Here is a 71604-nt window from a genome sequence, read left to right on the forward strand (position 1 = left end):
ACCTGGGTAAACCCTGATACAGGACAATGGGAACGAGAGGTACAGACCATGAACCAAGGCTCTGTGCAGGTTCTGGAACTGGCTACCATTCATATTGCCTAGGGGAAATTTTCTGAGCAACCTGTTAATATTGTTACTGATTCTTGTTATGCTGCAGGGTTAGTCTCACATCTGGAATGTTCGTTTCTTCGAGATGTCTCTAATCCTCATCTTTTATTTGAAATGCGTTCTATTTGGGTTCTTATCAATCACAGAAAGTTTGATTTCTACATAATGCACACCAGATCTCACACTGACATGCCAGGGTCAATAGCTGAAGGGAACCGGGAGGTTGACAAAGCAGCAATGTTTAACATCATACCCAGGGTCCTAGAACAAGCAAAATTGTCCCATTCATTTTTTCATCAGAATGCACGCTCTCTAAAGAGACAATTCAAAATAATGATTAATCAGGCTCGAAACATTATCATGACATGTCCAGACTGTCAGAAAATCACACCCATGCCATCTCAGGAAGGTGTTAACCCCAGAGGGTTAATGGTAAATGAGATCTGGCAAACAGATATCACACATATCTCCGAATTTGGCACATTACAATATGTACATGTCACCTTAGACACACATTCACAATATATAACTGCTGCAGCACACACAGGTGAGAAAGCCAAGGATGTAATGAGACACTGGTTCAGTTGTTTTGCTACGCTTGGTACCCCAAAACAAATAAAAACCGATAACGGACCGGCATACGTCTCAGAAAAGGTAAGAAATTTTCTGTCAGAGTGGGGAATTTCACATATCACAGGAATCCCACACTCACCAACTGGACAGGCAATTGTAGAAAGGGCACACCGCACACTAAAAGAAATGTTAGCTAAACAAAAAAAAGGGGGAGAATCCGTATAGCCTGCAAGAACGTCTGTGGAAAGCTACATATGTTATCAATTTTTTAAATTGTGACAGTGCTGAAAGAAGCAGGTACGAAAAGCAGCACAAATCTCAGGCGTTTGCCTCTCCCAAACCACTGGTCATGGTAAAGGATTTGATTTCGGGACAATGGACAGGACCCCTAGATCTTATGACTTGGGGGAGAGGTTATGCCTGTGTGGCTACAGGAAAAGAACTTAAGTGGATTCCTTCCAGGTGTGTAAAACCCTATTTAGGTACACAATCACAGCAGCAGGAACCAGAGTAACACAGAGTTATATTTATGTTTCAGGTTTACATTAAGGAATGACCAATGTGGTGAAAAGCAGTCTGCAAAATATCTGCAGTGTGAGTGTAAGACAGCCATCGGTGAATGAGAAGAGTGAATGAATAAAAGAGTTGATTGAATGGACAAATATTAAAACACAAGACACCTCACAAATAATATTACCTCCACCACAAGGTCACTTTAAGAGAAATTAGTTTTGCTAAGCTTAGCCTGTTTTTTAAATAAAGATGAACATCCCCAGTTATTTAAAAACCCTCAGATTAATAAGGGTTATAAGTTTATACACGGTTGGGCTAAGGCCTTTAGGTTAATAAAGTTATTTCTCCAAGTTGCACTACCCTATAGGAATATAAGAAAGTTTTAAAAGGTTTACAATAGAAGTACAAGAGACCAAAGCAAGCGATGTGCTGGGTCATTGCGAGCTTTGGTAGTTTACAATGTACTGTTCCGATTGTTTGCACTGTTGTTTTTGCACTGTTTTCGTGACTTCTTTAGATAATTAAGAGGGGGGTGATGTAGGAGGCGTGTTTACGGTACAGGGGATGTACCAGGGCAAGAGTGCCCGAGGGAGTATGCGCCGACATAGACAACCTTATTGGTCAAAGAAGTCACATGGGTTTAAGGGATAAAACCAGCGTCGATTTTGAAATAAACTCTTTTTGTTCACCACCTCACAGGGAGTGTGTTTATTCCTTATTACATAAGGACATGGGCACCCCACACCCTCTGTTTGATGTCATCTACCCACTTCCTGAGGATGCATTTCACACATCATCTGAGCTGCTAGTGGTGATGATAGATATCAAGCTCCAGCACTGAAATCTTTCTAGTACTGATGTACTCTATAATGTAATTCAAATTTTGGAAGGTAACAAAGGAAAGATTTGTATTTCTTTTTACCTTTCCAGACATATACATAACTTTGGGAAATGGCTAAGTCACTTACACCCTGTCAAGGTGAGCAGGGCAACTTCTAAATTCTAGGACCCCCAATTCCTCCTCAAAAATACCTCTTTTCAGTTAGATTGATGGGCCCCAGAAGATTGGAGATTTCACCAGGAAAATTTTAAATGAAAGCATTTGTGGAGGAATGCTGCTGGGATTAAATGCAATAGCAATAGAGCAATTGCAATTTTTAAAGCTCAAAGCTTTAAATAATGCTGTGAATGTTTTGTGTCCTTCTGCAAGTAAATATTAAGTGCTGGGTTCCAAATCAGTGAGGCCCCATGCACAGGAAGAGAACATTCACACCACTAAACCATAAAGATATTAAAAGCTTTGCTTGCATATATACAAAAGAGATAGATGAGTCCAGAAGGTGTTCTGAGGACTATCCAGTGCATAATGGCTTTTGCTGATACTCTGAATCATTTGCTAGAGTTGTTTGCTTCTTGTACAAAAACATTTAAACTGCTCGTCATTGTAACATCAGTCTTTGAAATAAGCTTTGCACCTTTTTTCTCTGTGTCAGTCAACAGGGAGTTTTAGGGACAGAAACAGTAAGTGTGGAAGCTAAACAACTACATCCTTCTAGAAACTGCCATCCTGCTTGTCCTCTAGCCATACTGATGGATGTTGCCTTCTTGGTTTCACACTGGCAGACTTTCCTACTGTTGAAGCTATCTGTTCTGTTGGCTGTTCTAGTCTGTGCTAGCTGGACCCCATTTGCTATCAATTTATGTCCTTTAGATGTGTATTCTTAGAGATACACATAAATTTGTTTTTGGGTTTAAATGGAGAGATACACCCAGGTCCAAATTAGAAATAATCCTGTCTGTGGACAACAGAACTGTTTCAAAGATCTATGAAAGTCATACTGGAAATTTTAGAGTTTTGTTCTGTGTGAACAAAAAAAGACTTCCACCCATCCCCTTCATGTTCCATTGTCCAAAATGTTATTGTTTAAATTATAGTTTACTTCCTATTTGATTTCATGTTTAAATTTTACTGTGGCACTCACCTTAACTCAATTCACTGATATTTCCTTGGCAAAGGTACAAATCTGTTGCAAGTGACTTAACCCCGGGAAGCAGTGTGTGAGCAAGTATAAGGACAGATAATACATTAGATTAAAATACTGCATGAGCAGTTATTTCTTTGTATATTAATTGTTTGTGAAAATAACTACAGGCAAATCTAGAAATCTTAGTTTAATAATTTATAAGTCAAAGCTGGATATCTAAATGCAATACTGAATTTCTAAAGGAATACCACATGTCCAGAAATAGAAAGTATCTGAAATCCTAGGAAGTTAGACAAACAGAGAGGTTTATTAGGTGTCATGTCATAACTTTTAGTTACCTAAATAACCAAAATGTTAACAAACATTTGCAGAAGTCCTAGTAAGGTGCAGAACCTCTGCTTTTCTCTATTTTGTTTCATAGGAATAGGAGAAGTACATCCCCCTCCTTTTTCATGTGTTTGACTAGTTGGTTAGTTACTTTTGCATTTTTTACCAATTTTCCTACTAGGAGGCCCACATGCAGATTATAACCCTGCAGTATCATCTGAGAAGTATTTTCATTTATATTTTTTGGCCAGTTTCATATACAGTAATACATATAATTTATTAAAAGTCTGTAAGATTTTGATGTAGTCTGTTCTGTTGGCTGGCTCTATCTGTCTGGACTTCATGCCAGAACAGATCATTTACCTCACTGTTCCATAATTAAACATGAGGAATCCCCAAGAAGCATTTCCTGGCATGTCGTCAGGAGCTAGTGGCTTCAAGCACAGCCACTATGGAAACCTTGTTTGCCATGAGCAGCCTCCCCAGCTATCAGCATGTTTCCTTTGCCATAAAGGAGCAGTGGCCAGGAACATATGGACATACAGCAATTGCCTACAAAATTTTATAGAAATTTGTTACCATGAAGAAATCTGTTTACAGAAATCTTCCACCTTTTCCTCTGTTCCTTAAGTCTGAGTAAATTAGATTCTTACCTCTTGTGCTAGGAGAAGAGCCTTGCAGACTGGAAGATGATCAGTGCTGTAAAGCAAAAATGGCAGATTCCTCATTACTGCTGCACAGAATTCCACAGACAGGTCTCAAAGTGGAAATACCAACATGCTTTATCTTATAGATATCAAATCCTTGCAGGTACAGATACAGGACAGAAGGGCTGAAGCGGGACATCGACTGCAGGGAAACTGTCCCTTTCTGCCAGCCACAGACATGCACTTACCATAAAGTTTTCTCTGGAGACAGGAGAGCACAATTTCAAGAACACTTTTATAGAGTCTGGGCAGTGCATGCTGCAGATGCCTCCTCTGTCTTTGGGCAAAGCATTTTTGGCAAACCTTGTCTTTGGCAAAGCATTGTCTGGCAAACTGAATGAACTGAAAACTGGAAAGTGATGTTACTGGATATAATTAGAAAATTTTGGTCTCTGACTAGCTATGTGAAAAAATCTCCTATAAATAATATGAGAAGGTTCCTAAGACAGGACATGCAGCTAATGATGACCAGAGGAATGAGGGTAACCCCTAGTAACTGTAAGCCATAGATGCTCCATGAATCTGAGCTAAGGGAGCAGGGACAACCATTCACTGGGCAAGCACAGTGACATTTGGGTGCATACCTTAACTTTTTCTGAGGCCAATCTAAGTCTGATGACAGTTATCCTTTCACAGAGCTCTCTACTTACAGATCTTGGATATGATATGTGGATTTAACTGTTATCTGCACTGCTGAACTCAATTAGATTATTAAATACTACTCTGTTTCACTTCGTTCAGTTGTAACATAATATAGCACAGTATGTCAGAGAGAAGAACTACCTTGAACTATTATAAGTGCTCTTTACATTGTATTCCATCTTTGGATATAAATATAAAATAACATTCATCTGTGTATCTTCCAATATTCTGGAAATCCAGAGTTCAGAGATTCATAGCAGGACCCATGACTGTGTTCAAGAGTCTTTGCTAGATTGTTGTTCCTTTGATTTAATCAATTTAAGACCAGTTTTGCTTTTTGGCATTCAAAGATCTCTCTGACAATGCTATTTATAGATTAAATAAATTGATTGAAAAATCTTTACTGTAGTGGTGCTTATTTCCCCGTCAATACTTAATTCGTCCCACACTAGAAAAAGAATCAACAATACCTCTTCACATAACAAGGCAAATAGTACTAATCTATCTTAACTCTCCTTGTACAGAAATCACTATTTAGTTCTCATTATCTCTGACATTATCCTCTATAATTTCTAGTTTTACATTCTTTCTCCCATGATCTGACAACATGCAATGTTAATACTGCACTACCATGAATCTGAACACTGTCCATACTCTATTTGATAGTTAGGGTTGCTTTTCCTATATAGATAACTTTGCACTCATGGGTATTTTTTTCTCCAGTGTAAGTATCACAGACTTGTCTCACAGCTATTCTAAATTTACTTTTTCCCACCAAGAATAATTTTTTGTCATCAAGGATATTCTTGAGATATGTAGACGTGCTGTCTCAGTTTAATGAGACTGAAGTGTTTTGCTAAGGAGGATGAGTTATGAGGAAGACCAAACTTGACTGCGGAGCAGTTTAGCCAGTCACGTCTTACGCCATTGGAATGGTGTTTGTCCAGTCCACCAGATGTGGCATAAGCAGTTGGAGCTGTTTCTTATTTTATGTACTTGGACATTTTCTATTACTTGTTCACTGACATTGTTCCAGGCATCACTCAATTATTAGCTACAAAGAATAAGTGCTGTTTTGCAGATCCCTTTGGCTCAAAATCTGATCTAAATGAACAAGAACTTCAGTGTTTTTCACATCTTGCAGCACCTGGCTGTTTTACCCATGAGCATCTTGCGTAACTGAAGGGAGTCAACGCCATTTTTGTTCCTCAGCATGAACTACATGGTTGTAAAGTAACATAAATATGCATCTCCTACCATCTAGGCACAACAAATATCTATCCTTTCAGGGTCAGAAAATAGGGAACAAGAAGCTAGCTCTTGTTAATGAGGGATATATGGATCAATAGCTTCCTTTGCCTCATGTTTTGCACAAAAAGCCTGGAGGCTTTGGAAAGACTGAGAGGCAGAGAGACCAGGTGCTTCAACAGTTTTGGCAGATGGTGTCTTGCAAGCTGAAATAAGCTGAATGGAAGTGGTGACCCTCTCACTGGCTGAGGGAAAGACTGTGGATGTCATCACCTAGACTTCAGTAAGCTCTGGGGCTGGAAAGTTGCTGGTGGGAAAGGACCTGGAGGTGCTGGTTGACATGAGCCAGTGGGTGCCCAGGTGGGCATGAAAGCCAACAGCATCCTGGCTTGTACTAGCCATAGTGTGGCCAACTGGATCAGAGCAGTGACCATCCCTTTGCTGGGCATTGTTGAGGCACCTGCAATCCTGGGGTCAGTTTTGGGCCTCTCGTGACAAGCGAGGCATTGAAGGGCTGGAGCATGTCCAAAGAGAACAGAGCTGAGGAAGAGTCTGGAACACCAGGAGCAGCTGAGTGAGCTGGGGGGCTCAGCCTGGAGAAAAGGAGGCTCTCCCTCTCTACAACTAGGAGAGGGATTTGGTCTCCTCTCCCAGGTAACAAGTGACAGGTCAGGAGGAAACAGCCTCAAGTTGAACCAGGGGAAGTTTAAATTGGATATTAGGAGAAATTTTGTTGTGGAAGGGGTTGTCAAGCCCTGGAAGAGGCTGCCCAGGGAAGTGGTGAAGTCACTTGGAGGTGTTCAGAAAACATCAATATGGCACTTTGAGGTCACAGTTTAGTAAAAACATGGTGATGGTGCTGGGTTGACGGTTGCACTTGGTCATCTTGAAGATCTTTTCCAAACTTCAGGATTCTATGAAACAGTATGGATAAGATGGGTTACTATCACTAGTAAGTTTGAACTATCTGGAATTGCTGCTTTCCAAGCAAAGGGAAATCCTTTAGGTGTCGCCTTGAAAGCTACGGAGAAAGTACAAATATTTCCAGGGGAGTAATCATCTCACCGAAGGCCTTCTGCTGCATGTTGACTGCACCCTTTCGCCTACCAATGGTATATGCTGCCATCAGCATTTACTCCCTGTATCACACCCTGATCATTTATTCACTCTACATAGGAATAGTTTTGCCTTAAGCTTTCCTGCTTTACAACCTCTTTTTCCCCCTCAGAATATTATTGTTGACACCATTTTGCTTAGATGAACCTCATAACCCATTTTTCTGCTTTGTCTTGCAGTGTCAAGCCCAAGGAATTCTCTGTACCTGAAACATGTCATTTCTTCATAAAACATAACTCTACTATTTTGTTTCATTCTTCCCTGGTACTACATGCTATGCCAGGTCAGGTTCCTGTCTTTTCTCTGACATTTTGCAGAAGTTCAGGAATCCCAAAGGCCTCATATGTGAAGGACTTCTGTTAGTTGTGCTTGAAAAAGTGATTGTGGCTTTCTCATCTTTTCCTGGGAAGATTCAGTCAGATTGATGAGCATAGAGCTGCCATAGCTGCTGTCTGTCCCTGCCAGTCACTGTTTATGTCCCTGTCATGGTTTAACCCCAGCCATCAGCCAAACCCTGCGCAACTGCTCACACACTCACCCCCAGTGGGATCGGGGAAGGGAAAAAGGTAGAAAAATTGTGCATATAAAGACGGTTTAATAGGGAAAGAAAAAGCTGTGCATGCAAACAAAGCAAACCAAAGAATTAATTCACTGCTTCCCATGGGCAGCAGACATTCAGTCATTTCCAGGAGTGCAGGGCCCTATCACATGTAACAATTACTCTGGAGGACAAATGCCATCACTCCAAATGTTCCCCTCTTTTTTCCCAGCTTTATATCCTGAGTATGATGTCATATGGTCTGGAATATCCCTTTGGTCAGTTGGAGTCACGTGTCCTGGCTGTGTCCCGTCTCAGTCTCCCACGCACCCTCAGCCCCTCTCCAGCGTGGCAGTACAAAAAGCAGAAAAGGCCTTGGATCTGTGTGAGTTCCGCTCAGTGATAACAAAAATATCCTTATATTATTGACCCCGTGTTCAGCATAAACCCAAAACACAGCCTCATTCCATCCACTGCGAGGAAAATTAATCCCCACGAAAACCAGCACACTCCCCATTGGATAAACTTAGGTATTAGTAAGATAACTGTGACAATCTACTGAGAAAGTGCAACAGCTTATGTCTGATGAAAAAAGGAGATTTTGTTCTCCCTATTTTTCCCCCTGTTCTTCATTTTCATTCAGTCCTGAAAAGGGAGGAGTTGGAGAGAAGTGAGGTGTCCCACGGTATGCAGATACAATTTGCCATTTTGGCACGCCTCATCTTGAGGAAGTGTTTCTTTGGGTTCAGCTGGAGTCAGAGAGGTTGAAAGGTCAAGTCAGGGTAATTTGTGACACTGACACAGCAAGCATTTAGGGTTTTTTCCTAAACCTGCTGAAAAAGAAGAAAGGCGTAACATTTATCACTTGAAACTGATTCGTTAATTTGAGCAATGTTACCTTTCATCTTGCAGTTCTGTTAAGTGGAGTTAAATTCTGTTAAATGTTTAGGAGGATCTGCACTGTTATACACAGAAATGTAGCTACCACTGTTTTTTCATGTTTCCACACTTGCATAATTGAGTTGTGTACAGCGGAATAGTATTGGGGCAGCACTGAGTTACCATGTTTATAAAATGCACCTGGGAAAAAGGTGTTTAAAGAGTGCGTCAGTCCTTTCTTATGAAAAATATCTAATAACACAAACTTCAAAGCGAAAAGAAAAGTAAGTGGTTCCTGTCAAATGGCAGACTTTACCATTCCCAGGCCTTCCTCCTCTTTATTTTTCTGCCATTCCTGTTTCCATATATCTCTATAGGGCTGGAAGAAAAACACAGCCCAGCTGAAAGAGAAGAGGTAAAATGAAAGACATGCATGGAAACAGACTGTTATGCTCAGAAATGCAGCTTGGGCAAAGCACTGGCGTGCTGATATTCCCCGTGGGGGAAAGGGAATTCAGGCATCCTGACAACAGATCCTTCATGAGAAGATCGCAGAATGACAGAACCTGATCCAAGCCCTCTCCATGAGCAGGGCCACCTAGAGCTAGTTGACACCCGGAGCCAGATCATGCAGCTGCTTCACCTTCTCCCACAGCTTGTAATCCAACTGCTTCTCACCCATGTTCTGTGATTATTGAAAAGAGTGTAAGAGTAAGAGGCCATATTTTAGTGCAGATTGAATTGTGCAAGGAAGTGGAAATGTCTCAAGAGTGCTTGTCTCTGATCCCTTGACATTCCCCTTGGCACACTGGAGTCCTAGTGGTTGTTCACACTATAGGAGTGTGATGAGGAATACATTTGGTGCAGGTTTCTCAGCATGCAGCTGCAGTGGAACTGCAGGTTTGGCTCTGGGGAGAAGGAACCTGAGTCAAGAGGATGTGAACTGCCGACAAACTGCTGACCAAAGGGCCAGGGAGCTGTGGCCCAGCCAGGTGAGGGACCCTCAGAGGCACAGCAGGAGCCAACAACCCCCAGACTTTCCCATGCTTAGACTGTGAGGGCATAAAAGCCCAGGGGTTTCTTTGTTTGGGGTCCCTCCTCAGAGGCAGCAGCTCAAGCTGTTATTTTGTTATTGCACCATGATTAAATTGAGGATCAGGATGTGTGAGATTCTGCTCTGGGAAATCTGGGGTGGAGCCGGTGAGGTCTGACTCTGTGCATGGGCAGGGAGCAGCTACACAGGGGCCTTGGACCCAGCTCAGGTGGTAGAGTGTGACTGACAGAGGAGCTCCTGGAGGGTTGGACAGGGAAGTTTCCCCAGTGAAGAAACGTAAGAATAGCTGTATCAAGATCTTCCTAGCCTAGAATCTTGTCCCTAACACTTGCCAAGAAGAGATTCTCAGTTAGAATACGTGAAAATAAGTATGTAGAGGTCTTGCTGAGAACATTCCCACAGCCTCTCTGATGTGTTGCTAAGAGATTTTCTGAGTCCGTGACAGTATCTTTATTTTTACGTCTAAACCCAATTTTTACACTATGAATTTGTCGATTTCCTAGCACTGCATAGTTGTATACCAGAGGAACATGTACATCACTTTGGTGCAAAACCTACTATATTCCATAGCAAAAGTTCTGTTTTGTGACCTGGTTAAAAATAGAAAAAAAAAGAAAATCATAGTTCTACAGTTTCAGCACAGTAAAGGATATGGAGATTTGACTGAGATGTAGACATAGGGCTATACGTAGTGTCTTTATTTTTCTAAATCTCCCAGAAGAACCAGTGGTTCTTGACACTTTAAAAAGGCTCTGCCTCTACAGGGACAATGATGGGGCAATGCACACAAGGTCTTCAGCCACCCCTGGAACTGGAGGTCTGATCAATAGTACCTCAGAAGTCATGTAATGGAATTGTCTCTACACTTGCTTAAATCCAGTTCACAAAGTTATTTCTACAAGTCTGAAGTCTACAGACATGTCTTAAATAAAAAAAAAAGAAAAATAAAGAAGAAAAAATAGGGCAGGTGTTGCTGTCGGAGAGCCACAACTAAGCTTCCTGCTCTTAATGACAGAAAGAAAACATAAAGAATAAGGTTACAGATGAGATGAAAAGTAGTAATTATGTTAGGGCAAAAATGCATGGGATTGGTCATAAATATAATCATGATAAATCTGAGAATAAATACTGAGAATGTATTTGCAAAAAAAACTGTAACAAGTTAATGTTAAGAAATGGAACCTCCCAGGCGGGGGCATATTTTCTCCAGCTTGAAATGAGGACATGTAAAAACTGTGTGTTAATTTGGTGTTAATTTGACTGCAATCTCTGGGTAAGAAAGTAGGCATTTTTTTTCTATTTTGAGGAACTGAGAAGTTGCAATCACCAAGCCTGAAGAGCATTCTGGCATAAATAAGGCACAAATCACTTCCTAGAAGCAAAATTCTGATTTTCCTGAAATATGTGTCTACTGAAGGCTAAAATGAGAGTGGAGATGATAACTTGATCCATATGAGCTGTGTGATAATGGAGTAAATACTACTCTCCTATATAAATTCTGAAGTAAGATAAGAACTTGTTAGTAGCAAGGCCTGAGAGAGAGAGTTCAGGGCATCAGAGGAAGTCACAGGAGTGCTGTAGCCTTCACCAAGAGGCAAGATGATGCTGAGTGCATGAGCTGACATGGTACTGGCACAGTATAAGACCCTGATGACACCTCCTCAGAAATACTCTGTACAATCTCGGCCAAATCTACTGGAGGGACAGCCAAGACATTCTTCAGCCTCAAGTGACCTGATATAGGAGCTGCTTGCCAAACCTCTGCTCTGCTTCAGACCTGAGGCAATGTGCTGCAGAGTCACTATGTCTGCCACACATTTGTGCCACCCTGCTTGCTCCTGCCTCTGATAGGATGCTTTGCTGGCCCCTCAGAACCCCCAAAGGCAGTGGAACGTGTTTCAGGTCTGCCATCAGTCCCAGCCATTCATCTCCCCTCTCCATGATGTGCCAGCCTCATGTGCTTCCTCCAGATCTGCTCCTCGCTTCTGGCCTTGGCCAGCACCCAAGGGACACTGGTGAGCCACACACTTGCTTTTAGGTGGAACAGATCCCTGCAAATCCATCCAATGGAGTGTTGCCTTCCCAGGCTCTGTCTCAGGCACTTCACATGAATCACTTGCCAAATTCAAAACCAATGTCAGTCTGAAGCAACTCTCAGCTGGAGCCAGCATTACCTGGTGCCAGCATTACCTGGAACCAGTATCACCGAGCCCAGCCTGTGCTGCTTTGCCCAGACAAGGAGAGGCCCCAGCCAGCCCTGGCTCCAGCGGCTTTCCAACCACTCCATGAATGCACAGAATACTTTGCCTGCCAGGTGTGCACTCTGCCCAGAGCCACAAGCAGTGGCTGGGACTGGCACTGCCTGTGCTTGGCTGCTGCCAGTGCAAACAAAGGGGTGTCCTGGCTCTAGAGCAGGAGCCCCTGGGCTCCAGGCCCTGTGTCAATGTATAGCAGTGCCTGCACACACCTTCTACACCAGCTACTGCCTTGAACCAAATGCCCTCCCATCTCTTCTGCTACCTGCGCTGACACCTGACAGTGTGTGCAAACACATCTTAATTTCACTCAGAAAAGTACACTTTACAGTGGTTTTCACTTTGACTGCCTGTTCTCTTCATCTGGACCCAAGAAATGTTGCAAATGAACAAATAGTCTTCTGATGACATATTGGGCTGGACACTTTGATTACAAACCCACTGTTCTGGTTTGTTTCTCTCTCTTTTGTTTTGACCTATTTGCTTTTCATCAAACTTCCACCCTGTCAGCACTGAGTAAGTAGCACATATGGCTCATATGGGAAAGAAATAGGGATGTGGTGCCTTCCCAGCCAGGTCAGTCAGAGGAACTTGCCAAATGTGCTTGTCACTCACTTGTTGTCCAGACACTGCCAGAATATTTTGAGCTGGCAGGTTGGCTGTTGGGTGGGAAGCACTTCTTTCCCCACCTCCCAGTGCTCAATGCCTGACTGTTTTCCACCTTAACAGCAGTTTCTCTGCTGGATTTGTTCCAGATCCTGGCTGTTCTGATTCAGCTAGATCAGGAATGCCACAACTCCTTTGCCTGGACAGTCTTATCTGAAAAAGATATTTTGGCCTGCCTTTGACAGACTGCCTTTCATTCACTTTTCCTTATAATGTGGATTCTGTTGCAGTGTTAGCTCTTGCTGAATGTCATGGTGTGTTTCCCAACCCTCTGGACAGTCATTCCTCCCCCAGACTTTGACATTCCCAGGTCTTCCTCCAGCCCATACGTGATATGCGCTTGTGGTGTATGAAGGCAACTCTTTAAATCGTTCCTGGAGGGGGACTGAGCAGGTATCACCTCAAAGTATGGTCCTACTAGAACAGAAGTTCTCCCCAGCTTGTCATTTGGCCCCACCGAATGTTGAACTCTGGCCTGGTCACTGTAATGGCCACAACAGGAGCACTGCATCAGAGACACTCCAGAAAAGGGAGTTTTCAGTAGGCAGTGCACTGAAATCTTGGGATTCACAGAGGCATTGAAGGCTGGAATGACTTCAGTGATGGTGTGAGAATCTTCTCCAGCCTCACTGAGAATTTCTTGCCATTCTGGATCATTTAGTCAGTCCACATTTGAACAAGAATGTGGTTCAGACAGAATAGGGGATGTAGGGAAACTTTGACTCTTTTGCCTACAGAAAGAAATTGCCTTTGTTGTCATGAAAGTTTACTTATATTTTTGATAGAGGGTTTTCACTACATGTGCCTGAGCCTTGGACTTCCTAAATGTAACTCCCAGCCCAGAGAAAACTCCACAGAGTAGAATGTGATTAATCTTAAAGGTTGTCAGGATTTGGTGGGCAGTAATGTTCTGTTTTGATGGGAAGCAGATGCTTTGTCTTAGTAGAGAAGGAACCATGCATGCATGTATGAGTTAGGAGCTGATATCTTGCGTGGTAGAAGCGTTAAGGTGTTTAATGTGGATGTGTCCCGAAGGAAGAAGAATGTTTAAGGATACCCTGGGCAGGGTAAGCACTTCTCAGTAGCACACCTCCAGTGCACTGTTCTTTGTAGTCTAAGGTTTGTTCTTGCCTGAGTCGTGTATTTGCATACTCTGCATTATCAATTGTCTCCCATCCTTGGAGCCAAGACCATTAGTAGAAGGGGTAGGAAGTGTCAAACAGTACAAGTGTCAAACCATACCTGGAGTATCATATCCCACTGTTTAATATCTTTCTTCAGTACCTCACCTGGTGACCTAAGTGCCACAAGCCAGCAGGGTTGGTAAGAACTCACTAGGACCTCACAAAAGGAATGTGCAACCTTGACCTGTCCTGTCTTGCTGAAAGGGTGATGCCAGTTTTCATAACTCCATGTGACTCTGGGAAGGAGGGGATGTGTGTTGTCACCACAATTGCAGAGGCTGCAGAGGTTCTTGGCAGGAGAGTCTCCTGGGTGCAGAGTTGGGCCACAGGTTGGCACAGACATCCCGTTTTGTCTCCCAGAGGCACTGCAGTTAAACACTCTCAACTGTCACACAGGGAGCAGTTTTATATGTAACACATGGCATGGGAAAATTTATGTGCTGTTCCCTGGTGTAGCAGCTGTCAAAGAAATGCAGAAAAGCATGATGGAGTAACTAACATTGTAAGAAGTTTATTGGCTGCTGGTTGCTTTCTATCTATGTGACACAACCTATTTATCTTTTCCTTCTCTGCACAGCTGTTGATTTTATAGATGTCTATCACACCCTCCCTCAGTCATCTCTTCTTCCATCTGAAGAGGTACTTGTGTGAGGGCAGTTCTCTTTTTCTGATATTACTTGAGACCTTTCTCTGCACCGTTTAGTAGTCTGATTACCAAAACTAAATTCATTGTTCAAGCTTTGGGCACATGAAGGAATTATACCATCACATATTCTGATATTTCATCAGTGATTTCCATAAAAATCCTGTATTTCCATCTGTATTGTCAATCTGCTTTTTGAACTGTCAATTCAGAAAACCTTTATAAATATACAGAGATCTTCTCCATGGAAAAACAACAGTTTTGGGATGTAGAGAAATTATTAACTTATAAATCTTAAATACCACTAGCCTAAATTTCAGCTGACCTGTTAGACAATCATCCAATTATTCTGTATCATGACATTCCTTGCAATTTTTGTGTCACATGCAAGACTTGCCATGATTTTGTCATTTTCTTAAGTCCTTTTTTCCCAGACCATTATGTATGTTGAACAACACAGGTCCTAACCCAAATCTCTGTGGGATTCTGCTAGTGGCTTCTCACTTCATCTAGGCATTTATTTCCATAATTCATGTCATGTCTTTTCATTTAAAAGGTAAATATTTCTGTCCAGTCAACTGGCAACTTTTATCCATGTTATGAAGAAGCATCTGTGTGCTTTCCAAAATCTCATCATACTGTATTGACTGGGCCATTCTTTTCCATGTCCCTGTGCGTTCTTTTGTAGTCAAATGCATTGTGAGACATGGCTTTCACTTTCAAATTCTGGTCTTATTCTGGTTTCTACCAGTTTGTCTTACACAGACATCAGACAGATGGATCTACTTCCCCACAATCAGAAGAGTTTCAGAAGTTCAGTAACACAGGTACAACATTTTATTTTGTTGCTACTAAACATGATTTAAATAACAGGTCACTTCTATAAAAATTAAAAAAAAAAATCATGTTTCTCTGTATATAAAATTTGATGCGACAGATGTGTTACTGTTCAATATTTTCTCCTACAATCTGAAGTATCCAGTGAAGAACTTAAGTTAAGAGAGTTCCATGCATTTTTCTCTATTAATAGATGTTCTTTCTGGAAACTTCCTCCCTTCTGAAGTAGAAACCAGCACAAATTATTTAGAATTTCTGCTTATTTTCCTCTAGTGCTATTTTCATACTTCAGTTGTTAGTGTTTCTCTCACACAGGCCTTCTGCTCACAGAATGCTTATAATGGACATATAAATCACAGAATTACATAATCATAGAATGTTAAGGGTCTTAAGGATCTTAAAGGGTTTTAAAGATCATCTAGTCCCAAATCCATGCTGCCATGGGTAGGGACACTTTGCACTAGATCAGGTTGCTCAAGGCCTTACCCAAGCTGGCCTTGAACACTGACAAGGTGGGGGCATCCACAGCCACCTTGGGCAACTGGTTCCAGTAGTACATAGACATATATACAGACATATATCGGTGCTTGAGATAAGACAGCTTTTAGAACCCTTTCTCACACTGCAACAGATTAGTCCCAATGAGGCAGTTAATAGGATCACTCTTCAGTGATATTTTTTGTCATTTTCAAGGTTATTTTTGAAGCTGTCAGAAATATTTGTGCTGAACACTCAAACGACCAGATAATGTATCTGCTGTGCAATAAGCTGCATCAAAGAGTTCACAGACAGCGAAGACAAACATAGCAATATTTCCATTTGAGTTCTGTAGTACTTTGAATTGTCTGATACATCAGATATTTTGTTAAAAAACATTCCCCCTGGGATTTGCAGCTTGGCAGTGTTGTTGTTCCTCTCAGTATCTTCCTCTCAGTTCCTCTCAGCCACACTCTCAGCATGAGCAGGGCATGCTGGAGGCATCAGTGCACCCTGTGGACTCCAATTAACTGCCTGACGTGGAATATTCAGGCTCTGTGGCAGCAGCATTTCTGCTGCCCTCTGTGTAAAACGAGAGCTCCCAGGAGTGTTAGCACATGCTGAAAAGAAATGCTGATGTTCTAATCTGCTACAGCAAAACTTCTCGTCCTTACCCTTCTGTTAAGACATAACTGGGTACTCGACCATGGCAATGGTAAGGACATACTTTGCTTATAAAAATCAATAAGAATCAGATCAGACTGAAGTAAAGTGTATTTCTTGCAGGCTGTTTGTGTGTCATACTGTGGCTGACATGATGTGTTGCCTGGCAAAGGAATGTGTTTTGGAGATCTATTAGACATATCTAATGGAGAAATCTATGCTGGCCCAGGAAAAAGAAGTAGTGGGAAACACGAACTGCAATCTGGAAGAAAGTTACTAATACTCATTAATGAGGGCCTTGAATGCATCCTCTGGGATGAAAAGCAGCTCAGGATGTTCATTGCATGGGCTATGAGAGATGTGAGATAAAACCCCAAATCCACGGACCTAGAACACAAGCCCCAGGATAGTGCTGTTGGTGAAATTTGAGGGGCAGGGGTTTTTTGTTTGTTTTGGGTTTTATTTGTTTATGTGTTTTCTTTTTGTTTTGTTTTGGGTTTGGGGTTTTTTTTGTGTGAATGTGTGGCTTTTCTCTCTTTAAGTCCTCTCCCTCTGTTCTTTGTGGTTGCTATGGTTGTGACCTTGCTTCAATTCACGGAAATCAAAGCAGTTACCTCTCCTGGTATGGAGTGTTGGAAGTTACGGTTTTGTAAAGGTGATGCTGTTCTTTTCCAACAGGGATTCCAAATGGCTTCCTGAAAAGCTACAGTGACAGGTAATCTGCAGTTAAGGGGAAGGTGTCATTTCACTGAGCAGAGGAAGGTAGAAACTGTGAGCAGGGATGTTGGGATAAACAGTTCTGGAAAGTGCATCACAGTTGTCAAATCATCCTCCTCCTACCAGAACAGCAAACATGAGAGGATAACACCTGAGCATTGTTTTAAAAAAAGATGAGGGTGATATAGAGGATACTTTTTTCACCACACACTGGAGCTCCTGTGACATAGAAGATTAGTAGGGTGGAAAGACTGAGAAGCCAGTGGGAAGAAGAATAATGCCTGGAAATGTCTATGATGTCGGAAAGCAAAGCAGAAATGACAGAAATCAGTGTTCGAAGTTTAGTATTAGAAAGAGAAGACAACCAGATTATGAGGTATGATTCATGTATAATAGAAATTCAAATATCTTTGGATGGAAGTATATTAGCTTAATTTTCAAGCCTGACTCTTTTGAGGCTATAAAAGGAAGTTAGACAGACATTGCATCACTTTTGCAACAACCTTATGTATGAAAAATCTCAAAAAATCATAGAATTGTAGAACAACTCAGGTTGGAAGGGACCTCAACAGATCATCTGGCCCAGACTTTCATGGGAAAGGGAATTTAAGTGAGATTATCTAGCACCTGTTCAGTCACCTTGTGGAAACCTCCAGTGATGGAGACTGGCCTTAGGCCATCTGTTTCTCTAAGAAGATTGTTCCAATGAATGTTTTTTCTGACTGTAATAATTTCTTTCATAAATCAAGAATAAACCTCTCCCAGTGTAACTTGCACCCACTACCCTTTGTCCTTGCCATGTGGCTCAGAGCTTCTGCCCTCATTGACACACCCTTTAAGTACTGGAAAACTGTGATGAGGGCATGCCCTGAGCCATTTCTTCTCCAGGGAGAAAAGAACTAACTCTTTCAATCTTTCCTCATAAGGCAGGTTCTCCAGTACTTAATCTCTGTGGTCTCCTTTAGACCCACTCCTCTGTCCATGTCTTTCTTGAACTACGGAGATCATAACAGAACACAGTAATGCACAAGAGGCCTGACAACTGTTGAGAGAGTGGGATAATCACTTCTTTAACTGTGCTAGTAATACCTTATGGATGCAGTCCAGGATCATATCTTCCTTCATTAAAATAAGAATTTTGATTCTTTATTAGGTCCCAGAGAGATTTTCGTTTGTATGTTGGAATATAATGTCATTGCTCTGCAGGACACTTATGCAAGTGCTGTGCACAGGTTGGAGCTGTGAGGAGAAGAAGGACTGTGACCTCACTGCTCTGTACTTCAGAATGTATGTCAAAGAGTTAACTGCTTTGGTCTCCAAGGAGTGTCCCACACTCCACCTGCCCTTCCAGTCCCCACCAGCACTTCTGCTACCCCAAGGTGCCCCTAGTTCAGTGTTTTAAGCTGTTTCTTTCAACACCACTGCTCACAAGGACTTGGGATGTGAGGATGCACCAGACACAACCTGCCTGCCCCTCCTTCGGTACCAGGACAAAGCAGAGATTCAGAGAACAGATCTGTTTCTTGAGGCACTCTGTGACCCATCAAGACAGCCATTGTAGGGCAATGGGCATGAAATGGGTGAGTGGACAATGGGTTCACAAGAGCAGGGAGGATTCCCCTTCTGCAGACTGTAGGTACCGCTGCTACAGTCTCTCCCTGCATCCCTTTGTTCTTCTTATCACACCTCTGTCCAATGCAGCCACTTTTCAGCCCCTGGGAACAGCAGCTACTCACGCTGTGACCCAGATACTTGAAGAGGGCTGATGTAACTTGCAAACACTTTCTCAGATGATCAAAAGCAGCAGAGTTGAAGTCCAGGGTCAGGTACCAACTTTTTTCCTTCCTTCCATCTCCACTCTTTCTCCCCTCTCCTTCATCCAGTTCCTTGTTCCCCACCTCAATTTTTCTTTCCCAGTCTTGCTTTCTTTTTAATCTTTCTCAATCTCTTCCTCCCTTCCCCTCTTTTCTGTCTTTTTTTTGCATTTCATTCTCTTTCTCAATTTCTTTCTCTCAGTTGCTCCTGACCCCCCTCATCCTCTTCTCTCCTCCCTCTCCCTCCTTTGTGTCTCTGTTCCTTTCCCTCTTTTGCTCTCTGGTCCCCTCCTTTTCTGTCACTGGGGAGGAAAGCCCTTTCTGGTCAAGGCACTGTTCCTGTGGCCTGAGGGCACGGACAGTGAGTACCTGGAGAACTGGAAAGCTGGATCTGGCATTATCAGCTCAGTTGGTGAGAGCATGGTGATGGTTAATGCCCAGTTGTGGGTTTGATCCCTGTCCGGGCCATTCATTTAGGAGTTGGACTCAATGATCCTTGCAGGTCCCTTCCAACTCAGAATATTCTGTGATTATTGTAAGGAACTTCTTTCTTAAGGTCAGAGGCACATTTTAGTGCCTCTTCTAAGATTGATGCCTCCTATCTTTCATGGCCAAGCTGTTTAAGGTCAGAGAACTCCATAGTCCACATGAGGCAGCAGCTTTAGCGGAGCTCATCAGCTGCATCTGTTTTAAACCTTCTCTTAGAGATGTTCCTTTATGCCTGCAATGGGCCCATGTTTTTCCCAAGATCAGTTACCTGTGCATCAGCACATTTCAGGGCACAAGCAGTCTGACTCCAGAAATAGTGTGTTGATGCAAAATGACTCCTGTTCTCCAGCTAAGGCAGCAAATCACAAAGTGAGGAGAAACTGGTTTTCCTTAACCCTCCCTTTAATATTCCACTCTGATTCCAGAAGTCCTTAGCCAAGCTTTCCAGGATGGCTGGTGGCAAGGCCAGGTCAGCCCAGTGCAACGTGTGGGACTCCTCAGCCTTTCCCACACATGCCGTTTGAAGCAGATAATTGGCCTGAGGTGTTGTCATTTAAGGAACCTGCAATGTTACCTTTCATCAGCTGAGCATTTAGGAATAAATCCTTGGGCCATCAGCTGAGAGATGAGTCCCAACAGTTTCAAGCGCTCCAAGTGCATCATGATTTTTCCACAGTCAGACCAGGCTGTTCATTTTGGAGGGTCATTATAACATTGTCCAAAGGGAGCAGGGATTTTCAGCATCAACTTATGGTTCCCAAAGTTGTTGTGATATTTGCTAATCAGTCAGCAGGTTTAAAAAGGTAATGATGGAGCTGGAAATGCTTCTCCATGTCTTCACTGAGCCACAGTTGCTATATGCTGATTTTTGAATTAAGCTTTTATGGTTGTTTGTTGATTTGTTTTTTTAAACAAATACATGCTTTAGGGCAAACAAAATCTTCTTAGGAAGGATTTGTCTGGAAAGAAAGAATCCCACTTATTTCTTGGGACCATATGTGGGAAGGGAAAAGGAGAGCAGTGATTTCCCTTTTTTGGTGCCCAGATCTCACTGTCACGGATACAGTTTTCACAGCTTCACACATAGAGATACTGTCTCTGAGGAGCATCACTTACAGTGACACTGGAGTCAACACAGTGCGTCACCTTTTCCTAAATATATTTATTTGCTGCCCAGCAAACTGCTTCCATATTTAGTTATAACATTGGTGGATTCCTTGTGTGAATACCTCAGCGCATCTGGGAGGAGGAGGACCTCCCAGTCCTGAATGCTGTTGCTGCAAAAACACTGTGGTCAGTGCAAAAGGCTTCCTTTCTTCTGTCTCCTTCCCACCTCCCCTCCAACAGCTCCAGCTCCCTTCCCCAGCAGTTTCACATCTCCTTGAAGTATTCCCTGGAAATGTAGCAATGTAGAGCTGTCCAGGAACCCTGAGGGACTCACAAGTGTCCCTGTAGTGTGAGAGAGCCAAGTCTCTGTACAATGGTAAAATGGGAAATGATATCTGCATGTAGAACCTGCCCTTGGCAGCTCTGTGATATGCCTGGGTCCAGTGCTGCCACAACAGTGGTTCCCTGTTTTAAGTCCTGCTTCTTACCTTGCAGGAAATAGCCTCTTGTTTAAGACTTCAGAGCAGCACACATTGTGTAGATTACTTGTTTCTTCTCTGTCCAGCCCTAATGTAGTCAGTGTCTACATTCCACTTACCATTGCTGCAGCAGTCAGACAGGTAGGACACAGTTTGGCATTATTATCTATGTGGTTTTTCCTCTGTAAAGTGTTAGGTTTTGTGGTATCTTTAAAGTGATAATGTTTTCAGTATTATTCCCACTTGCATGATCAAAACCAGTTCCTTTGGCTTTTTGTATCTATACATAACTCTTAATTGTTCCTTAGCACAAAAGCTTATATATTTCAATACTGGAAAACACTCTACTGTACTGAAGCAGTTCCCAGCTCATTCTGGTGGCTCTATATGTTACATTGGTTGGGGTTTATCCTTTTGTTCACACTTCTACCAAGCTGTTCAATAATCTTAATTTCATTTACAACAGGAACATTCTGCATTAATATCGCCTATTCTAACAGAGAAAGTAAGAAACTGCAATGTCCTCTTACAGAAATAATACATTATTAGTTTTGTTTTGGAATTGACTGTTCACAACTTCTGCATGAAGCTACTAACAAGGCTGCCTGACCTTTAAATCTCAGTAACAAGCCACTCTCTAGAGTTCCTGGCCTTCACCTGCCTTGTTCAAAGGGGACAGCACCTCAGTCTTTGCATTAAGTTCCTCCACAAGGACTCAGAGACATCCAGGTACTTCTGGGGCTACAAATGTTTTTCTTATGGGGCAACTTACCTCTGAATACCACTTGCCCAAGTGGTAATAGGACCGGCAATGAGAACCTCTGAGTACTGCAGCCAGAAAGAGGCAAAAACATTTTTGCTGTGCCAAGACAGGAAAAGTACTTGTCCTGCCTTTGTCCTGGTTCTCTCCCAGTATGAAAATTAAATGAGTCTTATTCCCTCCTTGGTAATGTATAAAGACACAGTGGAGAAATACTGGAGATGGGATAAGTAAAGCTCTGCTGCTACCCAAAGGTTAAAGTGAAACAAAATATTTAATTTGAAAATCCCCCGAACTTGTGTAACTGGAGGATTGAATTAAAACAATCAAAACCATTGATTCTGCTGTGTATGCAAAGGAATCTATATTTTTTATTCTCTACATATTGACATGGTGATAAACACTTCTTGCAGAAGGAAATGACAGAGGGTTCACATTTTGTGCAGCCCTCAGGTCACTTTGCTGCCTCGTGACATCCTCACTCTTCCTCTCCTATCTTCTTCCCATGAAACTCCCGACTCTTGGCTCGGAGCTTGTTGACCTGTGACTCTGCAATGTCAGCCCGTTCCTCGGCTTCCTCCAGCTCATGCTGGATCTTGCGGAACTTGGAGAGGTTGACATTGGAGAGCTCCTCCTGTGTGGGGAGAGGGAGTTGGTGGTGAGGAGCCCAGGGCAGGGATTTCACTCCTCCTGCACCTCAGCCTTGTGGGGCTGCAGCTCTTCCCTGGGGGGAGGAACAAACCTCCGTCCCCCTCCCACCACTGCTCACATGTCAGCTCACCCCAACCTCCTCATCCTCCCCTTCCCAGGACCCCTCTGGGAAAAGCATCACCAGGACTGTGTCATAAGTGAGGAACAGCTTTGTCACTTGGATTTGTCACTTGTGCTCTTGTTCTCCCACTACTTGCTGCCTGATTATCAGTGTCACTTATCAGGCTGAGAAAGATCCTGAAGCATTCTGCTGCTGACTATTAGCAGAGATTCAGGAACTTCTCAGTGAGTGAATGTGGCCCCTGGGTTTGTTTGCTCTGACCTCCCATATGAAACAGGCTGTAGAACTTGCCTCAGTTCATCCCCGACTGCAAAGTGCCCAGAGCTCACCAAGGCCTCATGACACGACAGCAAAACAGTGAGGCCAAGGCTGTTGTGTCTCGGGAGTTTCTTTCAAGCCCCTTTCCTGGTGTTCAGCCTCATTCAATGCCTGTGCTGCCCCAATGGAAGGTGGCCCTTGCCCATTCTTCCAGCAATACTTACAGCTTCCTCAGCCTGTCTCTTGTAGGATTTCACCTTCATTTGCAGCTTGTCCACCAGATCCTGCAGCCTGAGAACATTCTTCCTGTCTTCCTCAGACTAGAGGAGATGGTAAGGAGGAAGGAGAATGAATTCCTGGTTCTGCATCACACAGGGTTAGGAAATCCCCTTGGGGATGGTGTGTGCAAAATGAGACTTGCTGTGAGAAAACTCTGTCCAAGCCCAAGGAGGCCTCCAGCCTTACCTGGTAGGTGAGTTCCTTCACCCTCCTCTCGTACTTGCGCACACCCTTCACGGCTTCAGCGCTGCGCTTCTGCTCAGCATCAACCTCCCCTTCCAGCTCCCGCACCTGCAATGAGAAGCCCGTCCCTGCAGCTTCCCTGGGGGTGTCTCTCCAAGAGATGGGGTCACTCATGCACCAACACAGCCCTACTCACCCTGGCCTCCAGCTTCTGGATTTGCTTCTTGCCTCCCTTCAGGGCCAACTGCTCGGCCTCTTCCAGACGAAGCTGCAGGTCCTTCACCGTCTGGTCCAGGTTCTTCTTCATCCTCTCCAGGTGGGCACTGGTGTCCTGCTCCTTCTTCAGCTCTTCTGCCATCATGGCCGCCTGAGCAGAGCAAAAGGTCAAAGCCCTTGTGGGGCTGGAGACATTTTGGGGAGAATACATCCCCATCAGCAATGAAAGGAGCCCCGACTCACATCTGTGATGGCCTTCTTGGCCTTCTCTTCAGCATTGCGGGCCTCCTGGATCGTATCCTCCATTTCGCTCTGAATCTGAGAAATGTCTGTCTCCAGCTTCTTCTTGGTGTTGATCAAGCTGGTGTTCTGTTGAACAATAAATATTTTGTCCAGTTAGTTCCAAAAGAAAACACTTATTTTAGGAATGTATTGTTTCAATGTAAAGTTATCTTCTACATATCTAATATTAAGATTCTCCTGATGCATCTTGTGAGGTCATACACAGCTAGATAGCAGAGAGTTCTTAAAATTTGAAGAAGCCCTTCTGACTTCTGATGCAATCCTACTCATTTACCTATAATCCATTTCTTCATAAAAGTTTACTAATTCTGGTTAAGGTGAAGTTTTTTTATCACAACTGTTGATTTAAGAATTTCCACAGCTGAATATCTGTAAAGGAAAAAAAAGGCTCATGGGTTTTTGAATCTCATGAGTCTAACCTGAGTGTGGAGGAGCTGAACTCTCTCACTGGCATCCATCAGTTCCTGCTCGGCCACTTTCCTCGACCGCTCCGTCTGCTCCAGGGCTGCCCGTAGCTCCTCAATTTCAGCCTGCAGCAGGTTTGCTCTGCGCTCCACCATGGCCACCTGCTCCTTCAGGTCATCCTGGGTCCTGAGAGCATCGTCCAAATGGATCTGGGTGTCCTGTAAGAGAGGAAAGAGAATTTAAAAGGCATCACAGCACTGTCGCAATTGCCACCAGTCCAGTAATTACTATGGTAGTACAATATATATAATTAAATATTTATATGAGGTATTATTGTCAGTAAATGCACAGTATCGAAGAATGTGAGCAGGAAGTTGATTCATGGTATTGTGCTCTGTCCCGGGCTGAGTGACAGCCCTGCCTAAATTTTAGGCTGTGCAAAGGGAAGGCAAGCCTGAATTCAAACTCTGACTGACAATACTTCCAAGGTAAAGGAAGCTGGACCTTTGTTCCTGCTTGGGGCAGCAGAAAGAACTTACCTTCATCCTCTGAAGTGCTGCTATGTAACAGATACTATGCTCTGGGGTTGAAAAATGAAGAGCACGTGAGTGACAGGATCCTACTATTCCGTGTAGGCTTTAATGATACTGCAATAAGGCAACTTATAACCATCAAAAGATGGCCCTCAGAGCAAAGGATACAAAGTACAGGTGGCAGAGTACTTTCCTCCAGTCAGAGGAAAGGATTTAAGAAGGAGAAGAATGACTGAAAAGGTGAATGGGTGTTTATCTGGCTGTGTAGCTGATGCCATAATCAAGGTTTTGGCTTCTATGATCATGGGTATACCTTTGAGAAACTCTCTCTGTTGGGAGTTGATGAGATTCACCTGAGCAAGTAGGGCAGGAGGGTGTTCACCAGTAATCTAGCTAGAGCTTTAAACTAGACTTAGTAGGAGAAGAGAATGGAGTTTTGAGTTAGGGAGAAGAGCCAGGGCCTGCTGATGCATTAGGAAGCAACAGGGAAATGTTCCAAAGGACTTAGGGTTCATTCCTCTAAAAAAGTGATAACTGAGGTGCCCCTATACCAATGCATGTAGCATGGGTAACAAATAGGATGAGTTAGAAGCCCCTGTACATCTAGAAAACTCTGATCTAATTGCTGTCACTGGAGCCTGGTGGGACGAATCACATGGCTGGAGTGCTGCATCAATGGCTATAAAATGTTCAGAAGGGACAATGAAGGTACAAGGAAGGGGCAAGGAAGAAGGGGTGGGAAGGTGGTGTCTATGGATTGTTTGCACAGAGCTGTCTTTCAAAAACAGTGATTTGTCAGGTTGATAGCTTATGAGTAAAAATTAGAGGCCAAGCCAACAAAGGAAACCTTATGGCTGGTGATTACTATGAGGATCCTGACCTATGGGAGACTTGTAACCAACTATCATAACTTCGACTATTGGAAGCATCGTGTTTCCATGACCCAGTCCTGCTAGGAGACTTGAATCACTTTGACATCTGCTGGAAAAGCAGCACAGCAAGCTGTAAGCAGTCCAGGAGATTCCTGGAGTGTATGAAGGATAATATCTTCATCCAGGGGACAGGCTGCCCCACTGAAGAACTGTTACTGGGCCTGCTACTTACCGACACAAATGAACCAATTAGAGATGTCACAACTGGTGACAAACTTGGCTGTAGTGATCAACCCCTGGTGGTATTCATGATTTTGAGGGGTCTGGGCCAGTTGAAGAGTAAGGTCAAGACCCTGAATTTTAGGAGAGTGGACTTCCTGTTGTTTAAGGAATTACTGGGTGGAACCCTGTTGAGAAACTACCCTCAAGAATAAAGAAGCAGAAAAGAGTTAAGAACATTTTTCTTAGAGTGCAAGAGCTCTAAATTGCCACTTGGAAGCAGTCAGGCAAGGAAGGCAGTAGAACAGAGTGGCTGAGCAAGGAGCTCCAGAACAAACTCCAGTGTAAGAAGGAAAAGCATAGGCAGTAGAACCAGGCACATATATCCTGAGAAGACTATGGAGATGCTGCCTGGATGTGTGAGGACAGGCTTACAAGAGTCAAGGCACAGTTTGATCTGAATTCCTGTTTTTTAAAGTTGAGTTACTCCCATTGAGTACTGTGGGCAATTCTGGGCCCTGCAATTAAGGAAATATATTATGAGACATAAATGCATTTAGAAGAAGGCAGCAAAGCAAGAGAAAGCGCTGGAAGGCATGTTATCTGAGGAGTGGCTGAGGACATGAGGGTTGTCTGCTGACAGGTGACCTCATTGCTCTACAGCTTTCTGAAGTGGGGCAGAACAGAGAGAGGTGCTGATCTCTTCTCCCTGATATCCAGTGACTGCATGTTGTGGATCCGCCACCACTGGAAGTGTTCAAGGTCAGATTGGATGGGACTTTGAGCTGTCTGATCTACTACAAGGTGTTCTTGCCCACGGCAGAGGGGCTGGACTAGATGAACATTGTGAGTCTCCTTCAACCCAAACCATTCAATAAATCAGTGATTCTATGAGATTCCTATATGCACATCCTTAGCTTAACATACCTTGAGCACAGCCTGTGTGTTTCTCAGGTTCTTTTGTGCCTCGGCAGCCACACGGTTGGCGTGGCTGAGCTGGATCTCCATTTCATTCAGGTCTCCCTCCATCTTCTTCTTCAGCCTCAGGGCTTCATTCCTGCTCCTGATCTCAGCATCCAGGGTGCTTTGCATGGACTCCACGACTCGGAGGTGGTTCCTCTTCAGCTGGTCAATCTCCTCATCTTTCTCTGCTATCTTCCTGTCAATCTCAGACTTCACCTGGTTGAGCTCCAGCTGCAGGCGCAGGATCTTCCCCTCTTCATGTTCCAGAGAGGCCTGGACAAGTGGACACAAACATGGGGAACACTGATAAACCTACTGCTTGCTTTCTAGGGAATTAGAGAATATTCCAGGAAATCTCAGCTGGCTGCCCTCCGCAGCCAGAACAGAGCAGAAGCAAGGCCTTTTTAGCATTGTTTCTGCCTTGCTCACACATTTAGTGCAGACAGCAATGATTCTGGCCAGGTACCTCAGCTTCCTCCAGAGCAGCCTGGATTTCAGATTTCTCCTGCTCAACTTGCTTCTTGACTTTCTCCAGCTCATGAATTGCCTTTCCTCCCTCCGCAATCTGCTCCGTGAGGTCGGAAATCTCCTCTGTGGGAACAAAGACCAATGGCTTGCTCAGGCCCAGAGCAGAATGGGAAGGGCCCTGTCCCACCAGGGTGACAGGCATCTTTGCAGAGCTGCAGGCACAGACCCCGCAGCAATGCTCAGCTGGTGAGAAAGCCCATCCCGGAGCAGAGGGCCAGGGACATACGCTGCAAGTTCTTGTTCTCCCGCTTCATTGTTTCCAGGTGGTCCAAGGACTCCTCATAGGCATTCTTCATCTTAAACAGCTCCGTGCTGAGGGAGCGAGACTCCTTCTGGGAGGCCTCCAGCTCAGCCTGCGTTTCCTCATACTTCTGCTTCCATTCTGCCAGGATCTGAAGAGAAACGGGGCGTGAGTAGGGATGTGGCCATCCCAGGGGGAGGCTCTGCCCAGGAGTCCCAGGGCTGGAGCCCAAAAGACCTTGTCAAAGTTCTTCTGCTTCTTGTCCAGAGCAGCGCAGGCAGCATTGGATCGCTCCACATCAATCATCAGGTCCTCCACTTCATTCTGCAGCCTCTGCTTTGTCTTTTCCAGGGAGGCACACTTGGCATTGACAGCTTCGACGTGTTCCTCTGCATCCTGCAGGCGCTGTGCCAGCTTCTTCCTGGGAGGAGATGAGCACAGTGGCAGCTTAGAGCTTAGAAGGGAGTCAGTTCTGCACTGCCATGAGAGGGCAGTTGACCACTTTGGGGGTTTTGAGCTGAGCACTTTTCACAGATCCTAAAGGATCTGTCCTTTCTGTGTGCATTAGGCCTATCTTTGCACTTCTAGCCCTAAAGCCTATGCCTTCCCTTCCAATATACACTTTTTTTCTCCTCCCTTCTCTCCCCTTCACCACAAAGACAGTATACCCCTGCCTTCATCCTAACCCTGTCTCAGCCCACTCAGAGACTCCCATTTCCCTTGACCGCTCTCAGTCTTCTGCAGTCATTTCTCATCCCACTCCCCACGTACTTGGCCTCCTCGAGCTCCTCCGTGCGCTGAATCGCGTCCGTCTCGTATTTGGTTCTCCACTGGGCCACTTCGCTGTTGGCCTTGGACAGGGCGCGCTGCAGCTCCCCCTTGGCTTCCTGCTCCTCCTCATATTGTTCCCGGAGCAAGTCACAGTCGTGGCGAGCAGACTGCAGGGCGTGGGCCAGGGCGTTCTTGGCCTGCAGCAACAAGAGTATTGAGTCACAGACCAGAAATATCCTGGGAAATCGGACTGAGTATTAATTGGACACTGTATTATTCTTCTGTGCAAAATGACAATGGGGAAAGAAGCTGGGACTGACAAAGAGAATAATGGATAAATTCTAGGGAGAAGCTAACATGAGAAGAGAAGCACTAAATTACCCAAATATTTTTTTCCCCTCTCTCATCATGATAGCTCAGTAGTCATTTAAGTATCTGAACTGCCTTTTAGAGAGGAGGGATCTAATGACAATATCCTGGGAAATCTCTTCCGATGAATTAATTTCACACTTCAAACAAGAATGCTCAAAGACTGTTTGCAATGAAGGGCAGATGGAAGCCTGGAGGACTAAATCCACTAATCACACTCGCTGCAGAAATGAAAACATTCCCCCAGTATGGCTTGTGCTAAGCATATCCTGCCCCCACTAGGTAGTGTGACGTTATGAGTGTTTTCAGTGGCCAGCTGTAGGAAATCAGAAATTACCTTAATTTCTTCCTCTAAGTGTCTCTTGAGTTCCTCAATCTGTTGGGTGAAAGCCTGTTTGCCTCTTGACAGTTGAGAAATCAGAGCATCTTTCTCCTCCACCTGGCGTGAATATTCACCTGGGAAAGCACATGAAAAGGAGGCACTCTGATCGTTATTTGTGACTCAAACAAGCTGTTTTAGGAGTCCCATCACACACAGGGGAGTCTCTCTCTCACCTGACTCCGTCTGCAGACGAGCTCTTTGAGCATTGAGGTCATTGATCATGCGCTGATGCTCTTCTTCCTTTGTCTTAATCTCACTCAGCTGGTCTTCCAGGGTGCGGCACATCTTCTCCAGATTTGCCTGTGGAGGTCACAGAGAATGAAAGAAGATTAGGATCTAGACGCCTTCTTATTCGGAAAAGCAGGACTCTGAGCAGAAAAACATGAACAGACTTGCCAGGTCTGGACTGTTCCTTGGTGTTAGAAAGTAAGAAACACAGCTCCATAGAGAGACAGGGAGTTAGATGGTAACCAGGCCATAATTTGAAAAGACGTATTTCAATGGAATTAATTTCCAAGTGGTTTTCAGTCTATTTTTCCATACCTTGGCTTTGGAGACAGACTCCATGTTACTGGCCAAGTCATCAATCTCCATCTTGAGCTCACTCTTCTCCTTCTCCAGCTTCTGCTTGACGCGCTGCAGGTTGTCGATCTGCTCCCCCAGCTCAGCTGTGCTGTCCGCGTGCTTCTTGCGCAGGGCGGCAGCCGTGGCTTCGTGCTGCAGCGTGGCCTCTTCGAGGTCCCGGCGCATCTTCTGGAATTCTGCCTCCCGCTTCTTGTTCATCTCCACCTGAGCTGCCGTCGCCCCTCCTGCTTCTTCCAGGCGCTCGCTGATCTCCTCCAGCTCCCTGGACAGGTCAGCCCGATGCTTCTCTGCTTTAGCGCGAGAGGTTCGCTCGGCCTCGATTTCCTCCTCCAGTTCCTCAATACGGGCCTGGAGAACACGAGGGACCCTTCACGCCCGTGCCCTCCTCCTCCCTGAGCCGAGCCTGGGGCAGGCAGGGGAAGGGCAGACACTTGCCTGCAGCTCCTTGATCTTCTTCTGTAGTTGCATGCCCAGGGCTTGTTCATCCTCGATTTTGCTCTGGATCTGGCTGATTTCAAAGTCTTTCCTTTGGGCAAAGCAAAGTGGGTTACAGCTCAAAGGAAAAAGACAAGAGCTGCAGCCCAGCACTGAGGTGCCCCAGGGCCACACTCACTTCTTCAGTTTCTCATCCAGCTGCTGCTTATCATTCTCCAGATCCATGATGCTGTCCTGGGCCAGCTTCAGGTCTCCTTCCAGTTTCCTCTTGGCTCTCTCCAGGTCCATGCGCAGTTTCTTCTCTTGCTCCAGGGACCCTTCCAGCTACACAGAACAAGGCCATCAGTGTTCCATCAGCCAGTTCAAACTCCATACCTGTCTGTTCCTGCTGTGTGTCCGTGGGCTTACATCGTCCACTTGCTGCTCCAGCTTGGTCTTGGCTTTGGTCAGTGTATTGACTTTGTCCTCCTCTGCCTGCAGGTCATCCAGGGTCTGCTGATGGGCCTCTTGGAGGGCTTTCTTCTCTTTTGTCAGCTTGGCGATGGTCTCGTCCAGGGCTGCCATCTCCTCTGTGAGGTTTTTCACCTTTAGGAAGAAGGGAGCAAGTGTAAATCAAGGAAGTAGATATAGAGTGGGGCTCTTTTCTGGAGTGTGGGTGAGATTTTCTGCCTCGTACCTTGTTTTCAGTGGCGTGCTTTTCCTTCTCCACCTTGGCCAGTGTTAGCTCAAGGTCATCAATATCTTTCTTCAGCTCTGAACATTCATCCTCCAGTTTTCTCTTCTTGGCTGTCAGCTCAGCATTGATTTCCTCCTCATCCTCAGCCCTTTCAGTCACTTCCTTAACTTTGGCTTCCAGTTGGATTTTGGTTTTGATGAGTTGGTCACACCTTTCCTCAGCATCAGCCAAAGCATCAGCTTCCTTGTGAAAAAATACAGGAAGGATTATTTAATGCTGAAGGAACAGATGTGCATTTCTAAGACCTTTGAGATTATTTTCTGGAAAAAGTTACTGTGCAGTTATATTACAAATTACAAATCTAGAATAAGATTTTCATAAATTTTATTTTTTTTCAGATTTTTAGATTCATCAGTGCAGCCCTGTGTAGGTACCTTGCATTTCACCTTATTTATTTCGTGTGTATTATAAAGTCACTTAGGTTCAGTTTTCCTTTCTCTTTAGAAAGTGATTGTTTATTATGATGTACTATATTCAAATTTATGTGGAAGTACTGAGAAATGTAAATAACTCTACCGTTGAGGAAATACTTGAAACTTGAATTAGTAACTTTATACCCAGCTATTGCAGTTAGTTGACAGTAGAATAAAATTCATCTTTCCTCAAAATAGACATTTCAACTCATGGGTGTTGCCAAAATGTTGTCCATCATTCTGAGAGGCCAAACTCATTCTTTAGATTAAACTCCACTTCGCAGTAGTGAGACTGAATGGGGAAAGAATGTAGTCTGAATTTAGTTACCTGGTATTAGGCTTAAAATATTTTATAAGAAAGCTTAGTATGCAGTTTGAGAGTCCTATAGTAGGAAAGAAGAGTTAGATCTTATTTATCTATTTCCGCTATAAAGAAAGGTATAGAAAAATGTTACTCACAGCCTGCACTTGGAGCTGCAGATCATTTTTCTCCTGCACCAGTTTCACCATTTTCTCCTCCAACTCCTTCCGCTTTGCCTCAGACTTTGCAAGCTCTTCCTTGGTTTTCTCAAACTCCTCCTTCATGTTGGCCATCTCCTTCTCAGACTCTGCACTCTTCAGCAAGGGCTTGATCTTGAAGAACAGCTTCATCCAGGGCCAGTGCTTGACATTCATGAATGCACGAATGTTGTACTGGATGCAGAAGATGGACTCTCTGAAGCATAATTCAGATGTGCAATGAGTATTTTCAGTTTGAAAAGTGTCAACACTTTCCCTCAAGCACAGTGAGTTTAACTGAAGACAAGGAATGTGTACCTTCTCTCCACCATTCTCTGGTACTCCACCCTCATCAGGAAGCCTCTGCACCTGGCCTGTGTGCGGGTGATGAGCTGTGCCAGCTTCTCATCCCTCATCTCCTCCAGGAGCCCCAGCAGCCCAGCTTTGAAGAACACCTTAGAGAGGGAATGTTGCAGCACATCACTGTCAGGCCGGGCAAAGCACAGGCACTGAGTGAGTGAGGGAATGGGGGGTTTGTACCTTAGTGTGTCCAAATTTGTACTGGGTGTGGTCCACATCGATTGAGCCAAGGAGCTTCTCGGAAGCCTTCTTGCTGTCGATGAATTGTCCCTCTGGGATGGCACTGGCATTAAGCACCTTGTATCTGTGAAAAGAGGAAGAGAAGGCTACTTTTTCCCAACCAACGCACAGGAGCCACTAAACCCCGCCAGCTCATATATAGCTATTTTTGACAACAGACTGAATGGACCTATGAATGGACCAACAACACTTTTAATGATGCTGAGAAGTGCAGTGCTCTTACCTCTGTTTGAAGTCAGCATAGAGGACTCTGCTGGGGAACCCTTTCCTGCAAATCCTGATCCCTTCCAACACGCCGTTACAGCGCAGCTGGTGCAGCACCAGCTCGTGCTCCATGGCACCTGAGCAAGGCAGAGCAGAGCACAAAGGAGTGGCACGGATTCCAGTGTGGAGGGGAATGGATGTCAGAGCAAACCCTCTTCCTACTTGAGCATCTTACCAGGTGTTTTGGTCTCATTGGGGATGATACAGCGCACAAAATGGGGGTGAGTGCTCCGCAGATTGGTCATCAGCTTGTTTAAGTTCTCCTGTGGGAACACATGATCACATGCTGCAGCTTAGATTAAAGAAATTTGCTTCTGCATGCTTTGTACCTAGATGCCAAGGAACTAATATAATGGATCTTAGGAAAAAGAAGCTTTCAAATTCAAAATTTAGATTTAAATAAATCTTCTATGTACTTTTCATTAAAAATATTCTCATAAAGGAGTTTAAAATTTTTCACCTTATTTTGGAGGAAGTAAAATAATACTCTGCAAATATTTTATGACAAGCCTTTTGGAGATTAATACTTCCATTACATGCCAGATTCTGAAAAATGTTTTTCAAAAAGAATGTGAGTGAACTCCTATTAGAAAGTCAGAGGATCAAATGAAGACTGGATCCTAAATTTGAACAGAAAACTACTAGAAAAAAGCACTTCATACTTATTATTGTTCTTCATTCAAGAAATGTCAGAAGGAGAACCCAAGTGTATATAGCTCAGATTTGACGCTGTGTTCATTTCACTTTATAGACAATGAATCCATCCTTTACCCGGAAAAGAGCTGAGACAGTCTGGAAAGAAGAACCCTTCTTCTTGCCACCCTTCTTTCCACCACCAGCACCACCACCACTAGCCTCTTAAAAAAAAAAAAAAAAGAAAAAAAAAAGAATTTTTAGATATATTATTTTTTATTGCATCTTTAAGTATCACAAAGCTTGAAAAAGAAAACGAAAAAATAACCTGTTTCTGCTCCACCATAGGAAGCAAAAAGTAAAGCCAGGGTCTTGACAGATGATTTCTGGTACAGCCCAATGACAGTTTCATTCAGGGGGTCCTTGTTCTTCTCCAGCCACCCAGTGATGTTGTAGTCCACTGTGCCAGCGTAGTGCACCAGGGAGAAGTGGGCCTCAGCCTTGCCTTTGGCAGGTTTGGGCTTCTGGAAGTTGCTGGACTTGCCCAGGTGCTGGTCATAGAGCTTGTTCTTGAAAGAGGTGTCAGTTGCCTTGGGGAACATGCACTCCTCTTCCAGGATGGAGAAGATGCCCATGGGCTGGAAGATAGTTCAATAAAAAAGAGAGACTGCCTGTAGAATAACATGACTATGACTTGGTTTCAAAAGGAAGATAGTAAAAGACAGTAAGCTGAGAAACAAACTTTGCTATTAAGAACATTTCTTTCTGAAAAGTGAGTTTAAAAGATTCACCTGCTTGACTCATACTTTGTCACAGTGATTTAGGAATGGTTTTTATTCCAGAAACCATGTTAAAGATCGGGAGGAGAAAAAATATATTGAAAAATAGTTTTCACAAATGTGAACTATTTTGCATATTTATTATGCATTGCATATTTACTTCTGCTTTTGAACTTTCAATCAATTCCCTAAATTATATGGTACTACAAAAAATCTCAGTTTCTTGCTCTCAGACATCAGGCATTGACTGTGTTGGCCTGTCCTTACTTGCTATGGACAGGCTAAGGACTTGCTATGGACTTGCTAAGGACCTTAATGGTCCTTACCTTGCTATGAACCATACAGGAAAAAAATGTATTGTTCAGATAACTTTATTCCAGAATCTTAAGAAAATATTTTCATGTTACTGTAGGAGCTGCTCTGTGTTTTTGGAGATAATATACTTTAATCAAGCAAATGGAGATACCTTCCATGTAGAGAATGTGAAAGAATTACTTCTACAGTTTTCTCTGGACTTTGTAATATCTATTATGCATAATTAGCAACAGATAAAGACATATTTCAACAACTAAAACTAAGAAACTAAAAGGGGAAACTTAAAATAATGTGTTCCTGAAAATGCAAGACATTTACAAGTCAAAATGTACCTTCTCAATGAGCTCAATGCAGGCAGCCAGGTCCATCCCAAAGTCAATGAATGTCCATTCAATTCCCTCCTTCTTGTACTCCTCCTGCTCCAGCACGAACATGTGGTGGTTGAAGAACTGTTGCAGTTTCTCATTGGTGAAGTTGATGCACAGCTGCTCCAGGCTGTTGAACTGCGCGGTGGAAAAACCCCACAACAACCAACCCTCGTCAACATGCACAGTTCTTGATCATGCCTTTATCAATCTTCTCAGTTAAAACACAACTGTATTATCACAACCATACCATAACTGGATCTATATGCAGCTTCACAAAGAAATACCTACATAATGAAAATGGGGGTTTATTTCAGAGCAGATATTCCTAGTGAATCTACTAAAAATCATAAAATACTTTGGCAATTTTTTATTCAGCCAAAAAGGTGTGCTCTTCAGAGAAGGTGTGCTCTTGTCTCCAAATTTAAAAACTTGATCTCTCTGGTTCACATTCCTTGGTTCTTAAAACAATTTACACATCTTTAACCTGTTATTAGCTCAGTTGGTTAGAGCATGGTGCTAATAATACCCAGGTCATGGGTTTGATCCCCATATGGGCCATTAGCTTCAGTGCTGGACTCAATGATCTTTGTGGGTGCTTTCCAACTCAGAATACTCTGTGATTCTGTGCTATATTTGTCAATGGGTCTCCTAGTTCTGCTCTAGAAGCTCTTCTATAAAATTATTGTAATTATGTTGGTTTATTTAATCTCTAAAGTTAAGCTCAAACTGTTATATCATAATGCATAAAATTCTTTTGAGGATTTTGCTCTCTGCAATAAAGGAAAATGATGGGATTTTTTTCCCCATAAAGTTGCAAATGACTAGCATGTTAAGCCTTCAGAGGAACATCGCTTGCAAGTCCTCGGATATAACAATCTCTCCCTGCAAGAGTAGTCCTCAAAACTGGAATCCTTACATCAAAGATCTCAAAGCCAGCAATGTCCAGCACACCAATGAAGTACTGCCTGGGCTGCTTCGTGTCCAGCTGTTGGTTGATGCGAACAACCATCCACAGGAACATCTTCTCATAGACAGCCTTTGCCAGGGCACCCACTGAATTGTTCACCTAAAGCACAGAGAAAGGTTTGGAGGTTACTACACACAGCAGAGGAGAATCAACACCAACCATCAAAGCATGTTCCAGATTATTCTTTTTTTCCTACCTGCTGCACTGTTTGGCCCTTGGTCACGTATTCATTCCCCACCTTGACTCGGGGGTAGCAGAGGGCCTTGAGCAGGTCTGCTGAGTTCAGACCCATCAGGTAGGCAGCCTTGTCAGCAACTAAGTAGAAGGACAAGAAGATAGAAAAATTAATATGACATGCAGCACTTTGAGTGATGAACCCTTTGCAAAACAGCTGCAATATTGAATGTCCCTGTGACCAAATTCTGCTTACTGGATCTCAGAGGAGCCATGACATAGTTATTAAAAAAAAAAATCTTTATTTTGAAACTTAAAAAGTCTTAAAAGAAGCATCTAGAAGCAATGTACTTATTAAAATTCATACTAGTATTCATTAGCAATTTTACCCTAGATAATAAGTGGTTTATGAAGTAGAAGTCCTAATACTCAATATAATCCCTCCATTTTCTTTAAAGATCAACCTGAAACAAGTTTTTTAAAAATCTTTCCCTTCTCAGTGGGTTTGAACACACTGAGCAGGCTGTGCTAATTCAGAGTGGTAGCTCAGGAGAGATTTATGGGCATATATGCAATTGATATTGCAGATAATGATTAGGCAGTAATCAAAAAAAGGCTGTATTTTAGATGGCAGTTTCATGCCTATATACTATTTCACTTAAACACATCTGTACCATTTTCTTTCTCCATCTTCCAATTATTGAATTACTATTGCTACTTCTATTCTAATAGGTCAGCCAAAGATTTTGCTGATACCTTCAGTGCCATCAGGTTCTGCCTGCTCCTCACGCTGCTTCTGCTTGAACTTCAGGTTCCCATAGTGCATGACGGCCCCTGTCAGCTTGTAGATGGCTGTTTTCTCATCAGCACTGAAGCCCAGGATGTCAATGGCACTCTGCACCAGGAACAGTAAAATAAAAGCTTTGTCTTGGAGAGATGACAATAGGTACAATGTTCTTAATTGGTACTCACATCTGTGGCCATGAGCTCCTCCTGGTCGTTAATGCTGGGAACAGTGATCTCACCTTGACTCACAAATTGATAGTCATATGGGTTGGTGGTGATGAGGAGCATGTCTGAAAGTAAGAGGGGATATACAGGCTTATTTTAGTCAAGCAAGTAACGGTGTTCAGCAGTCTTCCTCCAGTTATTAATTCTTCCTACCAATTAGCTCTGGCTTCTTGTTGGACATGATCTGATAAAAGATGTGGTAGCTTCTTTCTGCCTTGAGCTGGAAAGTGACTCTGGACTTCTCCAGCAGATCTGGAGAAAAAATTTTAGTTAGAAAAAAGAAGAAACAGGAAAAAAAAAGAAAGTAAAAAGAAGACGGGAAGAAAAACAGGGAAGGCAGGATAGATATTTGGATGAAAAGATGTTTTATGGATAGACAGGTGAGTAGATGGATTGTTCAGGAAAGTGTCTTACATGTTTCAATATCTGCAGAAGCCAGTTTTCCTGTGGCACCAAAATGAATTCTGATGAATTTGCCCTTTAAAGGAATTAAAGTGTCTTAGGATTTACAACATAAAAAATATCACTGAAATGAAGAGTTCTTCCATTTATTCCACGGGGCACAAGATTTCTACTTAGAGACATTCCACTATTAACATAAAGTTGTCTTTTTCATTTTTGACCAAAAAATAATCAACAGTGGCAAAACTATATTTTGTGTAGGTTGAATGTACAAATGTGAAAGAATGTGTGGGTTTCATTAGAGAAACTATTCTAACGATATGCTGCACACAGAGAGCAGTTGCCCTAATGATACGAAAACAGCAATTTAAGTAGTTCAGCTGCTTAAATCTGTATTGCTAATAGACAATTTCACTTGTGGTTAAATAAATTTGAGATAAAGCTACTATATTAAATTAGAAACTCTCTCCCATTCCTTCCTTCCTTCCTTCCTGAACAACAGAAAAGGATAACTGACATAAACTTCTATTTCCTATGTTTGAGGAATCATTTTGTTAAGCAACTCACAAAGCGCGAGGAGTTGTCGTTCCTCACGGTCTTGGCGTTTCCAAAGGCCTCCAGCAGTGGGTTGGCGCTGATGATTTGATCCTCAAGCGTTCCCTGCAGGGGGAAAATTATTGATGGTTATCCTTTCCAAAAATCATGTCAGGAACAGAGGAAAGCATTGGTGCCAGCATGTGTCTATTGATTTACCTGCATTTTGCCTGATGTCTGCTCCTCCTTCTTCTTGTCCCCACTGGCTGCAATTGTTGCAAAGTACTGGATGACACGCTTTGTGTTCACAGTCTTCCCGGCACCGGATTCTCCGCTGTCAGAGCAAGGAGAGAAGCAGAGAGCGTGTGGTCAGGCAGGAGGGGCCCTGGCCCTGGGCAGCCCCTCAGGGACCCGAGCAGGGGGTGTACGTACGTGATCAGGATGGACTGGTTCTCCCGATCTGGGGAAGAGGCAGAAATACAGTACTTAAAACTCAATGAACAACAGAGAAAGAATGAAACATGGTTAGGTAAGTTAAATGTTTTGCCTTATGTCAGATTGACTTAAACAAAGAAACAAACACCCAAAACACATCACTGTGTGCAGAGGTGTCTTTCCTTTATAAGAGTAGAAACAATGTTATGAAGATAGCAAACCCCACAATATGAATTGTGTTTTAGAACCATGAAAGCTTTTAAAAAGTCCCTTCATATTGCTGAGAATTTAATGGTCCAAGATCTCTGAGATAGACAGAGCCACTCACCAGTCAGCATGAACTGATAGGCGTTGTCAGAGATGGAGAAGATGTGTGGAGGGGCCTCCTGGCGCTTCTTGCCTCGGTAGGCCAACACCACCTCCGGGTTGTACACGGGCAGCCACTTGTAGGGGTTGACAGTGACGCAGAAGAGACCCGAGTAGGTCTGTGAGGAAGGGACACAGCACGTTGGCTTCCCCTGGGCCTGGCAGAGCAGTTCCTCCAGCTGCCCAGAGGAAGCTGCTGCTGCCACTTACGTAGATCATCCAGGCTGCATAACGCTCTTTGAGGTTGTACAGCACAGCGGGTTCGTGGAGGTGGGTCATCATGGCCATGTCCTCAATTTTGTCGTACTTGGGAGGGTTCATGGAGTAGATCTGATCATCCTTCACAGTCAGGGTCTGTCAGAGGACATGCATGGATGTCAGCTAAGAACCCAGAGTGGGAAGAAAATGTTGTCCTTCAGGCTTGTTTTTCACTCACCTCTCCCTTTTCAGTCTTGACAGTGACTTTCCCTGATTCCCTGCTCTGGATTGTCCCTTTCACGAAGGATTCCTTTGCATGTACCACAAAGACGGATGACTTGGCATCGAAAGGCTTGTTCTGAGCCTCGATTCTCTCCTTCTCTGACTTCCGGAGGTAAGGAGCCGCCTCCCCAAAAATGGCCATCTCGGAATCCGAAGACATGGCTGCACTTTGTGGAGAGGCTTGTCAGCAGAGAACACTGTGGAAGAGCAGATATATTGCTCAATTTTGTCCAAAATAAGCACTTTTTAGTAGAATAAAAGATGTGGGGGGAAAGAAACTATATTGATACCCTTAATAGCCTTTTGGAAGGAATTGAATATTTTTGCTTTGGTGGATTTCAACAGTTATGGAAAATGTGAAAATTATATTCTGGGAAATTATTTGGCTTGTGCTGAAATCACATTTAAAATAACCCATAACTTAGTATTTGGTATTCAGGGAATGTACTGTGTAATAAAGGACCTCAAAAATCCTTTCAACTGCTTAGGCATTCCTAAAATTAATTTGAAATTATTATAATGCTATTTCCTCCCAAGTGATACTAATTCACAAAGCTTAGAATGCTTATACTTCACTGTTTGGAATATCATACTGAAAACTCAAGCTTCTCAGTGGCTTAGTTTCAGTATTTAAAACATTTTTATAATTGTATTAAAAATACAATTTTTTACTAATTTTATTGACTTCTTGAATCCAGGCATAAATTGCAACAATACCAAATGCAAAAAGAAGAGCAATACCTTTTCAGACCACACTGAGATAGCTCCTTTTCTAGTACTTCCTTTTGCTTTTTAAAACACAAAGTTTACAACACAAAGTTTCAAAGCTCAAATCAGAAATTTAAAAATAAGGAATTTTAAAACCAGTATTAATTTCTCTGAACTGTTTTTTTCTTCCCCCTGTCCTTCCCCCTCACTCTGAGAAAAAAAAAAAAACAAAAAACAAAACAGTAGGCAGCTTAGGAAAACATTTGCATATCTCTTTCTATATGGAGTTAGGTACCTGATATTTACACAATAATATTGTGCTACATTTGTACTAAAATGAGAGAATAACAGGATAATTCTTTATTTGTGTCTGGAGGAACAGGTAGTGGCTTCCAGAGGAGGAGAGCTGCAGCTTCCATTTTTTGAGTCAGAGACCAGGCAGAGCAGCACAGGGGACAAATAGCAGTGCTGTGTTTTACACAGGTGACAATCAGATCTTGGTTGCTCACATTACAGCTCTTTCTACTCTTACTGCTTTAGTGATTCCATGGCAAATTTTGGACAAAACATCACATTAATTCACATGTTCTGAGACAAAATATTGAATTTTACACTTTTCCTACGGTGTTCTTCTTGGTCAAATTCTACTGCTGCACCAGCAATGATGGGAAGGCAGTGCACCTCACTGCCTGCTAGGGGAGTTAAGCAGAAGTAAAGAATGTCCCCATGGGGATTTCCTGGTCTGCCATGAGTAGTCAGAGACTTCAAACACAGCCACCTTAAGAATGGACCAGATGATCTTCTGAGGTCCCTTACAACCTGGGCTGTTCTATGATTCAACGATTCCCTTGAAAACCTTACCAGTCTTAGGCACCCACCATCCTCTACTGTTGACTACAGTGTACTTGAAAATATAGGGTGAAACTATGACCATTCACTCAGCCAAACAGAAACCCCACCTTCTGTCTCTGCCCTCTAAGAATCAGTAAATCAGGTTCTTACCTCCTGTGACACCAGATGGGTGGCTTGCAGGCTGGCAGCTGGTCAGTGCTGTAAAACAGAAATGGCAGTTCCCTCATTGCTACTGCACAGAAATCCAGAGTGAAAACGTCTAGATGCCTTGAGAGCAGGTTTATAATGGAGTCTCCTCCTGGAGACGAACACTGGAAGCAGCAGGAATGTCGTGGCACATAAGGGCACCATCCCTTCCTGCCAGCCTGCAGACCCCCCTCACCTACCTTGGAGCTTTCCCTGGAGCCAGGGCAGACGTGTCGCGGGGACGTTTTATACGATCTCGTCTGCAGATGCTACAGATGCCTCCTCTTTCTTCGGTCAAAACATTTTTGGCAAACATTCTTTGGCTAAGCATTGTCTGGCAAACTGAACTAAGGGCATAATTGTCATTTGACATGACTAGATATAATTAGAAAATTTTGATGTCTTACTGACTATATGAATACAGCTCCTATAAATAATGTGACAAGGGTGTTAAGGAGGGAATCCGGACAAGTCAAAGCACTTGGAGAACTTGGATTCAGGACTTATGGATTCTATTGCTGGCTTTCCCACCGACTCACTGTATGACCCCGGGTGGATTGCTTGGTATGTCTGTGCCTCAGCTATCCCAGCTGTACAATAGGAATGTCAGCTTTTAGCTTCCCCTGTTGATGATGTGAAGCTTGTAAGAAATGCCTAAGAGCAACACATTAGGCAGGCTACTAAGAGGGAAGTATTACTAAAAGTATTTGACAGATGTGCTGGTAAGATCCTGAAAGTAAGGGAGTAATCTGGGTCCTGCAGTGTGATAGTGCTGGTGACTGAGAGTCACATGCATGGCAAGATGGGACAAGGGACAAAGATTTGGTCACAGAAATAGGAGGGTGGGGTGTAGTTGAGCTACTGGGCTGGGTCTCAGAGAGAGATGTAAGGTCACTTGTGATACATGATGAAGACCTCATGTGCACACTGAGGCAGATATGCCCATCTGTGCACTTGAAATTGCAAAAGAAGTGGGAGATTCTCCAAGAAGGGTTGTTACAAGCCTGTGCATGAATTTGTGCTAAGGGGAGTGGCAGATGTGATGTGATTTCTGCTATGTAGATCAGTGCAGCTGAACAATACATGTTCCTCTTTTCTTAATGATGTTCTAATTCATCAGAAAGTACCCATATTGGCAGCTCAGGAAAGTTGTTTCTTATGCCTTTAATCTGCATCATAGGTAAAAGAAATCCTTGAGGTAAAGATTTGGGCCTGTAGAAATCTATGCCATTTGAATGTTAATACTCCTTTTGACAAGGAATGGTTACAGCACATTACAGAATCTAGAAACAACAAATTTATTTTTTTTCCTGCAGGAATTTCTGCTGCTGCAGAATTCAAGAGCCTTTCCACCATCCCAGAGCTCAGCTCACACACTCAGGGAGCAACTTAGATAGAGATTTGCAGTCTTCAGTTTATCCTTGGTGCTTGACTCCAATTCTGCTAACATATACAAACCATGGTCTCAGTTGAAAGCCTGTCTTCCATCTGTGTGCTCCCACTGTCAAACTACCTAACCAGGAAGAAAACAAAGACCCCTTCAGCCCTTCCCTACCCACAGCTCCCAGAAAACAATAGTTTGCAGGCTGGCATTTTGCTTATTGAAAGAGGCCAGCGACACAGGGCCCAAGTTAGAAAAAGGATGCATGACATACAAGGTAATACAGAGCATCAGGCACTTCCTTGTGCATGAGGAATTTGTTCCAAGAAGGGCTCTGACATTGCAGCACACACATTTTGGGTAGTGGGCCCCAACTCAGAACCCATGTCTGTTCCGAACATATTCCATGTGGTCCAGCACTGCAGAATGTTATTGGTCCTGGCTGAGAAGGGGACAGGAGCACCTCATCATAACAGAGCATAGCTTTAAGAAGGCCACTTGATGACCATGGATGGCCACGACCTCTCCCAGGGTGTGAGAGCAGAGGGTTTTCTCCCATCAGGTTGGGGAGGGAGCTCTGGACTCCCATTCCCAGAAAAGGTGTAATATAGAATCAAAGAGTCACAGAATGGTTTGGATTGGAAGAGACCCTAAAGATCATCCCAATTCCAGCTTTTCTTCCATGAGACTGGCAGGGACACCTCCTATACAGTGTTGCTCCAAGCCCTGTCCAAACTGGCCTTGGACACTTCCAGGGATGTGGCCACCATAGCTTCTCTGGGAAACCTGTGCCAGGGCCTGACCACCCTCACAGGGAGGAATTTCTTCCCAATACCCCATATGGCCGTGCCTTCTCTCACTTTGAAGCCATGCCCCCTTGTCCTGTCACTCCAGACCCTTGTCCAAAGTCCCTCTCCAGCTCTCTTGGAGCCCCTTTAGGCACTGGAAGGGGCTCTAAGTTCCCTCTGGAGGCTTCTCTTCTCCAGGCTGGACGCCCCCAGCTCTCTCAGCATGTCTTCATAGCAAAGGGGTTCCAGATGTTGGAGCATCTTTGTGGCCTCCTCTGGACTCACTCATGCACGCCCACATTGTTCTTATGTTGGGGGCCTCAAAGCTGAATGCAGTGTTCTAGGTGGGGTCTCACCTGAGGGGACACAGGGCCAGAATCCTTCCCTCCCCTGCCAGCACATACATCTAGGACATCTTGAGCTTCTCATCCAGTAATACCTCTAAGTCCTTCTCCTCAGGGCTGTTCTCAATCCCTTCTCCACCCAGCCTGTACCTGCACTTGGGAATGCCCCAATCCACATGCAGGACTTGGCCATACTGGTCTTCATAAGAGTTCACATGGGCCTACCTCTTCAGTCTGTTCAGATCCCTCTGGGTGACACCCCTTCCTTCCAGCATAGCTACCACACCATGTGGTTTGGTGTCATTGGCACACTTGCTGAGGGTGCCCTTGATCCCACTATTCCTGTTGCCTACAGAGTTATTAAACAGCTCTGCTCCCAGTACTGACCCCTGAGGAATGCCACTCATCTCTGGTTTCCACTTGGACACGGAGCTGTTGACAGCAAATCTTTGAGTGTTACCATCCCTTATCCACCAAGCAGTCCATCCTTCAAATCCATGTTTCTTCAGTTTAGAGACAAAGATGTCATTTAGGAAAATGTCAAATGCTGTGCACAAGTCCAGGTAGTTGACATCAGTCTCTGTTCCCTCATCAACCAAATCTATAACACCATCACAGAGGGCCACCAAATTTGGCAGGCACGATTTGCCCTTACCAAAGCCATGTTAGCTGTTAGCAATCACCTCCGTATTTTCCATGTTCCTTAGCTTAGTTTCCAGGATGAACTGCTCCATGATCTGCCAGGCACAGGGGTGAGACTGACTGGACTGTAGTTTCCCAGGTCATCCGTAATTCCCTTTTTAAAAATGGGGGTTATGTTTCCCCTTTTATAGTCAGTGGGCAGCCATGACTTAGATATAATGGGTAGTGGTTTAGCTGTTTTCTCTGCCAGTTCCGTTGGGACCTGTGGATGGATCTCATCAGGTCCTATGGACTTGTGCATCTTGAGGTTCCTTAAATGATCTCAAACCAGATCTTCTCCTACAAGGTGGTTCTTCATTCTCCCAGTTCCGCACTTTGTCTTCTGCAACTCAGATGGTGTGGCTGGAGCACTTGCTGGTTAACATAGAGGCAAAACATACCTCAGCTTTCTCTATATCCCAGGTAATGAGGTCACCCGATCCCTTCCAGAGAGGGACCACATTTTCCTATCTTCCTTTTATCACTAACATTCCCAACTTTTCTCTGTGCCCTTGCTCTCCCTGGACAAGTTTAATCCTATCGTGGCTTAAGCTTTCCTCACCTAATCCATGGCTGCTTGGATAATTTCTCTATATTCCTCCCAAAGCTCCCAGTTCCTGCTTTCACACTCTGTAGGCTTCCCTTTTGTGTTTTAGTTTGTCCGGGAGCTCCTTGTTCATCCATGCACACCTCCCAGCATTTTTGACTGTCTCCCTCTTTGTTGGGATGCATCACTCCTGAGTTATCCCTGAAGAGTCTAAAGTCTGCTCTTCTGAAGTCCAGGGTAGTGAGCTTGCTGTGCACCCTCCTTGCTGCCCCGATGATCTCTAACTCTACCGTTTCATGGTCACTGCAGTCAAAGCTGACCTGCAGCTTCACATTCCCCACCAGCCTCTCCTTCTTGGTGAGAACAAGGTCCAGCACAACACCTTTCTTTATTGGCTCCAATATCACCTGAAGAAGGAAGTTAATGTCCATGCATTCCGGGAACATCTTGGATAGCTTATGCCCTACTGTGTTGTCCCTCTAATAGATATCAGGGTGTTTGAAGTCCCCCACGAGGTCCAAGGCTTGTGTGAATATTAGGCCATTCCTATCTGTCTATAGAGTGTCTCATACACTCAGTCTTCGTGGCTGGGTGGTCTGTAGCAGACTCCCACTATAATGTCACCTATCCCTGCCCTTCCTTTAAGCCCTCAGTCAGTTCATCATCCAATTCCCAGACAGAGCTCTATGCATCTGGTTAGTCACTGACATGAAGGGCACCCCCCTACTCATCCCCCCTGCCTGTCCTTCTTAAAGGGTCTGTACCTTTCCAATAGGAGCCATCCCACCATGTTTCCATGATGCCTATAGGATCAGAGCCCTGCAGGTGCACATCTCTAACTCTTCTTATTTTTTGCCTGTGCTGGATGCATTTGCACAGATGGGCCCCTGATGAAGCCAACTAGAGTGGCTAGAATTCCCTTGTGCTGCTCTTCAGATGCTCTCTTGCTGATCTACAGTCCCTCTTCATGCTCTGGGTACCTCTTGCTGGCCCTGGAAAGGCATTATCCTCTGTCGGCAACAGGTTGAGTATCATGTGGAATGACAGAATGCCTTGCATTGGAAGGGGCCTTCAAAGATTGTCTGGTCCAACACCCCTGCTCTGGGCAAGGACATCTTTCACTAAATTAGGTTGCTCAAAGTCTCATCGAACCCAAGCCTTGAACACTTCCAGTGGTGGAACACCTGTAACTTCTCTGGGAAACCCATTCCAGTGTCTCACCACACTCATCCTGAAATATTTCTTCCTTATATCCCCACCTAAGGAGTCCTTCTGCTGTGCCTTTTGCAACCGGACCTGTCTATCTCGTATTGGCCTTTTTAGCCACCAGCGCGCTTGTAACGAATGTGGGTAGAGCCCTTCCCAAATCTTCGTTTGTGAAGCCTGGCCATGATGATGATGATATCTATTTGAAATTTACAGTTTTTCAGGTTAAACCCATTGGTTTCTTATAAGCCTGCTTTAAGTATTGAAAGGCCTCAAAGAAAGTATCTTTGGAACCTCTGTCATTGCCAGGCTGAACAATCCCAATGACCAAATGTGGCACTTAGAACTATGGCTTAGGAGCATGGTGGTGTCTGGTCAAAGGTTGGACTCTGTGATCTTGGAAGCGTTTCCCAACCCTAATGATTGTATGATTCTGTGAAGTATGTCAGCCTTTCTTCATAGGAGGGATGTTCCTGCTCTTGGCCCTCCTCTGTAATCACGCTAACTGGTCTGGGTCCTTCTTGTGCTGGGGACTCCAGAGCTGGATGCAACAATGCAACACTGTAGGTGGCATCTCACAGATGGGAAGAATCACCTCCCATCACCTGCTGGTCGCGCTTCTTTTGATGGATATTGTTGGCTTTCTGGGCTGCAAACACACCTTGTTTGTTCATGTCCAATTTTCCATCCACCAATATCCCTGAGTTCTTCTCTGAGTAGCTGCTGTTGCCTTTCTGTTAGGTCCTGCTCTCAGTGGCACGTAGCAAGTCTGTCCTGTGCAGTGCTGTCAAGCTGGGACAAAGAGCCCTCGGGATGTGCCTGGATCACCAGGGACTATATTGAGAGCCTCTGAGTGTGACTTTGGGGACTGAAAATCTTTGCCTTCCCAGTGGCCAATGACAAAGCCAGTGTACTCAGAGAGCACTTCTGGGTTTTTGCTGTGGTGCTGTGCAGGATGTGGACCCATCCTTGTCACAGGAGTGCAGCACATGGCCAGGCAGCTCTGGGCAGGCTGAGGGAAGATCTGGTTTGAACAGCAAGTGCTCTGTGAGTTGAGGGTTCTCTAGGGGTTGATGGTCACTCAGCACTGCTTTCAGGATGATAATCATGTCTGTTCACAAAAGAGATTAGAAAACAAGAACCTTCTATGGAATTGGTCACAAACCCAAGGTAGCTACTCACATGTGAGCCAGGCTGTGGGAAAGAATTTCTTCCTTGCTCCTTAATGCCCTCTCAGTACTCAGATGACATTTCCTCCAGCTGCAGATCATTCCAGCTTTATTTAGTTGAAGGTTAAGTGGGTTTGGCCAGTGTTCCTGGGTTTGGCCTGTGTACCCTGTGTGCTTTCCACAGCTATATAGCAGAATACATACATATGGAGTTTGTGAAGTTATTGCAGTAAGGGTACATGAAAGATATGTCCAATTCCCAATTTTACTTAAGGAAAAATTACAGTATTGTGTACATTTCTGTGTAGTATATTATGAAAATCAGGGAAGATAACTGAAACAATATTCATAAAATTCTGACAAAATAGTGAAAATATTACATCCTTAAGTGCAGTACGCAACAGTCCTACTATTTCCATATGGAAGTATATATGGATATTCAGGTCTTAATTCTCACATTGCTTTACAACTTTTCTGTACATGAGCAACATGCTATTTCCTGATATATTTCACAGTCCTAAACTCTGGTGACACCTTCTATTGTTACAAATAAAGTTACAGTGGTTTTCTGTCTTTTCAAATACTCAGAATACATTGATTATATTTTACTGAATTGTGTTCTCGAATTCAAACTATAGGCAGCTTTCCCTGCTGTGATTGTCTTATGTTGTTCAAAAACAATGCAAAAAGAATTCAAAGTTATGAAGAAGTTTTGGTTAGCTTATGAAGCCTCACACAATTTCTACACATTGACTGAAATGGATTTGGAGGAAGTAATGACAATTTCAACTTGATGATGTGTATATGCTCTCAGGCACAATGTCAAAGTCAGGTAATTTTCAATGTACAGAGAGAAGAACATAATTATCTGTGCTCTGCCAAGGAGGCTGAGGAAAATGCCTATGTACTGAGCTCATCTCAAATATGAAGGTTTGTCATAAAACAAACTGTTTGTTGCCTGCCTGTTGCCTTTTCCAGAAGCCACATGGTCTAGTGCAGCACTGACCTGTCTTCTCAATGTGACCTTCAAGAGAGCCTTTCAAGGCTCTTTTCAGGTTACATCAACAGCTGAGAAGATCACAGATTCCCACTGCTGCCAGGACTTAGTGGAAACGCAACAGGCAATGGCTGGAGAAATTAATTCCTTTTTATGTGTTTTCTCTGATATTAATGTCTACTGTTCTTTGCCACCACTTGCAGGGTGACATGTATCTGATAAACACAAGGACTGACTCCAAATCCCTATAGCTACAAGTACTTTTTTATGGAATAATGATATGATACATGATATCATTTAAATAATGATGGCTTCAATGTCAGAACAAAGAAACAACATAATAAAAGAGCTGGAATGCAAAGCTGAATTCACTGGTCCAGATTTATCTTATTCAACCTTGTGTGGTTGACAGATGTTAAACTCATCATCATCTATAAGGTCCAACAGACCAGGAAGACAAAAGGCATGTTCAGCAGCATAAATATCCTTCCACTGTGAGCATGATAAAGGAAAAAGGCATTACTGTGTTTTTTACTAGGAAAACTTTCAATAGAAAAGACATTTGAAAGTCTTAGTTGTTTCGGTGGACTATCATCAGTCCTTGCAAATCTGGTCTTCTTGGTCTCACAAAGCCCAGCTGACTACTCCTAGTGACATCTCACAGTATATTTCATGTTCTAGAGGAACTCCTTTGCTGACATTAAATTTGAGACACTGTAAAAATAAAAAGAAACATGTTAAAATTTTTATTTTTTAATTTGCCAATTGTCTCCTATCTTCATCTAAATATGAATACACAAAAAGGGATAATTCTTCAGCTGATATTTTAGTACTCAGCTGTAAAACACCTTGTTCATTAAAAGAAAGAGCTTTAGACCATCGAAAATGTTATCAGCTTTTGACATTTTGACTAAACAAAACATAAAGAATAAAGGAAGAGAATTTAGATGAAAAATGTAAGTGATTTACATATCTTGCTTGAAAGTGCATTGGTTAAATCATTCCAAACCAGCATGATTTCATGAATGGCTTAGATGCATATCAGAAGTTTGGCAGATGATACAACCCATGACATTAGCACAGGGTTGCATAAATCTTCCAGGAGAAGATTTATATATTAGCAAAAGCTTTGCATGGACATATACTGTCATTAGTGCTTTGAACTGAGAGAACTCACAAAGGCAATAGAAATACAAGTAAGAAATACTGAAGAGTAATTTAGCAGAAAAAGTCGAACTAAAGCATATGGAAAAAATAACCTGAAAATTCTTAGGTAATCTTTGACAAAATACCAGTGAGGCTTTTTTTTTCCATCTCTGCTCTTTGTTCACAGGATGAGGATTTCCAGAAGTAAGTTCAATGAACAATATCAAATAAAATAGACTAAATAAACTAAACAATACATTCAAGTTTTGAGGCAAAGTGGGCAGGGAAAAGTAATGTGGATTATATTTATAGAGGTCCAAGATGGAAATAAGCATCAGAAGAACATCATGGAAAATCATTGGATATCCAGGGCTTTTGTACCATTGAAAGTATCAGTATAGATAGAATTTCTTTAGTTTTCTGCAGCTTAATCAAAGAATCAATTATAGAATGGTTTGGGTTGGGAGGGGTCTGAAAGAGCCTTGGACAGGGACACCTTCCACTATCCTAGGTTGCTCCAAGCCCATCCAACTGGGCCTTGGACACTTCCAGGTATGGGGCAGCCACAGCTTCCCTAGGTAACTTGTGCCAGGGCCTCACCACCCTCACAGGGGAGAATTTTTTTCTGATATTTAATCTAAATCTCTTCTGTCTGTTTAAAACCTTTATCCCTTGTCCTGCCACTTGGCATGGTGAAATCAAAGAAAATTTGTAACCAGAGTGTTCTTCTGTAAGAAGCAAAAATTGCCCAGACTCATGTTCAGTCACTTGTCCACTCACAAGAACATACCCTGAATAATCTGAGCGATTCATCCTTTGTGGCAGCTTTATCTTCTTTCACAAAGCTGACCTTTCTCCCACTGATAACTAATTTATATTTACTGGCATATTGGCCTATAAGCTTCTTACAAAGAATCCAAAGTCCTCAGTTCTGTTGGTTGTCTCCTCTAATTTAACAGATATTAGTAAATTACACTGGAGAAATGTCCGGTTTGTAATGTCTTTGCAGTGCACTGCACTGTGCCAGGGGATGGCTGCACACAGGGGAGGCCAATCACTTATTCTGACAAACCATTAGCTGATTTCTTGTCAAGCTTTTAACCTGTGCCAGCTACACTTCTCCTAAATAGATTTGAAGGCATAACTGGACAGCTGGCATTTTCTGGGACCATTCCCAATAGACCCTGCATCCAGCCTCACCATTCTGGATACAGAAATAGTTTACTTCTGTAAGTATAAACAGTCCTGTGCCAGTTGACCTAAGTTCCTGGACATGTTTAATTTGCTAGTGTAGCTGTAGTGTTCCTCTGGAAAGCTTTGGAGGAGCAACAGTGAAATCTGTCCCTGGGAAAGGAAGGACCTGCTGGGAGAGGCAACAATACCTTGATGGAAGAAGGAAATTAAAAGTGATTGTGCCTCTGTTAACTTTTTGCCAATGTTTCCATCTCTTCAGGTCTGGACTCCACTAGAGATGAATGCAAAGCAGAGCAGAGTCAGAAGAGAAGAGGCAGAACAAGGGTAGACTCTGGCTACAGGCAGAGCAACAAGGATTGGGCAAGGCTCTGCAGTGCTGACATTCCCATGGAAGAGGAAGGATTTTGTTGGGCTGAAAATAAATCCTTCTTCAGACGGAGAGGCAGCTGCCTCACTCTCTGCCATCCCTTAGCAGTGGCTCCCCCTCCCCCATGTTCTGTGACTGTGAATTCAGGAGTAAGAATCACATGCCAGCAAGGCAGCACAGGTCAAGTGGGAAAGTGGAGGCATCTCAAGACTGCTGATCTGTATCCCATTAGGACACCCCGTCCTGCAGCCCCCATCCATGTTTTTTCTTGGTGCTATTCATCTCATGAACTGGAAGGCTTCCCTTTGTGCGTGGATGAAGAGATAGTGGTGGAAATAACACACATTTTGAATTACTTCAGGCTTTGTAAAACTGTGTTTTCATAATATATCTTATCTCATTTGGAAGCTGAGGATGGGGTGGACAAATGGGTGGTCGTGACCTTTGAAAATCGTCTAAGCTGTTCCAGGAGTAGAAATCATCAGCTAATTAGTATCTGGCTGGCAGTTGTTAACCTCAGTACCCCTGAGGTTCATAACAAGGCATTTATCTTTCAAAATCTTCATCAATACCCTGTGAGTGAGTCACAGACTGCATCTTTGGCAAATTTGCAGGTAACACTAATCCATGGGAGTGGTTGAATATGGCCAAGATTCAATCCAGGGGGACCTTGATAAACCTGAGGATGAGACCAATAGAAACCTCCTGAAACTCATTAAGTAGTGCAGTTTTCCAGCTGGGGCAGAATCACACTGTGTGGACAGGGAAGTGTCTCAGCAGCAGCCCTGCTAGGGAGGATGTGGGGGTTTTGTGAGAAGCAGTTTGACTCTAAAGCAGCAGTGCTTTCTCATCCTGAGGAAAGCAAATCCCAGAGTGGGCTGCATTAGGAACATTGTGTCTAAGAGACTGAAAGAAGTTACCCTCCTGTACTTGGGGCTGCTGCAGTCACACCTGGAATACAGTACTGTATTTTGGGCTCTGCAGTTCAAGTTGGATGTGGAGAAACTGGAGTGTGTCCAATGAAGCGCTACCAAAGTGGCGCGTGACCTAGAGCACGTTACCTGGGCTACAAGCTCCCAACAAGTAGAGGACAATGACCTACCCTTACATGTTCCACCATTTCCTATCTACACTTCCCTCAAGCCCTCTGCTCCTTTGGTCAGAATGTGTCTGCCCATAAAGAGTGGAAAGCAGCATGGAGTTAGAGGTGAGTCTGTAACTCCATGGTCTCTTCTTTGCTAGAGAGACTGGATTCATTCACAACTTCCTGTTGGTAGGTAGAAGTTTTAGGTATTTCCAAGAAAGCAGCTCCATCACAAGTAATGGTGACTTGGGAAGACAAATACCATAATTCCAAATGTCCCCCAACCTTCTTCCCTCAGACTTAATTGCTGAACATTATATTACATACATTATATGGTATGAAATACTCCTTTGGTCAGCTGGGGTTATCTGTCCCAGCTGTGTCCTCTCCCAGCTTCTTGTACCCCCTCCAGCCAATCTACTGGTGGGGCAATGTGAGAAGCAGCAAAGCTTGGCACTGTGTAAGCACAGTTCAGCAATAATACAATCATGCCTGCTATCACCAACACTGTTTTAATCACAAATCCAAAACACAGCCCCATGCAAACTCTATTAAGAAATTTAACTCTATCACAGCTAAAACCAAATCCATAACTTTTGGTGCAGAAAAGAGATGCTAATAGAATAATAGAATCAACTGGGTTGGAAGGGACCTCCGAGATCATCAAGTCCAATCCTTGATCCGCTACCGCTGCAGTCACTAGGCCATGCCACTAAGTGATGTCTCATTTCTTTCTTTAAGGTGCTGCAGTGGAATATCCAAGCCTCCTGTGTAAACACACCTTTTTGAAGCTCAGCAGTTACCACAGTCTGTCCCACCAGCTGAACTGATAGTTGAACTGTAGTCCAACTTGATGCCCGAGGATTATGTTATCAGTAGTTCCTAAACTGTATGAAATTGGTGGCTGTTCCTTGTTTAAACTAATGACAAGAATTAACTTTGCTCAATGAAACAGGTGAGCTGAAGCTTTCTCACCTGTTTGGGGACTTTGTGGTCTATCTATTTCTTTCACCTAAGTTTCCTATTGCACCTCTTTCTGACAATGTTTCTTTTGTCAAATCACAATAAATTACAGTAAATATCTCTTCAGCCTGTGTGAACCCAGCCTCTTGCCCTTTGTCCATAGATGAGCTCCAGAGATGGTGTGTCTGCACATTAACTTGAATCCAGTTCTAGTCAGCAGAGCAATTTAAACCACTCCCTTCTTGGTTACAGGAAGGTCCTGGTACCAGATTTCTTCTCACTCTGGAAAAAAAAAAAAAAGCCTCAAAATCCCAAACCTACTAAACACAGCAGGCAGACACTCCTGGATTCAGAGCAAGACACAGCCTTACAAGTTCACAGTTCACAAGAACACAGAATGGCAGCTTGGTGCTGATCTGTTCCAGTTGCACAGGGAGACAAGGCTGAGCTCATTGGCCTGCGCTGCCTGTGTGTGAGGATGCAGCAGCAAGTTAAACCTTTGGGTGTGTCCTTTGGCATTGAAAGTTGGAACCAATGACAGGTTCCCATCCCCTTTCACGTGAGAATTATCAGAATGCTGCAGTGGCACAGAAAGGATCCCTGGAGTGCAGTGCAATCCCAGATGGTAGGGACTTGTGCTGGCACCTGACTTAGTGGCACAAAAATAAAAAAGTAATTCAGGGACATGATGGTCTGGCCTCAAAACTCAGACTGTCTCTCTCTGTTAAAATGTCTTTTCTCCATGGACCTTCTGTATGTTTTCTTACTTAAATGGGCTTCTATTTCTAAGCAAAAGCTTTCTGCAGAGCAAATACATCACATACATCCCAACCTCACGGGACTACGCCTACATTCTCTGAAGATTATATAGCAACTAGTCTAAAACCTTAGGGGTCACATTTACTCCTGCACCCCACTTATGCACTCATTAATGAAACAGTAAACCATTAATTGCAACTTCCAAAGAAGTTGTCAGTTGTCAGGTAAAGCTTATTGCAGTTAACTGAGTTATTCTCCTCCCCAAGACCAGTTTTGGTGATTCAAAATGTGTTCAGTCTGTCCTCCAGCCCTCACAAATGCATGTGGGTCTTTCGTGCACATCCGGGGACATATAATTCCCAGCTCCATCAGATTTGCTTTTTGTTGCCCTTGCATTCAGATTTCTTCTGCTAATAGCTGTGCAAACAATCCTGTACCTCAGTAAAACAGAGTCCTGGTGTTAAACATGCCATCTATTTAATGCAAGCTGGAGCCAGGTGATGAGAAAACAGACTCAAATGACAGCCATACCTAGCACTGTTCTTGAGGTACTGTAGTCTCAGCTGGACAAGGCAGATGTGATTCATGGTGGCAAGCAAGCCTGAAGCTTTTCTCAGCTGGGAATTCAAGCTCTAACAAGTAGAGAGCAACAACCTGTCTTTACATCGTCCACTATTTCCTATCTGTAGCAATAAAATAAACAGATACAGGATCAAAGCAGATATGTCACAGACAAGAAATATCTCAGCTGAGCTCCCATATCCCTCCGAGGTATTGGGAGAGGAGATGCTGTGAGTGTCTAGGGAAGATCGTCTCAGCACAGGTAAATCATGAACCTCTATCATCCAAAGGATGTTAAGCAGCTAAGGAATAGAGGCATTTTAGTGTAAAAATGAGGACACAGGGCTACTTGTTGGAGCCTTTCCTGTCAACTGCTGGCTGCTTGTTACCTTAAGCAAAAGAATATCACACGCAAAGAGGCAAAGTTTTTGATGATGTCATCAGTAGGACATGTACATCGCAAGTCAGAGCTACAACCCACAAACTTATTTTTGGGGGTTAGCGGGGAAAAGGAACCAAGAAGAAATATCTTTTTCCCCATCTGATGAGCTTGCTCTCCCTGCACACCCACAGGCACAGTGCTTCTCTAATTACTGGAGTTATTAGTGTCCTGGCCTTAACCAGCCACTGCTCTCCTGAGTGAGAGAAGTCACGCTGGAGAAAAGCAGGCAGAGTTTGCAAACTGGCTGCTGGTAAGTAAAGGGGTCCCTGAGGAACGCCCCAGTATGTGGGTGTTCCTGCCAGGGATGCTGGTGTGAGCAACCCTATTGCTGCCCACTGCTGGCTCTGTTACACTGTGGTTATCTGGACTATAGTGCTGGAGGCTTGTTATGGGTGTAGTCCTGCCCTGACGAGAAAATTTCAGGTCAAGATATCTTTCCTGGTCTGCAATATAGGAGGATGAAAATAGTAATGTAGAGGGAGAATAGACAATACCTGTGCTTTTACTGGACTGGCAGGTCAACTTGTCAGTCCTTCAGCCTTAAAACACATCATGGGCATCAGTATTCAATTAGTGTCACTGAAAGCCAGTAAAAAGTGCTAATTAAGGAAACTAATAGGAAACCCCAGGATGAAAGAGCAACAAAAGGTATGACAACACTTTTTAAATTGGCAGAGTTCTTGCAATAACTCTTCTGGGAAAGGTGGAATAGCTACAAACCTTGTGGGAGAAGCCTCTACTACTCATTAAATCCCTCGCATCTAAAGCCAGTCACAGATGTACCAAGATATCTGTGATTGTTGGACAATCTGCACTATAACAAGAACATCTGGATTGAGTTTGTTGTTGCCTTAACAACCTAGATGGTAACTTAATATTTGATCCACATGGGCTGTGTAACACTGCAGTAAATAAAACACTCCCCCATTAGCTCAGAGGTAAGATGAGAGTACAACAGCAAAGGGTGACTGAAAATAAGAGGTGAGAGCATTAGCAAAAATCATGTGTTCAGTGGGTTTCCCAAATAAGCACAATGATGTCAAGTCCCCCAGTTGTGGTACTTTGGAAACTGTTAGGGGAGCACGGATGGCTCTGTATAAAGACCCGGTGGCATCTCGGCTGAAATATTCTGTGCTGTCCCAGCACTATACACTCAGAAATTACTGACTCAAGGGGTACAGAGTAAAGATAGAATTTTGAGACCTTGGGGAAACAAAGAAGCTCCCTTGAGTGCGGAGCCTGGAAGAGTTCAACTTATGGCTCTTGGGCCTTGGCCAGCACCCAAGGGACACTGGTGAGCCACACACTTGCTTTTAGGTGGAACAGATCCCTGCAAATCCATCCTATGGGGCATTGCCTCCCATGGCTCTGTCTCAGGCACTTCACATGAATCACTTGCCAAATTCAAAACCAATGTCAGTCTGAAGCAACTCTCAGCTGGAGCCAGCATTACCTGGCGCCAGCATTACCTGGAACCAGTGTCACCGAGCCCAGCCTGTGCTGCTTTGCCCAGACAAGGAGAGGCCCCAGCCAGCCCTGGCTCCAGCAGTTTTCCAACCACTCCATGAATGCACAGAATACTTTGCCTGCCAGGTGTGCACTCTGCCCAGAGCCACAAGCAGTGGCTGGGACTGGCACTGCCTGTGCTTGGCTGCTGCCAGTGCAAACAAAGGGGTGTCCTGGCTCTAGAGCAGCAGCCTGTGGGCTCCAGACTCTCCAAGTCCTCTTTGCAGGGGGGATCTCCCTCCCTTGCTGCTGCCCTTTGACTTGTTGTGACAGACATGTCAGCATGGCAGTTGCTCTGTGTTGACCCAAAGGCCAGCCCAGCGCAGTGTCCCCTGGCAGTGACTGTGGGCCTTGGTGGTGTCTGAGGCTGACAAAGTACAGGAATGAGGCAGGAAGATGTGCTGAGGCTTTCCCTGAACTCTGCCCCATACCCCAGGTGCTCCTGGCTGGCACATCCCAATCCTGATGTCTTTCTTGTGTGTGGGATCAAGAGCCTGGTTCTCCTCTCACGAATTTTTGTGGCAGATTTTTGAATGAATGGAAACGATCATTAGCCACTGATTGTGGTGAGGAGCTGTGCAGATTAATTACCAGTGTTTGGAGGAATATGTGACACCAAATGGTCTCCAAAGGATGGCTCCTCTCATAGTGGAGGCACTCTCTGGGGCTGTGAATGTTCTCTCCGGAGCATGTGATTTTTTGTCTCTGTAGCAGGCTGAAATGAGACAGAGTTGTTCCTATTCTGTCACACATGAATCATGCAAGTAACCTCTTCAAATTTATGATATGGACATCTGCACTGTTCTTGCCCGAACAATTCTGTCAGTGATACATCCCTAAGGATCCCAGATCAGTTATTTTTATGGATGTTAGTATCACTGCTCCTTGGAGTTGGGTTTCAGAAACAAGAAGATTGTTTTTCACTGACATCTTAAATTTGAGGGGGAGATTAGAACTCTCCAGGGAGTGAGAGTGGCATTTGACTCTGTCAGCTGCACAGAGTATATGATCTTTTCCTATAATAAGAACACAAGGATTTATACAATTCAAGACATCATAAATTACACTAAAATAACTATTTCTTTCTGCATTTAGGAAATTTAAATAGAAATTCATAGAAATGAAAGTACACCCACATTTGCTCACATACTATTTTTGTTACTCTAATATTTTGTTTTTGTGTTGATTCTGCAGTGGCTGTGCAGAGCCTGGACTCTTCTTGGGAAGAAACCTCTGCATGAATGCACAGAATAATGCCTTTTTCCTTAGAAAGTCATGAATGTTTCTAAACACAAATTTCATTATTCCACCCTGTTTCATCTTCCCAGTCATCTCTTTTCTTACTGGCAAGTAAATTCATGCAAGTACTCACAATTTTATTTTTTCTAGGGGGGAGGAGGGGGGGCTAAGAAAATAGGTTCCTTTGTGTCAAGGGGTGAAAACCTTTCTAGGTTGTTGAAACTTCCCAGAAAAGAGATTTCTCCACTGCTGGTTTTCCATGGAGGTGGGAGGACTCCTTTTCTGCTTTGATAGCAGGAATGAGGTGGGAGAAATGTCCCCCTTCTCTGGTTTCCATAAAATTCACCTGGAGAGAGGTCTCCTATGTGGCATGAGAGTTCCTTAGGGAACGAGGATCATCATGTTGGGCACATCACAGGTACCCTGAGAAATGTCTGCAGCAGCTTCTCTGTGTTACCCCACCTGTCCCTGCCCCCATCGCAGTATCAAAGATTGCAACAGGCACTAACAGAGCAAAGTTCGCAGGGAGTTTCCTGAATTTCACCACAGAAGATTCCACACAGCAATATGCTCTGAGCTTAAACATGTCCTGCCCTCCCTCCACTGCAGCACAACTAAACCTTCTGCTGTCATCCCAGAGTCACAGAACAGGGAGGAGTGGAAAGCCTGTAACCTCCCCACCACACAACATGGCTCAGTCAGCCCTGGGTCAGAACAGGACTGTCATCTCCTGAGGGACAGGGAGAGAAGGAAGGGAAAACTGGGCCAGAGAGGAGTCTTGGAGGTGCTGTGGTGCAGTGCAGCTGAGGTAACACACCCTCTCCAGACTAGGAAAGCATCACTGGCCCCATGTCAATCTGACAGTTTTTCCCTCCCAGAGGAAATCTCTGGTCCCCTGCCATGACAGAACAGTTGTGAGTCTCCCAAAGCTTGGGGAAACAGGGCTGAGGATGCTGACTGCATTTAGCCCAGGGGAAGGTGCTGGGTTTCCAGCAGTTCACTCCTGTCAGAGTGGCAGGTCCCCCATGTCCTCAGCTGAGATGTCCATGTGGCAGTCCCGACAGAAGCAGTCCTGGCAAAAGGCTTGTTAACATGCCCAGGAGACAATCCATACATGCAGTGGCTGCTTGGATTGTTTGGGAAGAGCCTATGGCATGACATCTACTAAACAGTGGATTATCTGCATAACAAGGAAGTTTGGATTTTGCTTTATGCAGGGCATCCAGGGCTCTTCTGATGAAGGCCAACAAAGTGTTTGGCATGTGCAGGAAGAATGTGATTCCCCTTCTAGTGTCAGTAGTACAATGTGGCATGAATGAATCCTTTCCTAGCATGGTATTTTATAACCGCCAGCAAGCACCTCACCCAGAAGAGAAGGCACATGGGTGCTGGAGAGCACAGGGAGCACTAATCTGCTAATGACATAAACAAAGAGAAGCAAATTAAAAAAAAAAAAAGGTAATTACGTGCCACAGTAGTTCTGGAAGAGGCCATCACATGAGTCATTTTAGAACAGATGTAAAGTCATAAGTCAGTCCAATATTTCCACCCCTTGTTATAAATTCAGTATTTACAAGGCACAAGGTTCTCCCTCCAGCAATTCACTCCCTAAAGGTGAGAAATGTTTGGCATGTCATGAAGGTTTTTGTTAAATAATTTTTGTGATTTACAGATTACTATTCATGAGTGGGTATTCTGGCATATCCACCTAAGAATAGAGTTTGTGCTCTCCACGTCTGTCCAGATAGAGAGACTGGATAAATACCCCTGTCATTCATTTGTTATCCATGACACAGCAAAAATGCCTTTAGCAGAAGAACATCGTTCTCCTGACAGTCCAGATGGGACCAAAAAGAAGGTTGAGCTTACATTAAAAGCAAGAGTGCTGTCACGTGGAAAACAGAAGCATAAGAACACAGAACTAGACACTTTCCCAGTCTGTCTGTAACAATCATAACCTTACAGTCAATTCTGTAATCTCATCAGGTCCCAAATTATAACCAGTTACAATGAAGAACAATACAGGGATGAAGAAAAATTTATGATATGGTGCTCACCACTGCAGTGACCAGAATTTCATCAGAATTTGATGGCATCTTTCCAGGTCTCAATTTCAATAAAATTTATTTGTTTATCTTAAAAATTCTCAAAAGCCGGATCTAACATATAGGTGTTTCAGGATCAGAAATGTACTTCTAATTCTCAAAAATGATTTAGCAAAGGGACTCTACATTTATTCATTTTACTCCTCATATTTTCCTTCAGCCTAAAGAGATTTTTTTCCTCCTTGGTTTTTTTTTCTCCTCAGTTGAGTTATACAAATAAATCCATCTTGTATCAGCTTCAGCTCACTAGATTATCTTTTCAATCACTCGTCAAGTGTGAACCATCATCATTCAAGCCATTCTTTTCAACTCATAAAGGAGTTCATCCATTCTCATGACCATTTTAATAATTCTGATGGGGTGGAATAGGAGAGACAGAGAAAGAGAGGTGTGCAGTAGGGACTAGGAGGCAGGAGAAACCAAAAAGCAACAGGGAGGTGAATAAAAGGAAAGGTGGTTCGGAGCAGTGTAAGAAACCATTTACTGCTCAGCAGTAGCTCTAATTACCACCTTGTTCAGAGAAAAGTATTTCTTTCTTCCCAAATCAGTTCTTTAGTAACCTGACAGTAACTGACTGACAGTGTTTTCCAGCCCACCCAAGACTCCCCACACTGTTTCTGCACAGGATATGTCTCTTCAGGACTTGGGCTGGCATTGTGAGAAGGACCAGGATCTCACTGCCTCACAGTTGTTTGCATGAAGGTCACACTCAATCTGTGTCTCAAAGAGTTACCTGCTTGTGAAATAGCCTGTCATGCAGTGCCCAGTGTGTTCATCCTCTCTCAGGTCTCCCAGGAGTGTCCTAAACACTTTCTGTCCTCCCAGTCCTCACCAATACCTCTCCTTTCCCTTCCTTTTGTGTTTTCAGCCATTTCTTTTGGCACCCTTGCTCACAAGGACTTGAGGCGTGAGGAGGCATCAGGCACAACTTGCCTGCCCTCCCTGAAGTGCCAGGACAAAGCAGAGATTTGGCAGATGGATCTGTTTCCCAGAGCATTCATTCAGTACCCAGAGAGACAGGCATCAAGGTACTTGGGCAATGGTCATGAAATTGGGTGGAAAAACACAGAATACACACAAAGCTGGTAGATCTTTTCTTCAGACATTTCCCAGCAATTGACCTCTGATCTTTCTTCTGAAATTATACATTTGCCTTAAAGATTGCAAACTATCTAATCCACTCATCACTGCTCAAAAAATATTTATTCATAGTTCCTCTTTATTTTGAAAGAGCCCAGTAACATGTGCAAGTGGTGAACATTACCCACAGTGAAAACACGTGCCAATATCAAGCATCAGATTACATATCTGGAGTCAGATACTGTTTCTTCTTGGGCATTGGATTACTCAGGGTAAAGCAGTTTCACCAGTTAAGTCTTTCAGAACTAAAGTCCCTCGAGAAAAATACTTTCTGTGGAACTGAGTTGTGGTGATCCAACTCTGATGACAGGAAACGTAATGGAGCTCTTATATTCTAAGAAATACCTGTCACTCTTTCAGATCAAGATTATTACAGACTTGGAAGTCTATGCAATAAAAACAAGGTATCAGATGCGTCTATTTTAAACTTTTTCTCAGAGGTGTACATTTGTGCCTATTATGGATCCTTGTTTTTCCCAAGATCAGTTACCTTTGCATCAGCACTTCCCAGCTGACAGGCAGCCTGACTCCTGACTCCAGGAATAGCATGTCACTGCAAAGTGTTGCCCATCCTCCACGTATGGCAACAGATCACAAAGTGAGGAGAAATTGATTTTCCATTACACTTCTATTAATATTCCATTTTGATCCTGATAATCCTCTGTAATTTATAGGGTGTGTAGTGAAGTTCTGCAGAGTGCAATGTGCGGGAAATCTGTGTTTCCCAAATGTCCCATATATAACAGAAAACTCAACTGATACTTCTAATCTTAAAAATTTGCAGAACTTTTCTATCAAAAAAATTCCACAAAATCAGTAGTTTGTGCAAAGCGCCGTAAGACAATAACTTACTAATAAATAAATAAATAAATATCTTTGATTTAAAATATGTTGTGATTGCTTTAAAATAAATATGTGTCATCCATTCCATATTCTTTGTGACATCATCCAAAGCAAACAGAATGGATTGTGGTTAATTGTCCACTTGCTCTTCAGCAAATAGACATAGACTTCAACCTTTTCTACACTTCAGATACAATTTTTTTAAAGGTTTCACAAGAGCAGAATGTAAACTAAAGGTTTCACTTTTTGTCCTTTCTTTTATTCTGTGTCATGGAAGACCGTGGGATGACTCCAATCACTTTCAGTCCCTCTGGCATGCACCAGACTGGTATTCAGATGCCAAATTCTATCACTAGTGCCCAAAAGCCCTTTACAGAGTTGAACTTGCTGTCTTCTATAACTTTATGTAAAACCAAATTATATGAAGTCATGGAGTCATAGAATTATGAGGTCATCAGAGGTGTCAGGGGATTAGATAGTCCAACCATCTTGCTCAAAGCAGGGTCAACCAGAAAAAAGATGTTCGGTGAGGTTTGAGATATCTCCAAGGATAGACACTACTGAAATGCTTTGGGTAACATTTTCCAGTGTTTGAACACTCTCACAGTCTAAAATCTTCTTTCTTATGTTTAAGTGGAATTTCTTACATTTCAATTCATGTCCATTGCCTCTTGTTCTGTCACTACATAGCATTGAGAAGAGTCTGGCTTCGTCTTCTGCTGCCAATCAAATATTTACACATAGTGACATCATTCCCTTGAGGTTTCTTTTTGTTCAAGGCTAACAATTCCAGCTTCTCTCTATAGTTAGATGACCCAATTCCTTAAACAACCTTGTGATCCTTCACTGGAATTGCTCAAGAATTTCCATCCCTTTCTTGCACTGGGGAGCCTAGAATTGGACACAGCACTCCAGATATTGCTTCACCAGGGCTGTACAGAGGAGGAGGAGCACCACACTCAACCTCCTTGAAACACTTCTCACAGTAAAGCTCAGGATCCTGCTGGCCTTGTGTCTACCAGGTCCTTTTCTGCCTTCTGGCCACATCTGTGCTGATACATGGCATTATTGCTCCTCACGTGTAGGACTTTTCATTTCCATTTGCTGAACTTATGTCAACTTGTTTCTCCAGCTTGTCTAGATCCTCCTAAATAGCAACACAGCCCTGTTGTGTATCAACCACACCTCCCAGTTCTGCGTCATCCATAAATTTGCTGAGGTTCACTCTGTTCCAGCATCTAGAATGTTAAAGAAGGTGTTAAAGAATGTGGGTATTTGTTTTGACCACTGGGGCACAACACTGTTTTTCTGTTAAACTTTTCTTCCAACAAGAAAATCAACACATAAAGAACATTAATACAAATCACCTGTGAGGGACTACAAACGTGATAAACAGTTGCTCCAGAGATTTTAAACTATCAGATGCTGGATTCAAGAAGGCAAAACCATATGTCTGCTTCTGCTGTTATGCTGGGGACTGCACACCCTTGCACGATTCATAGTTTTCCTGCAGAAAGACTGATATAAACATTTAGAGCTGGATTTTTATCTGAAGGGTTTAAGACTCAGATCAATCTGACACTTTGTGAGGGTGTTCTATGTTGCTGGAAGGACAGCCTCCTCATTCTTTATTTGACAGGCACTGATATCCTTACAGGACATTATCCTCAAGAGAGGATGTTTGATAACCAGTTCCCAGGCTCATGCAAGCTGGATCCCATATCTTTTAGCTGCAAGTGTAAATTACTGGCTATCACGACTGCCAAGATATTCAGGAAGAGCACTGCAGTTCAGGATAGGTGAGACCTGCCCTGGAAGCATCCAACAGTCCAGCACCCAAGTCACAGCCTTTCGCTCTCTGTCCGTTTGATTAAGTATTTAAACTGTTCTTCAAAGTTCCATGGAGTCAGACTACTTCAATGTTGTAACAAAAATATCTTTTTTGGAATTTTTTTGCTCTTGTCATTGATGCTAACATGGAGAAAATAATTCTGTAATGATCAATACACCAACAGAGAAACCGTAACAGGCTGGTTTCCTGGCACAGCAGACCTTACCCCTTTGCAAGGTCCCACTTTGATGTACACAGTGGGACAAACCTTTGTCCATTCTGTGACAGTGGAAATTGTTGTAACTCTCAGAAACAATCCCCAGGAAAACATTAAGTCCCTGCTATGTTTTCCTGCACGCAGTTCTTCCTTTGGCCATGGGATTCTCTGCCACAGCTGAGTGTCTCAGCTGTTGCCCTTGAACACACATGTGCTCCTAAACATTTTCTCTACTCTTTGCATAATCAGAAGGTATTAGAAGAGTTAAAATGATCCATCTAGATCAAATAGGAAATGAGAGGACAGAAAAAGACTCTGGAGAAAAGGAGTTCTACAATCGATACATTTAAAGTGTGTGCACAGGACCCCACCGCAGAAGGACTTCCTACAAACGCTAGCACTTAATAGCACAGTTCATGCTCTATAGCAAGAGTTCATGCTGGATCAGCAGCAGTCCATTAGTCATGTCATGTTAGTAAATCACAGAAGAAATTCAACACCATATTTGACAGGAACAGGTGCATACACTAATATCTCTAGACTTCAGCAAACCTTCAGGAGTGTTTAATTTCATTTCACAAGATGCAAAACAAAGCTGAGCATTTTCAGACTGTCCAGTAGCTTAGTTCTCCTTTAACAAGTTTCTTTTAACAACTTTTACCTCCATAGTTACACAGTTACTCATACTAATAGTTTCAGAGCTGGATTATGAACATAACCAATAGAATAAAGCAGCTGGCAAAGTACCCAAGCCATTGTCATCTGACAATTCTTCTTCATTTCAGTCTTGAACACAAAAGTGATGCATAAACCTATGTAATGTGTTCTCATGCCACAGAGGGACATATCCAGTCAAGACCCCACTGGGAACCCAGAGATTTTGGGCACAAGATGGCATGTTTATGAAGGAAAGATTATTCTCTGCCATCACCAAATTCTTACTCAGCATGGATACTGATTTAGGAAGGGCATGCAAACAAAGGCATACAAAGGGCATACAAACAAAACTAGAGGACTGAGGACAATCATGAAGAGTCTGAACGCAGAGTTCAGCAGAGAAACAAACCTTGTGGGCCTGTAAAAGTCTCCTGTGAAAGATCAGGAAGGAATCTGTGTGTGGAGAAAAGCTGAAGAACCAGCTTCTGGGGGACAATGAGGGTGAGAGCTCTCAAAGAACAGTCATGAATAGAGAACAGCTTGCAGGAATGTTTTCTAACAGCTAATTCAGGATTTAGCTCTAATTTCAGCTGCTACTTTCTCCTAACTGGACCTAGATGCTTTCAGTTTAGCCTTGGTATGGAGCAGTGAGGGGCTCAGCCACTCGGAAATGTACCCTTTCCCCAGAACACCAGATTGCTGAAGATGCCAGGAGGAAGCAGCTGGATATCACAGGAACTTAAACAGCAGCCTTTGTACCTACCTTAAGCCCTGTCCATTGGTGGAAAGGTAATTGGCCTCTGCATTTCCCTGTTGATTCAGCTCCATGGACAGAATCTCTTGTGCCAGACATTCCCTCAGACAGGTGGCCAATTCACCAGTGACCCATTTGTCTTATATTAATAAGACAAATCACCTGAGAGGTCATAGTAACACTACAGTGAGAATAACTATGTCCTTCCTCGTGCCTCCAAAAACCTCTGATGGACATTTTACTATGCGTTCAATAACTGAATTCTTGGCCATAGTTTCTTCAGATTTTGGTTCCTTTAAATCATTCTTGAAACCTATTAAAATACTGGCATCTCTTTTTTTGTACTTTATGTACTGAGGTAGAATGAAATATTATTCAACAGACTAGTTTTGAAGCCATCAGCTCTTCTGAGAAACCACCTTTCAAAGTTAATGAACACAGGTCTTGGTAAATTATTGGGTTCCAAAATTCCTCTTTGCGTGCCACTGGAATAAGTTAGTGATTGGATCCTCTTTGAGCTTCCAATATCTGAAATTCACATTTCTGAGTCTGTCATCATCACTGCCTCCTTGCACAGTCAAATGAGAGAAATACTGAGACAAATATATATCACCAAATAATCTGACACATTTTGTAGCCCACTCTAAATAAATTGCAAACAGCCAATGAGAGAGTCATTACATCATCAGTATCAGGTATTAATGGAAATTATTATTTACAGTTAAGCTTTCTTCAAAGACCATTCAAATCACCTCACAAAGAAAATGAGGGAAAAAGCTCAGATTTCAGTACACTGGTTCAAAAGAAGAAATGATGGACAAATTGCCATTTTACTGTGCTCTGTTTTTCTGTCTCATTTAACATCTGAAAATGGAAGTCCTTTACCCCAGTCTCCTGTTCTCTGAGCAATATTTTACTTTTTTCTGTAACCAAAAAACCTTAATGATATGAGAAGAGTATACTTCAGCATTTCCATAGGAGGCAACTTCAGATCCTCAAAGGAAATACTTCTCTAGCTTCCCACTGCTGACTTTGAGAAGGTAGAAAAGGCCAAAAGCTATTTGAACCAAGATCATTATTCTAAAACCAGCACAGTCTGGCTGGTGGAATGAAAACTGCTCCTTAGTGGCGCTGATGGATGGTGCCCTGCTGCCAGGAGATGGAGGCAGAAACATCCATTCTCACATTCCTCCACAGTGTTAGTGCTGCCAAACACAATGTGCTGGTCTGCCTGAGAGAGCTGGCACGGACACACTCTAAAGCAAACCACAGCTCCAGGGGAAATGAAGGAAAGGCAAAGAGCACACATACCTCCAGGTCCTGCTCTCAGTTCCACTAGATCCAGTTCTCAGATCCACTTTAATCTACAACTGTAAGTAACTAAGGTAACAAAACTAATTTTGTCTCCTGACAGAGAAATACACCTGATAAGTCTTCTCTACTTAAAGAGGTATGTGGGCGGATTATCTCAATGGAAGTCCACATCATAGATACGTAAATTATACCTTATGATCAACATATCTCCTTCAGCCCCATGTAAACACACACAGCATCATTTAACTGTCCACTCGCTGCTTTGGTCAAACCACAGTCCATTGTAAATCACACTTATCAGTATCACCCACTATCTAGTCACATTGTAAAACAGTCTCAACGGGTCTAGAATACAGTTGATTAATCTATCACACACACACAGAAAAACACTCATTGTAAAGACAGACTTCCCTTTGTCACCGGGTTACAGAGGTTTACCTGCCAAAATCGATGTAGCTGCCATTTCCTTTGTCTCAGAGGGTTTCAGTGTGCTTTTCCCCACTTATCCTGCCTTAACTCAATGCTAACTGGGTGTGAATTGTTTTCTGCTAAAGGATGATTTTCTCAGCAGCAAACAGGTGTGCATTAATCTTTACTTTGAAGATCCTCAGTGAAATAGATTTAAAGCTGAGGTCCAACATAGATTACATAAAATTTTCTTCAGGATCCTGAAGCCAGGCTGAAGTAAGGCTGTTCAGTATATGATAGTCATGTTTCCTAGATATGTCAGCTGATATCAGAAAAGGCTGTTATTAGTTCTATAAAACATCTTTTGTTAGATTACTAGCACAGAAAACTTCTTTAATCTTCATTGCTTAGCTTGATATAAATACAATGAAATTAAAATAATCTAATGAAATCCCACCTTTCTACCACTGAGGAAATCATCAACAAAATGAAAACCTTCATCCCACTAACAATTCTTCCCCTGAATCTGAGTATCTGAGTTTCATAAGATCTTTAATTGACTGGATTTCAATATGTATATAATATAATACACTGACAACATTTCCATTTGACATGAAAAACAATTACCCTTATCTGCTCTACTTGAATAGGAGAAGACCATCCTGCTTGCCTGTGTAGACTCAGACATTTGCAGTATAGTAGGTGTCACTGTCTAAAAATTCAATTTCTGGTCTAACTTCATTTCTAGACTTGTCTTCCTATGGAAAGAAATAGGAATCTCTGTAAGTGATAAACCCTTCTCTACAAAAGATGTCAAGGTCATGGAAAGAAGTGCCTTTCAGAATGACTTTCTTTTTTCCACTCAAAATGAACAGCTTGAACCATGAGAACGACCATTCTGTGCCAGACCAAACATCAAGTCAGAAGGAGTCTAAAGCCGTTTCCTAATGTCATCCTATAGCATATTCCATTTTCTGTTGCCATTTCTCTCAGACGACCTGAACTGGCTTAGCAATACAAGGACTCATCAGAGCTTGACTACTTGAGTCTTGAGCCTATTTAAGTTTCTTTAGCTGAAGCAGCGAGTTTCCCAGTAGTTTGGAGACAACTGTCCAAATTGTTATTAGCTTTAGCTGAGATTATATGAAGAAATTAAACCCTATATTATGAAAGATTTAAAAAACCCCAAGTGCTCATTGGATAACTAGAACTACAGGCTTGGGAAAAAAAAATATATATCCACTTGGACACCGAAATGTTGTGGGTGTGCACTCTTTTAGTGCCACTGTCCAGCCAATTTCTTAGCCACCCAGTGCCCCACCCATCAAATCCTGCTCATAGGGTCCTGAAGGCAATGGGGACACACCAACAGGGCTTTCAGTACAGCTGAAAGGAGCCCATGAGGAACTACAACTTGTGTAAAATTACCTTTTTGGTAATTCTATTCTGATCCAAAGCTCTTTTGTTCAATTTCTCTCATTTAGCTCAGAGAATTATTATCTCTTAAAGTAGCCCTCTTCTTAAAACCAGAATCTTTATTCTGAGTTAACTTTGGCTAGTTTATTTAGACAAGCCAACATTCTACATCCAGTGTCTCCTTCAGACAGTAAACATGGATTCATAGGCACAGATGTAGCAGGATAATACTTTCTGGAGTTCACAGGAAGCTGTAGTCATAATTACAGCATGAAACATCCCGTTTATTCAGTGTTTACTGAATATTTCAATCAAGTAATATTTCTCGGTTGATACTCGAGGGACTGCCTGTGCTCCACGCTGGAATCACAGTAGTGGTTTGTCATAATGGAATTTGTTGGCACAATGAGACCTTTCTTCACAGTATTTTCTAGATCAAGTGCTAGTGAATGCAAAAAGAATATTGACATCAGAGCTTCCATTATCACCGTCCTGGACAAAAGCAGTGCCATCTCCACTCCTCATTCCACACCTTTTAGGTATGCACTGGTCTCACACTATCCAATACATCCTTATTAAACACTACATCCCTCCCCATTTTATACACATACACTTCCTATGACAGGGGTGGTCTAGAGGCCACTCTTGTAAAATGTCCATAAAATGCCCCTAAAATATCTATATAGAGGCCATGGCTGGGCAGTTGTGGAATGAATGCATGGAGTGTGATGTGCAATGGCTGCATCTGAACTGCCTGTGCTCAGCCTGCCCAAGCAAACACGGGGGTGTCCTCTCTTCCTGGAGCAGACTCTGCCCAGGCACCAGAGCAGCAGCACATGGACTCCAAGCTTTCTGTGGCACAGCCTCTTCTTGGTTGATCCAAAGCGGGACCCAGAGCCATTGGTCAGTATGATAATGACAACAGTCATTTTCAAAGAAAATAGGTTCTCAGAGGTTCATGTCACGAGTTTGCTGTAGGCAGAAGGTGGGAAGGACGTCCAGTGGAATAGCATGAAATCAGTCATTTTGAGTTGGGATCATAGAGGAACACAAGATAAAGGTGTTTCTTTCCTGTCACATGTGAAGTGAGTAATGACTTCTTAAAGTGGACAAACCTGAAAAAGGGACCTCACAGGATCTTACTTGTTATGAAAATGCCTGTTCTATACTGGGCTCAAGAATCCAAAGCAAACACTGCTTTAAGAATCCCAGCCCACACAGTTATTTTTACGGATGCTGGTGTTACTGCTCCTAGGAGTAGGGTGTCAGCAGAAAGGGGCTAGTATTTCGCTGACATCTTACGAAGGAGAGCTTTGAGCTCTCTGAGGAGTGAGTGAAACATTTCTCTGTACCAGCTGCACAGGGAATATGATATGAGCCAAATATAAGAACCGAGGGATTTATACATTTGCTTCAGACATTCTAAGTTAATTTTAAGAAATCGTTCTTCCTGCACACATGCACACACATTTACTCACACCTTCATGTGCCCACACACCACTCAGTGTGTGCACTAACATTTTCTTTGGGATTGGTCTCTACAGCTGTGTAGAGCCTGAAGTCTTCCTGAGAAGAAATCTCTACACGATGGACAGAGTGGCTGCTTTTTCCACAAGCTTTTCTGAACATGATCATCATGATCACCCTCATCTGCCCTGTTCTGTCACATCACCAGTTCTCTTTGGTAAGAAAAAAAACTTCCTTGGTACAGGAAACTGAAAACTTCTCTCAGCTTATCTGATAAAAAAGGGCCTGGGAGACAATTCCTCCAGCACTTGTTTTGCTCCGAGATGTGGGTTTCCTCCCTCAGCAGCAGGATTGAGGTTGTACATACGCTTTCCACACACACCCTGATCTTTCTTGAATACAGCTGGAGGGAGGCCTCCTACATGGCATCAATGTTATGCAGGGAAGCAGCAGCATCACATGGTAGGCAGGGCACTGACAAATGGGTGCAGCAGTTTCTTTGTCCCTTCAGTCTCTGTTACCAAAGGCCTTGCAAGCCTTAGCTTGGCAAAACTGTGTGGGAAATGTTACTGAATTCCACAATGCAAGATATCACTTATCATCATTCTCAGATGTGCTTTGCTATCTGCCCATTAGAGCATCTTGTAAGTGCAACTGTAGTTTTGGTTACTCATCCCTGTGGAAGGGAGTTCCTCCCCATCAGGGGAGGAACAACAACCCTTTCTCATTGTCTGTAGCAGGAATATTATGGTTATCTGAACAGCTGGTTTTGCTGAGTTCCCAGTATTTGCCCACAAAGATGCTGTTTTTCTGATCAGGGAAGCTAGTACTTTCTACCCTCAGGAGATACTGAACTCTTCAAATTCATGAGATCCAGAAAATTGTGGAGAACACTGCATGTCTACTTTTACCATGAATTACGTAGTTATAATCAAACACCAATAATTACAGACAGATCTGTGATGTCAGACAAGACTATCTACACAGAAAGTCAAAGATAACTCCATTCCAGCCAACAGAAACATGTACAGACTGTTATTTACCCAGTAGCGCCCAGTGGGAGTGAGAGAGGTCTCCCTCCAATATGGAACAAAGAGACAATTTTCTTCCCACTCCAAGTCTTTTCTTCACACATCTTATATGGAGAGCAGAATAGCAAATATCTGCAGGCTGGTATCTCTGTGCTGCTCTCATGCTAGCTCCATTCCACACCTGATGTCTGGCACAGAACACAATTTTGTGCCATACCCTTGCCCACACAACAGTAACTCAGCAGAATGAAAGAATATCAAAGAGCTACATAATTCTTCAGAGGAAACAGCAGAGAGATAAAAAAGTATTACACAATATTTATACCAGTCAGAGACAACCAACGACATGCAGGACATTTGACTGGAAGGGCACGTCCCTGTCCATGGCTGCCTTGGGAGCACACAGACTGTCAAGGTTAAAGGCATCAGGGATAATAACTTGCCATAAAGGTGACTTGCCTCTGAGGAAGGATAAGCAAGGGCTGTTCCGACAAGAGACTTTGGCTCACTTGTGTGTGTATGCAAACAGATCCTGAGCAGTCAACCCTGCTGCTAAACTGGAATTTCTTGCTTCCCAAATGCTGTGCAGAGTCCACCCTAGAACTGCTTATCCCAACAGCAAAAAAAGTACTTCTCCATCAGCACATTTGTTAGGAAATACTGCCTCAATCTATATTGATGGTTGAAGCCAAAACAAATCCCACCACAAGGCCTGTAGTGACAGCATGAGGGGTAATGAACTTAAATTCAAGAGAGTAGATTCAGTTTAGATACAAGGAAGAAATTTATTATGATGAGGATGGTGAAACACTGGAAAGAGATGTGGTGTGTGCCCCATTCCTGGAGTTGGGTTGGACAGGACTGAGCAACCCGATCTGTTGAAGATGTCCCTGCTTCTTGCAGGGGGGGTGGACTAGATGACCTCTAAAAATTCCTTCCAGCTGAAATTCTGGGGTTCTGTAACACTGATCATTGCCTTGTGCTTTCTCACTTTTGGTATCATACACTGTGGGTACACTGGGGAGCACTGGGCTAAAATGTCACCTCTTTATGGTAATTCTGGGGAACTGTTGGTGAATCACAGGACTGGGCCAGGGCCTTCGAAAAACTGGTTTTTGTCTCCTCAGTTATAACCCACAAAGTGCCAGAATTTTCTCAGTTGTGTCTAGTGAGAAGGTAAGAAGTAGTGGGCAACAACTGAAACACAGGAAGTTCCTTCACACATTAGAAA

General features: G+C 43.3%; 1 protein-coding gene and 3 long non-coding RNA genes across 4 annotated transcripts; 3 read left to right on the plus strand and 1 right to left on the minus strand.

The window, feature by feature from the left end:
- Nucleotides 1–16379: 16379 nt before the first annotated feature.
- Nucleotides 16380–37554, plus strand: LOC108639779. The gene is made up of 3 exons (XR_001920718.2): nucleotides 16380–16467; nucleotides 17094–17130; nucleotides 36575–37554. It is a non-coding gene; the product is annotated as an uncharacterized LOC108639779 (long non-coding RNA).
- On the minus strand, nucleotides 22121–39245 carry LOC103766651 (myosin heavy chain, skeletal muscle, adult-like). The gene is made up of 38 exons (XM_018073090.2): nucleotides 39027–39245; nucleotides 38801–38944; nucleotides 38553–38709; nucleotides 38222–38249; nucleotides 38009–38123; nucleotides 37823–37915; nucleotides 37268–37331; nucleotides 37007–37105; nucleotides 36815–36918; nucleotides 36599–36737; nucleotides 35865–35983; nucleotides 35618–35767; nucleotides 34666–34836; nucleotides 33568–33877; nucleotides 33378–33463; nucleotides 32782–32869; nucleotides 32566–32683; nucleotides 32283–32406; nucleotides 32061–32197; nucleotides 31704–31959; nucleotides 30772–31014; nucleotides 30504–30680; nucleotides 30274–30419; nucleotides 30096–30186; nucleotides 29619–30008; nucleotides 29249–29375; nucleotides 29031–29149; nucleotides 28325–28521; nucleotides 27791–27974; nucleotides 27539–27704; nucleotides 27251–27375; nucleotides 26749–27057; nucleotides 24212–24415; nucleotides 23733–23858; nucleotides 23470–23640; nucleotides 23277–23381; nucleotides 23036–23131; nucleotides 22121–22415 (listed from the first exon to the last, which is right to left on the minus strand). Exons 1-38 carry the CDS (start codon nucleotides 39228–39230, stop codon nucleotides 22260–22262), a joined length of 5838 nt encoding a protein of 1945 aa, XP_017928579.1. The 5' UTR covers nucleotides 39231–39245; the 3' UTR covers nucleotides 22121–22259.
- Nucleotides 38060–50671, plus strand: LOC108639775. Its single transcript, XR_001920713.2, has 3 exons — nucleotides 38060–38318; nucleotides 39041–39182; nucleotides 50529–50671. It is a non-coding gene; the product is annotated as an uncharacterized LOC108639775 (long non-coding RNA).
- Nucleotides 50672–51218: 547 nt separating this feature from the next.
- On the plus strand, nucleotides 51219–52809 carry LOC108639778. The gene is made up of 2 exons (XR_001920717.1): nucleotides 51219–51843; nucleotides 52462–52809. It is a non-coding gene; the product is annotated as an uncharacterized LOC108639778 (long non-coding RNA).
- The last annotated feature ends 18795 nt before the right edge of the window (nucleotides 52810–71604 follow it).

The sequence above is a fragment of the Manacus vitellinus genome, unplaced genomic scaffold, assembly GCF_001715985.3.
Source record: "Manacus vitellinus isolate BGI_N305 unplaced genomic scaffold, ASM171598v3 scaffold_24_pilon, whole genome shotgun sequence".
Classification (NCBI taxonomy): Eukaryota; Metazoa; Chordata; class Aves; order Passeriformes; family Pipridae; genus Manacus; species Manacus vitellinus.

Bases quoted from the DNA above. Each gene is read 5' to 3' on its own strand.
- LOC103766651 (XM_018073090.2), bottom strand. From the start codon at position 39,230: ATGTCTTCGGATTCCGAGATGGCCATTTTTGGGGAGGCGGCTCCTTAC. The intron at 27,376-27,538 runs GTATGTCCCTGG...TTGTTCCCACAG, and splicing joins GGAGAACAAGAACTTGCAGC to AGGAGATTTCCGACCTCACG. The intron at 24,416-26,748 runs GTATGTTAAGCT...CCTCTCTTACAG, and splicing joins ACACACAGGCTGTGCTCAAG to GACACCCAGATCCATTTGGA.